The sequence below is a fragment of the Corvus moneduloides genome, chromosome 3, assembly GCF_009650955.1.
Source record: "Corvus moneduloides isolate bCorMon1 chromosome 3, bCorMon1.pri, whole genome shotgun sequence".
In the NCBI taxonomy this organism is placed as follows: Eukaryota; Metazoa; Chordata; class Aves; order Passeriformes; family Corvidae; genus Corvus; species Corvus moneduloides.
Genome location: NC_045478.1, coordinates 91,294,331 through 91,346,466, shown reverse-complemented (window position 1 = coordinate 91,346,466; position 52,136 = coordinate 91,294,331). Strand labels below are relative to the sequence as shown.

Here is a 52,136-nt window from a genome sequence, read left to right as displayed (position 1 = left end):
CTGTTGTGGGGGCTGGAAGAAAACAAGTTACCCCCACAAAAACAATGTTTGTAAGATGAACTGTGTCCGCACCAGAAGCACTGCCAGGGTGCATAACGCATCGCTATATCCTCTCCCTCCCCATTTAAACCCATTTCCAGCCCCATTCGAGCACGGAGCGGCGTGGGCTGGTGCATGGCTGTAAGAGTCTCCTGGAGAAGGCTTCACAAACAGGGGGAGCTTCAAGAGAGCTTCAGCCTGGAAGATGTTTTGAGCATCTCATGGAAAATCACTACCCCGTGTCCCCCTCCCTCCCAAACATACAGACAGCATACACAGCAATATTTACTGAAGGTACCAAAGGCATGAAAGAAAGGGAGATGCATTTTCTGCTCCGAATGATCTGTAATGCCCACGTGTGGACGTCTCAGGGAAGGGGTGAAATCTGCGGACAGACACCTTCCCCCAGGCGGCCCCTCGGGGGAGGGCGATGGCGATGGCCGGACCCCACCGCCGCCCTCCCGCCCTGCGGGGACCGCCCGTCCCTGGCCGGGCCGCGGGCTGGGTCCCGCCGCGCCCGGGACGCCCCGCCGGCCTCTCCCCGGCGACAGCACCGCATGCGCGGGCCGGGGGCAGAGGAAGCGGGAGAGCACCAGGTTCAAATCGCTGCTCTGGAGGGAGGGGAAAGAACTAGGGGAAGGAGATCAGCCCGGGGGGAGTGGAGTGGAGCGGAGCAGAGGAGGGAGGAGGAAGAGTGGGAGGGGAGTGTGGAAGACTCTAAGGGAACGCGGCAGAAGCCGGGAGAGGAGGCACGGCGGACGGCCGGGGTAGGCAGAGGTGGTCAGGGAAGGACAGGGCGGCTTTGGGCACCCACGGCCGCAGCGCGGGGCACCCGCCCCGGCTCGCCCGCCTGCCGCGCTCCGCCAGCCCGCCCTCCGTGCCTGCCGCCGGCACCATGGTGGACAGGGGCCCCTTGCTGACCTCGGCCATCATCTTCTACCTGTCCATTGGGGCGGCGATCTTCGAGGTGCTGGAGGAGCCCCATTGGCGCTCGGCTACCGACAACTATAAGCGGCAGAAGACGGAGCTGCTCAAGCAGTTTCCTTGCCTGGGCCAAGAGGGGCTGGACAAGATCCTGCAGGTACAGCGGGCGCCGCCGGGGCGGGGGCCGGGGCTGGGGCCGGGGCTGGGGCCGGGGGGTGCCAGCAGCAGCAGCAGGTGCTGCCGGGCGCCCTGGAGCGGAAAACCCCGCGCCCGTGGGCGGGCGGGCTGAGGAACCAGCCGGGACCCGGCACAGCCCGACCGCGTCTGTGCCTTCACAAAGCCCGCTGCCGAAAAACTGTCCCTCGAGCGGGAGCGTAGGGAAAGCTCTTAATCGTTCCTAACTACTTAATGACAGAGCCCTTAAATGGGTCCGCGTTGCCTTCTCTTTCCCTCTGAGTGCTAGAGGAGCTGGGGGTTGATTTCAGCGTTAGCTGGCCGGCCCAGAGGTGCCCGCCCGGAGTGTGCTCCCGCCCGCTGCTCGGCGCGGCGCCCTGAATGCGGCTCTTGTTTTAGCACCCAGGGTGGTTCCTTTTGCCTCAATGGATGTTGTGTTAAGAAGGAGGGAAGGTGAAGCTAAGAGTCTCGATCCTCTTCTGTTTGGTCTGATTTTCTTCCCTTTCTCTTTTTTAATTGTTTTCTTACTAAATGCTGAAGAGGTGCCCTGGGGGTCCCGGAGGTCAGTCGGGGTAACCGGGGGAAAGGGTGCACGGCTTGCACGGAGGGATGCTCGCAACTCTTGCGCTGTTGTACTCCAGGAGACTGACTTCTTTCCAAGCCGTAAGGAGTTGATAATCGTCCTGGTTTGGTCATCTGGCAGAATGCCTCTTCAAAACTAATTATTAATCGATAGCATGTATTAAATCCGAGAGCAGTATAAACTTGGTTAGTGCCTTTTTATGGATCCGTTAAAATGTCGTGGCAAGCAATGGTGAACTATGAAAAACAGGCTGCCCAGATATGTGGGGCTCCAGTGGTGAGAATGTTTATACCGGGTAGATTTTCTGTTCATTATTTCTGTTCATTGGGGTTTTTTAAAAAAAATATTTTATTTTCAAATTCACTAAAAGTCTATTAAAATGCTAAAATACAGAAGAATGGCAAAGTGGCTCGTTATTTTTCTTGGTGTAATCGATACTGTGCAAGCTTAGAAGAGTATAGGTTCTTGATCCCAAAAGTTTGTGGTTTAAGTTTTCTCAGTTGGTGGCTGCCTTCTGTCTGGTTCAGATAGCAGAGCTTTCTGGTAGTGTCCTTATTGTTACCATCTTAGTGCCCTGGTGTGTCTTTGTGGTATACAGTGGAACAGGTGGATGGAGGCTTGAAACCATAAAGGAATGTTGGAAAATGAAAGATATGCGATGTGTTTGGAGTATGTTTTTGCTGTCCTGGAGTCTTAACGAAATCTTACTCTAAGTTATATCCCAAGTCTGTTCTGATGTCCTCAAGAAAGAAACCTTGTTTGGATTGGGATGTGCATTAAGCCTGGTGTGCTTAACTTGCTGCAAACATAATGCAGAATCTACATTCTGCCTCAATTTAGGATGTAAATTATGTTGATATGAGGGAATCGTTAGGGGGTTTTTTGTTTGTTTTCTCTCATCATGCGTATCACAATTAATCCTGAAGTGGCAGAAAGTTGCGGGTTTTTTGGTTTGGTTTTTTTTTTTTCTTAAAAACCAAGATGACAGTGAAAATGTGGAGGGCCTTCCCTCTTCAATGCGTGTTAGCCCCTGGTAATAGTCCCATATGTGGTTTGAGTTTTCCCTCTGTACTTCTTCCAGTCATGTCCTACTTTCCATGTCCAGTCTCGATGGTCTGATGATCCCTCATAGATGGTCTGTTGTTGTCCTAAGCTCAAGTTAGCTCAAATGCAAATGCCTTTATTTCACTCTTACTGGTAACTGGAAACTTTACTGCCTGCTTTCTTTTTGACTTGTAGTTTTGTTCCTGTTCTTATTCAACTTCTATGTAAGAAGTGATGGGAAAGAGGGTAGTGTCATTTCTGACAGAGGATGATGGCAGGGTGAAATCTAACCTAGCTGAAGCTAACTGTGATGGGGGAATCATGTAAGGACATCGGGATTCTGTCCTGAGTAAGCTGTAAAGTATATCGGAAATAGTCATTGTAGTTGTCCTTTCTCAGCCACTCAGTGCTGCTTCTGTTGGATTCTGCCGAATCTTTAAAACATTGCTAGCATCTCTTTCACAAATCTTGATTATCCTCTTCTCTTATTAAACCTCCAGATTTTTTCTCTTGTAATAAATCCAGAAGGTTGCTGATTTGAAAATGGGCTTTTAACACGTCCCCACCCATCCTCACCCCCACTTCTGTCTTGTTCCTCTGAGCCTCTTCCTCTAGCTTCTTCCATGGACTCCCTAAACTTGTTCTTGGGATTTTGCATAGTTTAACTCATTTCTCTGCTGTTGTCTCTTTTTAATGGGTGGTTTCATCTTGAAGCCTTTTCTTTCACTCTGTTTTTGGTCCCCACTGACACTCATATGACTTTACAGAGCCATGTTGAGCTTTGCTGTTACTTCTCTGATGTTCTATTTAAGACCCCCATTTAAAACACACCGGATAAAGTTCTTCAGCAAATATCACCAACTGTAGAATTTTAAACGGATATTAGTAAAATGAAAGGATGCCAAGAAATGTTCAAGTTGAACTAACAATACCAATTTTGTTTCCAGAAGCAGCCTGAAAGGTGACAAGGACTGACTTATTCAGAGACCGGTCTCTCTGCTGCCCTTGTTCCCCACCCAGGTTAGCTTGTGTGTTCCTTTGAGCCTAATGCTAGCTCTAAGTGCAATGGAAACTGTGTGGAATGACTACAAAGCTAGATCTGTAGCGTTGATCTTGAGCACTTAAAAAGACAAGTAGGTTATCAGCACAGATTCTCAGCTCACCTACAGACCAGTATCTCTGTGCCAACAGTTCAACTGATTATTAAGTGAGCTGTATTTGGTCAAGTACTGTCTAAAGTTTATATTCCGTAATAAAAATTTCACAATGCATTACAGTAGAAATACAGCACAATAAATGTTTACTGAAATGTGTTTAACACACATGCAGAAATTTACAAGCTGAGTATTGTCGGATATGCTGAGAAGAAAGCCTTTTCCTTCCATGCTGAGAAATGCCTAAAAATAAACTTGCTTAAGAGCAACTTTGAGGAGTCTCTTGTGTGAAGAATCCATTTGCTTTTGAGTGTTGAGAGCACCGTATTACTTATCACAACTGTAAGAAGTAAAGAAAGTACTTAAACACTTCTTGGAGTAATGTTATGTAGACCCTGATTTTAAAGGTGGCTCACCCTGGGCAGTGTATAGGCTGGTTTCTGCCTGTCCATGTTCTTCTGGGTAGAGCTGATTGCTCAAATGTAAATGTGGCTGAGATGCCACATCATTCACATTATTTAAGCCTCCAAAGACCCTCAGCCACAACTGCGTATTTACACAAGAACTGCGTAATCTCCCATCTCTATGTACAGTTACTTTGCAAGAGAAATGTCTCTTACCTCTTTAGACTATATGCAAAAATTAACATTTTTAGCATTAATATACCATATTTATCATCATTGTAGAATCCTAAAAACAGTTTAACAGCTTTGTCTGTTGATAAAAAGTCTATGGCTTGTCATTGCCACTTGTTTCAGTGGCCCTAAATCCTGGGACTTTTTAGGAAGGGCAACAAAGCAGGGATCCATAGTGATGACACCTTTATCTACCCTGCTGCAGGAGGAAGACTGAGCCAAATATAAGGTGATTCAGTCATTTCCCTCTTCTCCAGTTCCTTACTTTTACTCTTTATTGCTCCATCCTGGTTGTGAAACATCAGCTTAATAATAAAGAAGCTATTCATGCAAGGAGGTGCCCTCTTGACCCTCATGTCTATTCACATAAGCAAAGGTTTGCCTGCCCTGGGCCATGTCTTATTTACCAGGAAATCTTTTACTGGCCCACCAGAGTCATTGAAAAATGAAATGTTTCCCATTGATAAACATCAAGGCTGGTGAAAAGAAAGGGAAGAATTTGCAGATGAGTGAAAATGGTTACTTTCAAAACAGCAATAAAATGAAAAGAGAAACTGCTGGCTGTGTTTAGGAGAGGCAGACAAACATACTGAGTATGACATCTTTATTTGAAAAGCATGCAAGACTCTAAACAGGTCTAAGACATAACTTTAGAAACCTAAATGTTTAGACTTAAAGCCCAGTGCTGTTAGCAAACATTTTAGAAGACTTTTAGGGATAGCTGCTGGGATATACATGGCACATGGTTTATGCTAAAGGCAATAACAATAAAGTGGATTAATAGTAGTTTCTCCCCTGTTTTTTAAGTGTCTTCTTCACTTTTCACAAGTACAGGTGCATTTGCAGGATTTTGGTTTGTGTTTGAGGATGCTGAAGCTTGCTTTTAGATCTGGATATTCTTGGAATTTGTCTTAAATTGTGAAAACTTAAGAATATTCTCTGATACTGAACATTGTTTCCCACATGACTGTACTTTCAAGCTGCTGCCTCAAGGTTTAAATCTATGTGCAGTACTTTTGAGAGAGTCCGCAAATTAGTTTTCTTGAAAACTTGAACTAGGTTTTCAGTGCTGTTTGTCAGCATTTAACAGAGATGATGGCTTTTGCTTAGGCCTTGTAGAATGATTTGGTTTTCAGTGTAAAGTTAATAGGAGCATCTTTTTCATAATATTTTTCCCTTTTTTGTGCTCTTCAGGAGATGCATAAATGAGATTCTAGACTTACTTGGGTTTGTTTGTTTGCCCTTTACCTTCTTGATCTCTTCCACTGAAGATATTAAAGGTGGGGTGGATAAATAGAGGACAATTAACTGTCTAGAATTCCAGTTAACTTGTCCTTTTCAAGCCTAAGCCTTTTCCATAGGCTGAACAAAGTAAAGCTGAGCATCTTTCAGACAAGGACAAGTGACTGCCGATGAAACAAGGTTGTTAACTGTTTATAATATCTTTCATATAAAAACTTGACAGTGTAAATTAAGGCTTATGTTTGTGAAATAGGTATTCCTAGGCTTTTCAAATTTATATCTTTAATTATGAATCCTTTAAGTTCAGCAGGTATGAACTGAGATGAAAATGTAGGACCACTGTCCACGGCTGCCTAAGATGCCTCAGACTGTGAGGTATGGATATTGCCACTGCAACATTAGGAGAAAAGAATTGAGGACAGGCAGCACAGAATCATTCAGGTTGGAAAAGACCTCAGAGATCATAGAGTGTAACCTTTGACCAAACATCAACTTGTCAAGTGGACCCTGGCACTGAGTGCCATGTCCAGTTGTTTCTTGAATGCCTCCAGGGATGGTGACTCCACCACCTTCCTGGGCAGTCCATTCCAATGCTAATCAACCCTTTCTGTGAAGAAATTGCTCCTGATGTCCAGCTGCATTACCCCACAGCTTTTCTCTGTATGTTTCTACACATAAAACCAAATGTAAGCAGACATGCTTTTCTGTTGTGTTTTCTTTTTTTTTTCATTTTCACTGTTTAACCATTAAATTGTTTGAACTTTCTTGGAACATAGTTAAACAAAGCTGATAGTGCATACACTGCAACTCTCTGCTGATGGAGCAATAGCAATCGATCAAAAGCTATAATTTTCCTGCTATGGGCTTTTCCTTTTTCCTGTTATGAACTTAATTCTTGAGTGTTCCTAGTATGCTGTCCTTCTGTTACCTTAGAACTGAATGTTTGTGTTACCTTACATGTTACCTTCTGCTACTAGGTGTGTTTTTGGCAAGCTCTGCTCTAGAGACCATTGCATGCAAGTAGTTTTGCAAGTTATCAACAGCTTGTTCTAAAAGATCTTGGAAGCCCTGCTGTGGTTCATACTGTATATGTGGTTTTTGCAAGATACCTTCTGTAGCCAGTGAAGATACAGTGTAATGATGACTTTGTACAGATTTCCTTTTTTAAAACAAATTTTTGGTTTTTCTATTAATAACTAATCAAATATAATGAATTGTTTTGCTTTTCTCTGAATGCTGTTGACTTTCAGAACAGTTGTATTCCTTGATGGTAGTGCAAGTAGATGTCAACATAGGAACATAACAACCCAGAAGCAAACTGGATTACAAGTGACAGTCAATAATCTGATCAACTGGGGAGCAAAGGAGAATGCTTTTACACTTCGGTGCTTTGGTTCTGCTGATCACAGTGCCTGTGATTTGCAGAGGTTTTATTTTGTCCTGGCACTTATTTGATTCTATGGAATGAATACATATGAAAGTGTAGTTAAATTTCTTCCTGGAGTAGGATGGAGTAGTACTATGTCTTTGGGCTTTGTTTAGTCCAAAATAAGTTCAGATGACAAACTGAGTCTGCTCTGTAATATGTAGCAGAATGTGGTAACAGGACAAGTGGAAGAGTTGCGCTCTTCAGTTAAATTAAAATGCCAGTGAGGTCACATCTGAAGCACCTGTGGTGCTACAGACATCCTCAGGAGTGCCACACTTTGAGACAGATTGAACCTTTAAAATAAGCATGCAATATGTGCTCTGCATTTTGCTAGCTTTCTCTGCTGAGGGGATGCCTTGGGCTTGAAGGGGCTTTGTCTTCCTTTATTTTCTGTCTTGATTCTGTCAGGTCCCTCATCAGCACTGCTGGTTCTAGCATTACTAGGTCTTTTCTTTAAAACACCAGGTTCTTTAGCAGGGAACTTCAGGCTGGCTGTTTGTTTTCTGTGTCCTCCCATCTTACTTTATTATGTCTTTGTGTTAGAGTTTTTAGATTTTACTGTGTTAGTTATGCACTTACCAACACTTGAATTGTAGGCAGGAGAGATTGCTCCTAGGCATTTATTGCCCTAGTAGCTCTATTTACAGTCAAATCAGTAAGGAAGTTACTCTTTTTTTTTCTCCTCCATTGTGTTGTGTGAACTGGAGTGGATCAAAGACACTCTTGGGTGCAAAACAGTTTCTGAAATGTTTTAAATCAAACCTCATACACTGATTTTCTTAAGAGAAAGAAATGTGAGCGATAAAAAGGAAGTAGGAAACAAATAATAGGTTGTGTTTCCTTTTCTAACCATGTGTATTGGTAGTGTTTCTTACGATGGACCTATTTTTTTAACCGCTGTTGTGGGATTGATTGCTGCAGATCAGCCAGTCTGTAGGACCATATTTCTGCCTTAATCAAAAGGTAGACACGGACTGTGATTTAGCAAACTGGCAAATACTAAATTAGCTTTGTTCTGTGCCGGCATCTTGCAAATACTCTGTAAGCAGTCTCCAACTGCTGAGAAACAAAACCCAGACCTGTGCGGCGTCTCTTTGAGGTTGCAAGAGGTGCAAAAATGTGCCAGTTGGACCTATCCCAGGTCTCTGAATTCTGATACTTCCTAACAACAGGTGACAGTTAACATTCATTTGGACTGCAAAGTAAGTCATAAGATTGTCAGATAATGGCAGCGAGTGAGTAATAGCTGATGGAACTTGAAGATAATTCTGCAAAGGGTTGTGAAGGTCCTGAGGTAGAAAGCATAGTCAGATATGATACAGTATTTTTGATGGCCTGGATAAAATATCAAATTATCAGTGATTACTTCTCTGTGTGACTTCCAAATGCTCTTATTGCTGCTCTTTGCTACTCCCAATCTACTCCAAAGGAGTAAAAAAGCTTTGGAGGAAAGTTGCTCAAGAGTCACGTTTGGTCCCTTGCTAACAAAACAGCAATTTGTAAGCAGGTTAGTTCTGGCCTATAAGGGAAGTGAGGTTGATGAGTCTCCTCCAGGCACCAAAGAAATAGGGGAGGTGTTTGGAGCCACCCAGCTGAACAAAGAGAAGGGGTCTAATCAAGCTCACTGTGATATTGACTTCTCCCTCAGCCTCTCTTGCATTAGTCTGGCTGGAACGCTTAGCCTAGCACATGCTCAGCTCTTACAGTTGCTGTTAACCAGCTACAGACTGTAGTGCAAATATGTTAAAATCAAGTTAAATAGTTGACCTATGGTAAATTGCCAGTCAAGGCTTAAGGCCTGTCTTAAGTGGTGTGTATGTGTACGTGACTGCAGAATGACAGAGGGCAATCTATGCTTGCCTTGCTGGCAAAGGGTTTTTGAAGGGCACTGGAGTTTATGCTTCACTCTTTCTTATTTTTATCAGTGCACTCTGAAAGCTTTTCACCTGCGTCACTATCAACTGCCCTTTTAAAATATCACTTACATGTTTCCAAGTTTTCTTATGGCTTTTCAGGTGGAAGGCAAGGGAAGGGAGAGAGACTGAAAAATTTTGAAGTTGCTTTTGCCTAGCAGCAGACCCAGTAGTCATCTTTATTGTGTCTCTATTGTATTTGTTACAGTAATACTAGATTTTCAGGTAGTGTCTTAACTGGATTGAGACTATAGGATAACAGTGATTTTCATGAGTTGTTACATAGCCTCTGCAAGGCCCTAAAGCCGTCAACTTGATTAATGAAATGAGAATAGGATGTCTTTATCTTATATTTAGGGGAAGTAAAATGTAGTTCATACTTTGAGAGTGCCTTGGTTTTATTTGCATGTTTTAATAATGCTTGTTCAGCTCTGCTACAATTAGACATTTGGTTATTTGGACAGATGTCCTCACAGCTGGCTGCTTCTTGTCTCCCAGTGGAGAGACACTGCCATAAAGTAGTTGCACCTAGACATTGACTAGGTGCTTTGAGCTGAATTCTGTGCATCTTAGGAAAACCGTCTCACTTATTTGAGGTAACTGCAGCTTTTCTGTGGTTTTGTTGACTCCCTTAGCATCTTGAACGTGAGCAGCTTTTATGCTTGAGGGTTCTCTACTTAGAAATGTGCAAGTGCTTCCCCTGTCTCAGCTTCTGAGACGGTAATAGATGCTGCTGGACAGTCATGATGTCAGTTTCAGGAAATCTGGGCTAGGAAGGAAAAGAGTCCAACAGAAGGCAGCAACTATAAGTACTTGTGCCAGCTGATCCCTCTTGCCTTTAATACAGTAGCAAGAAGATGGCAAAGTGGTTTGGCTTTAATACATCCTCAGGGATGGGACAGTTGAGAAGTGACAGGGCACAGAGTGTTATTCACCTGCCACACGTCAGTGCTGTACATTGCTCTTTGCCTGCAATTTGTCTCTTGTTAGCCGTTCAGGGGAAACCTGCAGATGTATGGGAAATTTTGTGAATCTGAAAGTGTGTGTGGTTTGGTAGTCTTAAAGTGGGAAGATTTTTCAGTTGACTAAGCTTACTTTTTCGCTTACTTTAAATCCTTTCCACAGGATATATGCAATTTCTAGTTTACGGTTGGGTTTTGACCAGGAACTAGGTGTGGTACAGGACTGAAAAGGTTATTGGAGAATTATTGAAGTAGTATCTGTTCTGCTTTCTGTCAGTTAGTGGTTGGAAGCTCTCTTGGTAAGAAAGCCCCTTCTGTGTACTTACTAGTATAGTGCAGAATATATTAAAATAGCAGAATATTGTGTTCCAGTGCACGTGTTGCATGTGTGGTTTTTAATGTTATACAATTCCTGAAAAAATGGGGTTTGTATATATGCTGACACAACTGTGTTTAAGAAATACTCTAATGCACAGCCAGCTCTTAGCAGCAAACTGATGTTATTGGCAGTCTAATTCACTCACCCAACAGAAGAAATAACATAGACTAGGCAAACCAAGCGATTACAGGTCTGAGTGTCTAGGTCAGACGTTTCCTAGCATGTTATCTCAGTTACTGATCACACTTCTTTCTAACCTGCTGTAACTGTGCCAGAAGATCTCTGTATTTGAAAACATTTGTTCAGAGCAGCCTCTACTCTTTCCCCAGTCCTCCTCAAAGATCAGTCTTGAGTTAATCTAGTGTTGAAGAGACTTACAGTAAGTTATACAAAAACGTTTTGTTTCAGGTTAAGCCCTGGATAAAGCTAAATACATAATAACAGAAATCTCAAAGCTAAGAGCATTTCTGTAGCAAGTTTTTTCCCCGTGTTAGACCTCTCTACATAAACCCATCACCTTGCTATTCATACAAAGCATCCTGTCCCTGTTGACATTGGAAGCATGCCTTGCCTTGCCTCCTCCTCCTGCTGCCTGATACAGGACTGATATAGGGAGAGAGACTAGTGTGGTTGAGGTTATGTAAAGTTTTTGTTCACCCTGGAGACCTGGTTGTTAGTTTGGCTTAACAAGGTGGCTTAGTGAAGGTGTTACCCTAAAGAGTTAATAGCCAACAGTGTGTCTTTTTCTTGTTCCTGTTTTGTGGTTCAAAAGTCTACCTGATTAAAAATGTTGTTACAAGTAGTACTCTGCTCCACCCAAGTCTGATCACTTTCGGTTTTTTATTTGATGCTGTTGGGACAAGCAAGATTTTTATTCTAGCATGTGTAAGCCCACTGAATTGTCAGACAAGTAAGTTGTTTTACAAGGACCTGCCTTTTTTTTTTAATACTAATTTCTCCTTAAGATAGGTTGTTAAATAGGAAGTGGCGTGTGTGATGCTACTAGCACGCTTCAGCAGCAGCTTCTAGCGTGTCTTCAGGGAAACAAGACCTTTAAAGTTGTATTGAAATTTGGGGATGAAATACAAAGTGCTTGTGAAACCAAAAGTCTATAACCAAAAGTCTAGTTCCTCCTAGTGCCTAAGAAACAAACTCTGAACAGTTTTTAGAGTGTTCTGAACAAGTGACTTTCTGTAAATTTCTTAATCTGAAGCGTATTTTAATGCATGGCCATAAATGGGGGAGAGCGCAGTATGCAATGTTACTTTGTGCTTCAATTTACTCACTGAGTTGAAAAGCTTATTGGGCCTCTGTAAGCAAAGCTGTCAAGCTTGGATCACTTGTGTTTTGACTTGTCCTAATCAACTATTCGTATACACTGTGACCATGGTAGGCTAGGGGGGAGGAGGTGTCAGGAAGCACAATTTTAAACTCAGTTTCCATTTCTGCTTCTCCTATGTAATATCAATATATTCTGTCCAACCCCTCTCCATCTAGTAAATTAATCTCAATAAACTGTGTTTTTATTGACAATAGGACTGTTTTGGTTTCATTTAAATCTACTTAAATCAATTGCAACTGAACTGAAATGTATTATTTTGGAAACAGACTGCTGCATGGGTTACCATCTGCTTATGCAATCGGTACCAGCTCTGTTGCAAGAGGCTCATGCAAACACTGTCTGGTTCTAACCCTGCCTAACATAGCTGGTGTGAGGGCTTGATTAAACTCTTGACTCTTCTGCTTCCACTTTCTTATCTCTGAAATGGGGACAACAGCATTTTCCAAAGCCCTTCTAAAGGGGAGTTGGCTACATTAGTCACCATGTATGTATTCAGATAGGAAGGAAGCTTAATCTGCTATTATAGATTATTCCAATGTCTTAATTTCAGCTGATGCAACATAAAAATTGTTGAAATACTTTTTTTTTTTCCTTTTCCCTGTCCATGGCAAAGTTTGTTATAAGCATATTGGAACAGAAGCCCACAAAATTAAGCTGTAATAATGAAAGTTATGACATAGTCTGATAGGTTTTATTTCAGTATGAGAATGATTGTGGGCCAATGGAAAGTAGGGACACTCAGCATCTGCAGAACAGCTGCAGTTCTCATGCAGCAATAACCTTTAGCTAATTTGTCTTCAAAACATGTCTATGTGGAACTTGGGAAAGTGAAAAGGAAGCTTTTCTATTATTGCATTAATCACAAGAGCAAGGGAATGCTGGTAAAGCACTGAATATGCTTTTCATCAAAATAGTTTATTAAGTAGTTCATAAAACTGGATCTAGTCCTGAAATTAATAGGGGGAAAATCCATATAAACTGTTAAATTCTCTAGTCATGGTCTGTCAAAAAAGGCAGATGCCTCTTCAAAACAGTTGGTATTTACATCCATTACACATAAATAGAAAGGAGAAATAAAATTAGGCAACATTAGTTCGCTGAAGGGTAGGATCTGCAAGTATCACAAATAGGGAAGCTTCAGTATTCAATTCTGCAATGACAAAATAGTTCCAGTTAACTTATTTGCTGAATTAAGAGTTTCACTTATTATTTAACTCTGCAGAAAGTCATAAAAAGGAAATAACCTTGTTGATCTCTTTCCATTAATACCCCTCACATTGTTTGTCCTATGAATTATGACTTATAGGAAAATTAACTGTCCATGCTATACATCATACACGAGCAAGTCTTAAACAGTGCATGCTGTAAAAATATTGACATGCCTCCAAGAGGTTAATTTCCCTACAGGTTAGACCTTTTTTTCCAAAGGAAACAGTAACACCTATTTGTACTGCAGAATAGAAGTAGAGCTCCAGTTGTTGAAAATTTTTTTTTTTATGGACTCTTACCACCTAAATCTCATTGACTTCATGTTTACTCTAAAATAAAAACTATTCCAAAACGTGGGGGATTATTGCAGAATAAAAAATTCTCTCATCACAATAGTTCACCCCTAGTCTGCTTTTTTACACATGTGGGCCAGGAGGTCCCTAATCAAGCATGTTGTTAGCTAGTTGTTATGTCAAAGAGAAATTAGCAGCAGGACAGCAATGGTTGGTAGTGAGGGAAAGCTTTATTCATTCAACTGTAAAGATTCAATTTGCCAAAACCCCTCAAAATTCACCAGGTACCATTTTAACAACTGTGCAGTTTCTGATCAGAGGTCTTAAGTTTGCTTTCTCTTCTTGATTGCATGCTTGATTTCATGGTGTAGAAAGAGCAACAAATATTTCCAAAGACCTGACTACTCCGTTTTTCTGTCAGGTCATGTGGGCAATGTTGGCTTGGCTTCAACTGACCTTAGTGAGGAGGTGTGCGTAGGTCCAATCCCGTTTGGGCTGAACATCCTTCTGTGAATTTTGTCCTCGAATTTTACTGCATGAAAAATGAAGCCTCAGTCTTGGGGTATTCCTTTTAGTAAAGGTAGTTTGGGAAAGCAATGGGAAGTTTCCATGAGGATGGAGAAAGGCAAAATATGGAACTCACTGCAGACCATGAAATCAACAAGCATTATCCAAATCATGTCTGGGCAGCCTACAACAGGTTTCCACAAACACTCATGTACACAATGTGAAGACTTTTTAGAAAACACATGTGTGTTTTGACTGAAAATATCTTAAACTGCCTATTTTTAAAACACTTATTTTGTAAAATAGATGCTTATGATGGAAAGCTGCAAAAACAAATGTAACGCTTGCATTGCTTTTTACAAAAAAAAGAACAAATCATAGAATGGTTTGGGTTGGAAGGAACCTTAAAGATCATCCAGTTCCAACTCCCTTGCCATGGGCAGGGACACCTTTCACTAGACCAGGTTGCTCAGATCAGTGCTCTGTTTCCATTGTCAGATGGAATATTTTCATGCAAAATTTGCTTAATCTGAAGAGGATAGCTCTTGTGTTATGTCTGTAGCTGGAGACATAACAGCCATCTGTAAACCTTCAGTAGAATAGCACTTTGTACAAATAAGGAGTGCAAATTATCATTACAAAATCACTAATCTTTACTTGTACTTCTTTTCAATGTTGCCCTAAGATAAGGCTTCACAAAGTCAGTAGGGAAATGCGTCCACTTCGTAGAACCACTAATATATTCAGTAAAGGAAATTATATGTATTCTATATTGCTCGAACCTTACTTAAAGACCTTCTTGTTAGAAGTCTGTCAGGAGAAAAAATAAATCTCCTGACAGGTGGTGCTGCAAAAGTGTTGGTGTTCTATTTATCAGCAGAGTTCTTTCTTTCCAAGTAATTTGTTTTGCTCTTCACCATTTATCTCTTGGGTGCTCTGCATCATGTCCATCCTTGAGGGAGAGCTCCTGCATGCCTTTGAATGGAGCCACAGAAAATGGTGAAAGAGTAAACACTTTCTCCCAACATCTCTCTGAAGAACACCTTCTCTCTTACTAAGAGGATTTTACTGTAGGATAAAAATATGCTCCCCAGTGCACTAGAGTATTAATAAGGATTCCAGATCCAAAATCTTACCTCTGACACCACATGGCAGAAATATTTACATTAGCTAAACCAATCACTGTTAATCTGGATCTTGGTTTAGGCAGGGAGGTTCATGCACACTACCATGCTGAATGCTTTGATTAACAGCTATTGCCTGGTTGAGAACCTGTTTTAATTTGCAGTTTAGTTTCACTCATGCTTTTTTGTTGTTGTTATTTATTCTTGTACCAAATGGCTTTTTGTTTAAATGGCTTTTGTTTGTGGTCTTGCATTATAGTTTCTGATATAGTACAAAGAAAGCAATGCTATCTCCTCTTGCCCTTCATTTTTGCAGTACAAATTGCTTATCTTCTCTAAACAAAATGATGACAAAACCTATGTTGTTCTCAAGGGCAATGAGGTCCAGTTTCAAGATACGGAAGTTTTGGAGCTCTCCTCTTCTTTCAGGCTAATTCAAGGAGAGTTGAAGTTGGTAGCATAGACTGAAGTAGGAAATTAAAGAAACTATAGATACATTTTAAACTGTATTTTGCTAACCTGCTCTCTCTATAATTGAACTAACTCAAATGGTTTTGCCATGGTTCTCATCTATAGACAGGCACTTTCTGTTGTTAAATCGACAGCCTTTCCTGGAATTACTGTTTTTCTGTTACTTTTCAGATAATGCAGAAGTTGGGAAGCTAGGAGAGTTAAGTTTGATCCCCACCCATTTGTTTGTCCCACAAGAGATAATTCTCTCATCGTGTCAGTGGGGATTGTTTCCCAGGATATTTTCCATTAACTTTAAAACTCTCGGTCTTTGTTCTCCATGCCAAGTGACACACAAAAAAATGTGCACTTGCATCTTGGGAAGCATCATATCCTCAGGAAAGGTCTCTTGATTAGGTTTATTACTCAGCTGTAACTTTCCCTTCAGAACTCAAACACATCAATACACTTCGTGATGTTTGTGTCCACCTTGGAGGGAAGGAAAAGGTGGTGGTGCTAGTTACCAGCGCTGATTGAGCAGCTAATCTTGCAGAACATTATACATTACTAAGACTGTTGCTCCAAGTAGAAACAACCCTGAGGACTTAGCTGTAGATAGAGTAGAATTCATGCAGTGATCAGCATTTACATCTACATGAATTTCTAAAATGTCCAGCACGTGAATGTCTGGTTTTAATAGTGGGGTAGGAGGTGGAGGATGGAGTGTGTGCAGGGGAATGTAGGAGAGAAAAAAATATTCAATATAGCAAATGCTGGCACTGTAGAGTGCCATAAAATTTTTATCCTCAAATCTTATGTATTCAGTTTCATACTGCTCATGCTTTGTCTAATTTTGATCATCTTTTCAAGCAGGGAATAGCTGGCAGAATTTTTTACCTTTTCTGTTTCCAAACAATAATGTGGAATTAATTTGTCTGTAAACTCACAAATTGTTTCCACTGGACTGTGTTCTGAAGTTTCCAGACTCATAAATATTATATTTAAGCCACAATTAGAGTTTTATGTGTCTTTCAGGTTCAGGCATGTATAAAGATGGTTCTTTACATCTCCTCCAAATTCATTATTTATTTCATGGCTTTCAGATAACAAGCTAAAACCAAAGTAGAGCATATATCTTCTAAATTTGTATGTAAAAACTTCCCCCTTTCTTGTCTCTGACTAATGAGAGCTATTTCTGGATAATAAATTGAGATTGTGCTCGAAGAGCATGATTTCTGTTGTCTTATATGGGTTAATTAACAGATTGCCTTTCTAAAGGATCACTTAGTCTGATTAAATTTTAATTGAAAAACAAGAAAACAGATGAGCACTTAAAAGACTGAAATAAGGAGTGTTTGTGTGACGTGACAAATGTGCATTCTCTACCCTCATTCATTTTGCCGACTAGGAAGCATATAGAGAACACAGAAACAAAAAGAGATGCTTGTGCCTCTAGGACTGTCTTTATTGAGACTGCCCTTTGCATGTTAAATCAATTATTTCCTCTCTTCACTGGGTTGCCACTGTCAGCAGTTATGGATTAATAAAGCTTAATGCTTGGTCCCTGTTACAAATTTATCATTTTAGCATTGTTCCCACACACATGTTGCCCTTGCAAAAACATAAAACCCAGGAGAAAAACCCCTGAAATGCCCAGACTTAAATTTGCCACTGTTATTTTTTAGACTCAGTCTGCTGAAGAACTTTCTGCATTGTTAAACATGTGTAATTGGTGCTGTGTTAAAATAATAATGCCGAAGAGAAGGGGAGGAAAAGTGTTATCCATCATCAGTGCCTGGGAGAAGGTGTGGGAAAACTCCTTTCCAAGTGGCAGAATAGTCAGAAAGGAGGTCTATTCTGCAGTCAGGACAGATTTTTAAGCTGCTAGCCTTAATAAAGGTAGGGAGCTGTGACAGTATTATCTCTTACGTTTTATTTATAATGGCATTGTATCTAAACACAAATGCTTTTGAAAAACTTCACTCGCGGTTTTTGGAAGGTCCTGGAGACTGTATGCAATAGTAAAATGTGGTGGGTTGACACTGGCTGGATGCCAGGCACTCACCAAAGTCTCTCTATCACTCTCCTCCACAACTGGACAGGAGAGAGAAAATACAGTGAAAGGTTTGTGAGTTGAGATAAGGACAGGAAGAGATCACTCACCAGTGACCATCACAGGCAAAACAGTTTCAACTTGGGGATATTAATTGAATTTATTACTAACAAAATCAGAGCAGGATAATGAAAAGTAAAATAATTCTTAAAAACAACTTCCCCTTACCCCTCCCTCCTTCACAGACTCTACCTCCCCCCACTCAGTGGCTCAGGGAGACAGGGAATGGGGGGTTATGGTCAGCTTATCACACATTGTTCCTGCCACTGCTGAGGGAGAGGAGTCACTCACCTGCTCCACTGTGGGGTTCCTCCCACAGGAGACAGTTTTCTGTGAACTTCTCCAGTGTGAGTCTGTCTCATGGGCAGCAGTTCTCTATGAACTGCTGCAATCTGGGTTACTCTTCCATGGGGTGCAGTCCTTCAGACACAGCCTGCTCCAGCATGGGTCCCCCATGGAGTCACAAGTCCTACCAGGAAACCTGCTCCAGCGGGGGCTCCTCCCTCCATGGGCCTGCAGATCCCTGCCAGGACCCTGCTCCAGCACAGGCCTCCCACAGGGTCACAGCCTCCTCTCAGGCATCCACCTGCTCCGGTGGGTCTCCTCCACAGGCTGCAGGTGGATCTCTGCGTCCCCATGGACCTCCATGGGCTGCAGGGGCACAGCTGCTCCACCATGGTCTGCACCACAGGCTGCAGGGGAATCTCTGCTCCAGAGCCTGGAGCACCTCCTGCCTCTCCTTTTGCACTGACCTTGGTGTCTGCAGAGCTGTTCCTCTCACATTCTCACTCCTCTCTGCTCTGGCTGCAGTTACATCTGAGCAATAACTTTTTTTTCCTTCTTAAATACGTTACCATAGAGGTGTTGCCTCTGTAATTTCTGATTGGCCCAGCTTTGGCCAGTGGCACATCTGTCTTGGAACCGGCTGGCACTGGCTCTGCTGAACATGGTGGAAGCTTCAAGCAGCTTCTCACAGAAGCCACCTCCATAGCCCCCCCCACTACCAAAGCATGGCCACAAAACCACAATAGATTCACTAACTCATAGCAAGGATGCTGTTGTTTAAATCTCTTTGTATTTACAGGTCATTCTGGGATTGGGTAGTGTGAATTTTAAGAACAGCTAATGTGATAGAACTTCAGATGCGTATAGGAATTCACTGGCATATCCAACAAACTCTTTTGCAGAATGATTTTGGAGCTCGTGTTGAGCAGTTCCAGTTTGCTTTGGGATATGTCAGTGCTCTTCCTCAGTTCTGAGCGCCTAAATAAGCCTTAGAGAAGCATCTTCAGAATTATACTAAATAGTGAATATTCTCAAGTGTGAAGGTATGTTTGTAGAATTAATATGTGGATGTTTCTAACCCCTCTTCAAACTCAGTTATGTCGTTTGAAGGACATACACACATACACAGGGCTTCTTTACAGCACAGTGATGCAGTTATTTAGTCCAAGAGTATTTTCTCTCTGATAATGACTACTTCAGTGTTTCTCTGTGTTTGGTCGTATCTTGTTTAGTAGTTTCTTGTCTTGTGTTCTTACTGGACAGCCTGTTCTGTGCTGGTTAATCAGTAAATTAAAATGGATGTCAAGCTCTAATCCACAGTTTTCTTCATAGCATGTACTTAATTACTTTCAGTGGAATCTGCTTTCAAAGTCCAGTAAAGGACAAGGTATCCCACTCTGTGCTTTCTCCCTCTAATAAAACTAGCAAGACTGCTTTAAAAGAAAAGAAGTGCTAGCCACATTGAAGTCTAGGAACAGGAGTTTCCCCACTTAAAAAAAAAAAATCAATAAAGAATTGTGACAAAATTACCTAAATAAGGAATCAATAACAAGACACATGTAAAAAAACCTTCTGGGTGTGCTGTGTTCTAAATTAGCAGCCAAAAATGAGTCTAGTTTGCTGTCTGTTATATCACAAAACTATGCAAAGTGAAAACCAGGCATGTGTTTACGTGCATTCTTTAAATACGAGGCTTAGATGTGGGGACAGCTTTGTATGAAGTGGCAGGTGCTGGAAGCTCAATTAGGTAAGAAAAATTCTGCTTAGGTGAAGGTACAAGTTCCTGACAGGCCAAAGCATAATGAAGGTAAAGCAATGGAGTGTCTTGGTTCTGTTATTCATTTGTGCATTGAGAAGCACTGTTGCATGAACAGAATGAAACACTAAGAAGTTGGCTGGGTACATGAAGAATCAACAAGATTAGCCAAACTTTTTCTGCAGAGCAAGTTCAATCTTGTTATATAATCTTTTGGATAAAGTGTGTTATATACAGTGCATTTGAACTCTACATACACGTGTCTGGTTTGTATGCTATAAGATACTGGTGGATCATTTAAAGTCACTTTTAGCAAATTTAAATAACTTTTATAATTGCCTTATTAAAAGCACGCAAACAAGAACCACTGACATGTCGAAGCAGTTAAAAAAAAAAAAGACTTATTTCTTTCTTGTTCTTCTTTCTCCAAAGACTGTGGAAAAGTGAGAATACTCTATCTGCTGTATTGATAGAAGTGTAAAAATATAATCTCATTCTGAATTAAATCTTGCTATTGCTGGAACAAACTCCTCCCTTTGAAGTATGTTAAACCATATTTTGCCAGGATTTTTTTCCCCTACTGGGAATTTTCAAAACTTTGTCCTTTGATAGGAGAACTATATTTTAAGACGAAAGTGTTGATAGAAAAATGCAAAATATGTATCTCCTTGCAATAGCACTTGTACTGCATTTATGGAGTGATTGGTTGTGACAGCAAGGGGAAAACTTATCCCTTGCTATTTGTAGTTGATCTACGCAGGAATGTAAACCTGGGAAGTAACACTTGCTTTCCAGAGTTTTTTGGTTTTTTTTCCATTTCAATTCATAGATAAGGGGGAAGGAATCCTGTATACTCATAGTGATCTCTCTAGTTTTTTGCATAATCTTCATGTATTCTTTTGATTATGTGTGTTATTTACATCTGTCAACACCAAGCATGAAGCTTGTGGAGTTTCTGTTCTTCTAGAAGTGAAAGTTAATGTTATTCCCTCAATGACTACTTCCAATTTTTTGCTTCAGTTTCAGCTTTGACCTTGTGGTGGGTGGCTACTGTCCATAACCCCATTGTGCTCTTTCTGCCTTGGGTTTTGTTTGTTAAAACAGACTGTATAAATTCTAGGATTATCAAGAGTCTTGCAGATGCAGAACCTAGTTTAATATAGGCCAGCTGAGGAGTCACTCCTTTATGTTCAGTTGATCCGGAATCAGACTTGTGTCGTCAACTGATGTCCTCTTCATTTAATGTGGAATTTGTTAATTCCCACCATCCTTCTATAGCGCAGGTGCTGCTGACTCATATCCTGCACCTCTTGCCCCAACCACCTTCCAGCTCAACTCTCTGCATAGGTCAGTAAAGGACAGTAAAACTTTCACAGGTTAGCAAGACACGAGAGTGTTGCCTGTCAGACTGAGACAATGTGGTTCATTTGTCTTATTTTTCTTTCTCAAAAAAGGTCGCAAACCATTCCCCACAGAAGACAAGTAGGAAATCCAGGGCTCAGCTAAAAGACTTCTTTTTACATCTGGCATGGTTCTTGCCCTGACAAACACAAAATTCATACTGCAAACACAGATAATGCTGAGAGGGAAATGAGAGGTCAGCTATCCTAAATCCTGCTGGTTCGTGTAATCCTGCAGAGACTGTCGAGCGGCGAAGGCAGCCTCAAAGGCTTGTACACTTGGCCCTGTGTGCTGGCCCTGGTCATATGCCAGCGTGATTCAGCTGGGAGCTCTTGAGTCCAAGCAAGCAGTCAGGGTAAGTCTATCATTACAGTAGAGGTGGGAGTGAAAAAGATGGCAGGAGCCACAACTGTGTGCCTTTCTGGTGGCTTTGAGCTGCTCAAAAGGGGTGGATGGTAACTACCATCGTTTCCTGGGAGCTCTTGCCTTGAGCAGATTACATACAAAAGGTGCCAGGTGCCAAGTGGAAGAAATAAGCATCCAGATAGGGTGCTGCTGTTCTGTATTCTAGGCTGTGTGGGTCTTTTTGTATTCTAATCCTTAAAGAATTTTTTTCCTTTCCAAGAATTGATGAGCTTCCATTTGTGTGCACAGACACGTGTATAGCAGCCATCCTAAAGATGACATGGGAATAGCTGATCTTTCTGCTGCCTCGATGAAATCATTTCACCGTATGTGAATTCTCTGGGCTTTCTGCAGCTCTGCCACGTTGTATCTCTGGCTACCAAAGTAAGCAGCGTGGCACAGCAAGATTTTCTTAGCAGTACTGCATCTGTCTTTGTAATTGAGGTTGGGATGAGAGGTGAAAGAATATATAGGTTAATATGAAGTCTTTGAAAAACTCAAACAGGAAATTTTAATAGAACATTACTTGTATACACCTCATATATCTAGACATGAAAAGTAATTGGGGAGAGTTTTTTACTCATTGGTAAAATCATTAGTTGCATAGTTGGCTTCACTTTCCCTTTCCTTGCCCAAACCCCAAGCTGCCAAGGTATTCCAGAGAGGAAAATATTTTCTCTGATGGACGGTGTCTTCCATTCAGTTGGGGCACATCAGGGGTGCAGAGTGAAAGCCAGTCACCTTCAATATCTACTTCATTTGTTTGTTGTTCTCACTTTCTCCAGTGACCATAACTCAGAACAATAGATTATGGCATTTAGTGTTATATTATATATTTGTTGTTTAACAACTAAACCCACAAACTTAGTCAGTAGTTGAGCTGTAAGCCAGGATGCATATATTCGAGTTTGACTGTGAATCTACAACTTGATCTAGCTATAAAGTACTTAAAAAATTCAGACTGTGCCTGTGAAATAGGTTCTGCTGCTTTTAATGTGCAAGCAGATGTCAAAGTGCAATATGCCAACAGAACAGGAAATTTCTGGCCATGGCCACTGTGCTGCCTGTCTGCATAAGGAGTCTGAGGAGGCTGTCCTGTCAATCTAGCTGTGACCACCCACAGACATTCTTCCTTGAAAAGGGTTACTGGCTGAGAGGGTTTCTTTTCCCTTTATGTATGTGTAATCAATCCTGAGACAGTACTATCCAGGTCAGCAGAACTTTGTAATGTATATCTGACCTGGGAGTCTTAACATGTGACTCAAGTTTTTTATTATTGGAAAGATATTCATTAACAATGAAATGTGTTTTTATTGCATTTAAAAATATGATTATTATAAACAGCTGACTGCTACTGTAAGTTTATAGCTGGAGCCAGAAAACCTAAGCCACTGCAAAACCCATGTGGGACAAGTAAAAGGGTGTGCAGTTTTCATGGGCATGGATTTTAATTGTTTGTGTATTTTAAGGTAACCAGGAGTTCCTTTAGTCTTTTTGTTCATACAAATGCTTGTATGACTTCACCTATCTGTTTTGCCCTGCTGCTACTGCATTTGGTTAAAGCTGAAATGAACAGCAGTATATGAGTTTCATCTGATAGTTTAAATTTAAAATTTGTTACCCTGGACAATTTTATTGTGATTGACTAAGTTGTCAGTATTATACGTACCTATGATTAGATAATTACTGCACTTTTCTGGTTTCTTCAAATTGTATAAAAGGTTTAGATGTCAGTGTGAAAAAAGATTGCTGTTGAAGCTTTTATTCCTTGTAGGAAAGTCTCTGAAGTCCTTGGTAGATTTGTAATTCAGTGTTTTTCAGTGCACTAAATCTTTACATCCTTGATAAAAGAACTTGAGAAAGAAGAGAAATTACTCCCATGTTCTTTTGGAGTCAGAAGTGAGGACAAAGCCATCAAAGGATGGGTCAGTTACTGCTTTAGTGGATTCAGCTTTTGGATCCAGTAGCGAGCTGTGATTGTCCATTACAGTCTAATACTGTTGAGAGTAGAATGAAAGCCACTGGGTCTGATTTCAGGCTTAATAATTCAATTACATCTCCTTTCTTGTGGAAAAGCAGCATTTCAAAAGACGATTGTTCGTACCACTGGGAGAACCTTAAAGCTGCCATTAGACTTACACGTCAAATCTCCAGGGAACGCTCTGAATAAGATGGGAGGCTTTAGCCTCTTCAAACGAGACCTGGCTCTGAGCAATATCTGGCTGTTCTTCCTGTATGTAATAGTGTGCCTGTGGGGCAGGATCTGTTGCTCTAGTTTATATATAGCCAGTTTATTGTCTTCTGTCTTCAGTCTGGTGTATCTGTCTATTTGGCCACAAGTACCCCAGAAGTCCTTTTTCTTTCCTATTGCTTATTGTCATCAGACCCTTCCTTATTAGAGTATCTTAAGATTTCATGCCAAATATTAAATCATTCTTACTTGTTATGCAAAACCTGTATCACAACTTTTTTGCACTCCTTAACTCTTAGAAAAAAATTAGTAATGGTGTGTGCCCTATTTGGGCCAAGACTTCGCCTTGCTATTTTTGAATTTGTTTTGAGAACTTTTCAGCCCTACTCTTACTCATATAGGGGGGATTCAAGTGGTATGTGCCTAAATGGCTCTCCTTTGTCCAAGACAGAGGAGATTTAACAACTATTTCCTGTGATGCCTGGTGAATCTGGAGTTTCCCTGGTCATCAGAGGGTTAATAAAAATGTCACCAAAGCCAGGAAACATAAGGCTGTATTGGAGCAGGGCTGGGGTTTGTGGGAAAGTGGGAAGAGGTACCTTGCAAATGGAGCATATTGTCTGCTTGGTTACTTTCAAATTACGTCCCTTTTTCTGCTTGTGTTAATGTCTCCAGAAGAGGTGGTAGTTTTAAGGCTGTTTAACTTCCAATAATAACACAAGAGTCCCTAAAACTTCTTTGCGTTTTTCCCTTGCCAAGAAGCAGAACTGGAGAAGCAGGGAATGAGGGAGAAGAGAGGGTTTAATTCTGTGAGGCAAAAGACATTTGACTGAAAATACAGTCCTGCCTTTATCAGTATTAGCTGTCCTGAGGTGAGACCTAAGGCAATGTATAAATTATGAGTTAGCTATTTTCAGTTTTTGCATTTGGGCTTACTTGAAAAGGTATTTTTAAATTACATCTTTCAAGATACTAAGAACACTTGCACTATCTACCCTCTTCTTCCTTGCTTCCTATTTTACAATCCAAAGACTTTTTGGAGGAAGTTTTCTGTAGTTTGAGAAATCAAGCACAGCCAACTTGGGGCATTCTGTATCCTAGCATATGGAGATAAAGGCATCTCTGACATTAGAGCCTAACAGATTTGCCAGGCAAAAAAACACAGCCATGTTTGCTGTTCACTTGTATAATGTCCACTCACATTTTTTGTTTTAAGCCAGAATCTTTAATTATTTCAGTATGGCAAAAGTTATGCTGCTTGGAAAGCAGCTACATATTTCCCACAGCACCAAAGCTATCTAAGCATGTTTTGTGACTATCTTCATTCCTGCAGCTGGCATGCATATAGTGCATTCAGACTTATTGCAGGTATAAAGTAACTTAAAAGACTGGACTGGAGATGACAGATAATTTTGTGCTAATAGCCAATAGCTGTGTGCAAATAGGGACAGGAAGAGGGTGTCAGCTGTGTCTGGAGAAGTATCTGTGGTTCTCTGTATATAACTTGTAGAGCTGGCCATCTGCCCCCCATGTGTTAGCTGCCTGGCTGTGAAGGGCAGCTATGTCCAGCAGCTTCTTCCCCTCAGATCTGGGCCCCCTTTAAACCTCCAGACCTCAAGTCCTGGCAGGTCTTGACATAATTGTACGTGCTGGGAAACTGAGCTCATGAGGTCAGACCAAAGTGGAGTAATGAGATAATGGCCTGTGACAATGGGAACTGATCGTTCGCTGGGTCTCTTAGAGATCACTTGCTCTGTGAGGAAACAACAACTAAAAAACATCCAAGTCTGCTTATGGAATGGAAAATGACTGGAAAACTGGTGCTTAGTGTAACATTTAGGCAGTGGAAGAAGTCAAGGCATGTTTTCAAGGATAATAGAGAACAGATTGTGTTTTTCAGGTGATTTGGATGTCCTTTGGGGCTTCCAGGAAGTTCATCTGCAGACTGTGGCAGAAATGAGTAATTGTACTTTGATTGGTTTCTCCTCAGATGATCTCTTGTGATCCATTTTTTTTTGAAGAGGGTGGAGGTTGCCTGCTCTCGACCTGCCTGTTCTAGGTTCTCGTTTGTACACCACTTTCTCATGATAAATGAGTGCCTTGGTAAGAATTCTGTCCTTTTCTATCCGGAGCCTGTAGGATATGGAAAGGCACTGCATGCAGTTTTGCACACACTTGTAGTTTAGCAGGAGAAAAAAAGAAAATCTAGTTCTTTACCTTCATTCACTTTCAGTGCTTCTCCTTTTATCTTCTGTAACAGCTTCTGTGTTGAAAGTGCATTCTTAATTACATTGTTTGCATCTTGTATATGCACAATACATTCACTTTGAGGGCATTTTTATTGCAGTAGGAGGGTGGTGATATGTATTAAGTCTGAAGAATAATTAAAACCTGTGTTAACTTGTGTATGTTTTCAGTAGTGATTGAACTTTGTGTTGAGTCTCTGCTGGGTCCAAGATCAGATCTTAATCAAGTAGAAAGGAAGGAAGGGGTGATGGGGGAAGGAAGAGTTGGATGTAGTTACCTTTATAAGTTCTTGCCAGTTTAAGATAAACATCACCTGTCATGTTTATTCCTAAAAAAAAAAAATTTAAAAAAGTACATTGCTTCCAATTTTTTAGGTACTCAGCTGAAGATAGTTTTTACATTCAACACTTATTGAGGGAGAAACACAGAAAGTGGATAGCGTTAGAGATCAACATTTGGAGATATCTTCACCTTTTCTGTATATGGGTGTAGCCTCAGAGTTTTGATAAGTATTTACTCTGAAGGGAAAAAAGCAGAGTAACCTGATAAGGTTTTAACTGCATCATGATGTGACAGGGCAAAGATTGAAATAACTAGAGATTTCACAGAGACAATATAGTAAATTGGTTTGGCTTTTTTCTTTTATTCTGGGGAGGTAGAAATGCACATCAGCATCGGCAAGATGCATGGTTTTGATCTGAAACTTTCACTTTCTACGCTAAGTAGTAATTAGGGTTTTTTAATCAGTGTGTTTTCTAGAATCTAATTTTGGAAAAGGAGGGGAGGCTAGTTCTTCCAAGCTCCTTCCTACAAAAGGTGAGTGGTTAAGAATTCTTGAGCACCTGGAGATGTGAAGAGCTGTTAAAAAACTGACTGGCCGAATCTGTAGAAATGCTGCTGACCTCACTTGCTTCCCTGGACCATTGTTAACAAGTGCTTTGCATTTGTCATGGCATACCAGATTCCAGCACGGGAGAAGAAAAGGGCCTGATTCAAGGACAATGATTGGAATCCTGTTGCATGAAATGCTGTGAAAAAAAGTTAATTTCTCTGTCTTTGAAATGTACAGTTTTACAGTTTGCTTGTAGATGGTTTGACTTTGGTAGAGACAGCAGGTGAATTAACATGAATCACATGAGCTTTGCCAAGGATTCTATGACATTCATGCCCAAGTCAAGCTGAGGCATGTAACAGTGTTTTGAAATGGATAGTAGTTCTGAAGATATTCCTAATACTAAACCAGATTCAAGATCTGCACTGGAGGTTAAATGCTAGTTTAGTCTGCAGGAGTGTTATTTGCTCTCTGGAAGAGATCCATTCAGCTCAAACTTGTAAATCAAGTAAAAGTTTATCTAATTAAAACTCCCTATTTAAATGTCAGAGCACCTGTGCTACTTTTGCTTATGTGAAACAAGTTTTTAGTATTTCATAAAATTATTGTTAGTGAATATACTAGGCCAGCTTTCACAAAAAATTCAGAGATTATTTTGAAAGGGGGACTAAGGGGGAAAACCTGAGAGGGACAGGCACATTCTTTTTTAGGCTGCCAGGATTTTATAAGATTGACAGTGAGCTTTTTCCTTACAGATTGTGTCAGATGCTGCTGGACAGGGGGTTGCCATCACTGGGAACAATACTTTCAACAACTGGAATTGGCCTAACGCTGTGATCTTTGCTGCTACTGTGATCACTACAATCGGTAAATACTTGCTATATCAGCCTTCCTAACTGTAGTTTTCTGTAGGCTTTAGTGTGTTTGTACTCTCCCATTTCTGTGTCAAGGTGTAGCCACTGAGTAAAGTCCCCATGGCTGGAGCTGCCTAGAGTGTGTGTTCACCTGCAGATTCATAGAGGAAAAAAAACGAGGATTTTGGCACTCTCCATGGGTGTACAGAAGAGAAAGGTGTGCCTTTCCAATCAGTAATGGATTACAGGTGCTGTTTGGGTTGGCTGGTGTCATTCCAGTTCCATTGATTCATGCACTTAAATTTCCAAATCACTTAAAATTCCAAAACAAAAGCGTAACAAAGCATGCCATTAAACTAATACCTCAAGCAAGTGCATATGAGGTTTTTGTACTCCTGTTTTGTTACACACATGCATCCTCTTGAGCTACTACTAAATCATCAGTGTTTCTGGCTTGCAGAGCAAGCTAGACTTTTTATCCACCTCTTAAAAGAAGGTGAAGCAGAACAGCTGTTGTTTTTTAAATATCACTGCTGATTTGTGCTTGTAAGACCCTCTGCACTGAAAGACTTCTTCCTCCTCTGATACATAGGTTTCCAGAACTCAACATCATTTGCCTTCTGCTTTTACAGAAAAATCTTTCTACATGGTGTTGTTAGATACTTGTTGCACCTACAGTTAAAAAAAAAAAGGAATGCAAAATAACCAGAGAGGACTGGATTTAGAAGTCTTACTGTTAAACCATATGCAGTACTGTGGTTTTCTTTATTATTTGAAATTCACAATACTCAGGTTATATTGTAACTTATGACAAAATGTTGAAGTCAATAACACACCTAAAGAAGAAAACTCTGTCAGAAGTTCAGAAAATAGGCTGCTGATTTTGAAGCCTGAGTCTGTAATGCTCTGTTGGGTTCTGTGACCAGCAAAGAACAAAATTCAGTTGAAATATCTTGCACTTACTTACCTTGCACTTAACTCACAAGCTCTTACCCTGCAAAGGTACCAGGTCACAAGTTAAATGTGTATAGTGGACCTTTCATGTGGGAGCTAGCTTCAGGATGAATTTTGAGTTTCATTCCATAAAATTGAATCAAATTAAGTTTTTAATAGTGCTGCTTAAGATCGGGGCATCATATCAGAAGTTTTGAGATGAGCTTTATTTTGTATTTATCCCATCTTGTCCAGAAAAAGATGCACAAAATCTAGGGAACTCGTAAAGTGCGGGTTTTTTTGCGTGTTTGCTAGAGTCAAATTGGAAGGCATCCAGATTCAGAAGATCAGCAGCTGGAGTAAAATCCCTTTTAGATGGTGAAGTAAGGAGTGCCTGACACAGTGGGAGCCCACACAACGTTGTTTTGTGCACAGGTAGAAGTGCCTTGAATTCTCTTCAACAAGAACAGACGGACCACATACTTATCTCTTTCAGGTTACGGAAATGTTTCTCCAAAGACACACGCTGGGCGTCTCTTCTGCATATTTTATGGGCTTTTTGGAGTTCCTCTCTGCTTGACGTGGATCAGTGCTCTGGGGAAGTTCTTTGGAGGACGTGCCAAGAGGCTGGGCCAGTTTCTGACAAAAAGAGGAGTAAGCCTGGTAAGCCCTTACTTGTTTACCCTTGAACAGTGTAGTTTTGATGCATGAATTAAGCTTACACTTCTTAACTTGCCTGCTTATCTTGTAGTAAGTGAACACTTGCACAACTATGAATTTTCCCAAATGATGTTGCATTGAAATAACTAAAAGAGGGATTGGGTCTGATGTGTTAGTTCTGCAAGAAGTTTAGCAAAATGAGATCTCATAGAAACCTGTGGTACTACTTCTTACATTAAAGACCTTTAGGACAAATGTACATAAGTCTTCATTTCACAGACATTTCATTCAAGCTCCTTCAGGCATGGAAATGAAAAAAGCTGTCCTGCTTGGCTCCCACCTGCCTGCATGCTAACATGAATATTTCCTGCTGTGCAGTGAACTTACTGCACAATAATATTTTGTTCTGAATTACTGGCTTGTGGTTTTTTGTTTGTGGCTTTTTGTTGGTGTTCTGGTGAGAGTTTGTTTGAGTTTTTTCTTCCCTTCCTTCCCTTCCCCACTGCAAATGAATTCTCAGTTCTAACTCTGCCCAGAGATGGGAGGCAATGCAGGGTCATAGTGCCTGGAGGGCACTGGGACTGCTTTGGGTCCTGGTTTCAGAAACAGAGCCAGAACTTTCTTGGTTTTGCACCTGAGAAGAAAGTGCAGAAAATAATAGTGAACTACATGTGTATGTGCAGTTTTGTACAGAGGTTGCATGAGTGGCAAAGGGAAGGAGACACAAGTAGGAGAGAAACATCTTAAAACTTCTGTATTCAGAAGAGTAAAAGGAAAGTTAGAGGTACTGATGGCTTTTTAGATTAGAGTGCTATGTCCATATCCCATGCCAATTTATAAAATACCAGGGACTCACTAAACTCTTCCAAGAGTGTGAAAGAAAACTATGAGGAAATAATCCTTTTTTAGCAAATAGTTGTAAGAATAGGGAGTTCTTCCTAAAGGAAAAAATGTGTGTTTATTTCAGTCACTTTTAGTGACTTTTAATTATGGTAGCTAAATTGTTAGCACAAAACTCTGAAATATCTGGTACTGTCAGATGATTCTTGGTGCCATGGGTGGGGAAAAAAAATTGAAATCTTTCCCTGACTTTTTCTTTTTTCTTCACAGAGGAAAGCCCAAATTACATGCACTGCTATTTTCATTGTTTGGGGTGTCTTGGTCCATCTGGTTATTCCTCCCTTTGTCTTCATGATGACTGAAGGATGGAATTACATTGAAGGTCTCTATTTCTCATTCATCACTATCACCACCATAGGATTTGGAGATTTTGTTGCTGGTCAGTAATTGTATTTTATGTATTACTTCATTACTTGCATAGTGTGGCAATTCTACTTCCAAACTCTAATTCGAAAAGATGTTTTCTAAGCTTTTCCAGCACATTTTGCAGAATAGAATGTTCACTTAAGGCTCAGTACTGATTCAGTGGACTTGATCTGTCTCTTCACTGTTGGTGTAGACACCTAAGGCCTTTATTGGGTTAATTTGGCAGCCAAGTTCCAGAGTTCATAAGTCCTTCTGGTGCCCCAGGTCTCTACTTCAGGCAAGGAGCTACTGTACCCACCATGATAGTTGTGCACGTGTGAATGGGGTCCAGTGTACTAAGCAGGATGTGTAGGCAATGGGCAGTGCTCTCCACACCTGCCTAGAACTAGTCAATGGGGAATGCTGAGTATATTCCTCTCTCCCTCCTAAGCCTCTTCTTTCTCTAAAATCCACTGCTTTGTTCAGGGCTTTAGAGGTGGTCCTTGTAAGTGGAACTCTGAATCTTTTTCTCAAGGAAGGTGCCTATATATACATTCTTCAGTGGCAGGAAGAAGACTTGTAGTTTTCAAACAGGAGAATGTTCGCTTTTATATCTTTTAAGGAGAGGATAGATATGCTGCATTTTAATTTTGTTAGTCCAGTGGTCAGAATACATGCGGCCAAGAAGTGGAAGATGTGGGATCAACTTTTTCTTTCAGATCCCCACTTACTACCTATCAGACCAGTGTTAAAATAACGAGGCTCTTTTAGTGAGGAAGCGAGTAGTTCTCAGAGTCATAACTTCAAAGGTTTATCAGCTGTGAGTCTTCTTTCAGTAATGTTTTTGTTTTTAAATTTCTTGTAGGTGTAAATCCAGATGCAAACTATCATGCGCTTTACAGATATTTTGTGGAGTTATGGATCTATCTGGGACTAGCTTGGCTCTCACTCTTTGTTAACTGGAAGGTCAGTATGTTTGTGGAAGTCCACAAAGCAATCAAGAAACGGAGGAAAAAAAGAAAGGAATCATTTGACAACCATCCTCGGTCTAAAAAACCCCTTCAGATGGGTACCTCAAAGGATGTCAACATTTTCAGCTTTCTTTCAAAGAAGGAAGAGACCTACAATGACCTTATAAAGCAAATCGGGAAGAAGGCCCTGAAGACAAGCAATGACAAAATGATTATAGTGGAAAATGGCAAACAAATGAATGCCAGTATAGATGTTCAGGTGACTTACACGAAGACAGAGTCATTTGAGTATGATGAGGCTTCCCTGGACATTCAGAATGGTCATGTACTGAGACCCCTCCATGATAAACGTATTGGAGACAGCCCTCTAGAAGGAACCATGTTCGTAAATCAGCTGGACAGGATTAGTGAAGAAGAAGGTGAAGTGTGGGATTCCAGAGACTATCGACCCTTAATATTTGAGAATGCCAATATAACATTTGTAAATGAAGATGATGATGAAGAGGAAGATATCTCAGATGATGAGGAAACATCAAAATCCTCTATGGATGATAATCTTGCAGAGGAATCTGAAACCGCAAAAAAACTGGTAAAATTCCCATCCTCTGATGAATCTACCTTTACCAATAATGAGCTAGAACTTTCTGTGCCTTATGAACAACTGATGAATGAATATAATACAGTAAGCAATGTGAAGGCTGCCACGTGAAGCATGCTGGACAATGGTTTTCTGAAAGTGGTCAGTGCATATTGAACATAGAGCAAGGAGAAAAATATGTTTGCAGCTTCTCCTGTCTCTTTGAAAACAGAAGCAAGTCCCAAACTAAGAAACTCCAGTCTTCTTTTCCCATCCTAACTTGGCTTCTGAGCCCATCAGCTTTGCTTTTCTGACACACTTGTAAAATAACAGTTGAATTTGGAGTCCCACTCCTTCTTTGGATATTATGGTTCTTGAACAAAATAGAAAAGACTAGTTAATACACTGGATCTGCTCTGAGTTCATACATTTCATTGAGGAAATAGTTAAGGAGTGTAACTGTATACTGTTGCAAGACTGTTTTGGGCATCAAACATGTTCGGTTACTCCATTAGCCTTTCACCTCTGAAAACCTGGATTTGAATCCTGCTTTTATCACAAATTAAATCAAGGGGGTTGCCCATTGTTAAGTTGTCACCGCCAAAAATACGGCGCTAGCACGCTGTACTTAATGAGAAACTTTAGACGGAGTGCCAGGACACACAGATCTGAGCTGAGGTGTGCTGGTAGACTGAGAAGGAAGCTTCTGAAGCATCTCTGTAGAATATGTCAGTGCTTGTCAAATTGTAGTGAATTCTAATTTTATAAATAAAATATTAAAATTTAGAGTTCTAAAGGAATGGATTGAGAAGGAGCCCTCTAACAAGGAAGAATCATCTGGGATGAAGCTCACCAGTTGGGCTGCTAAGCTGCACATCAGCCCCAGAACTGTTAAAAGAGTAAAGTGACTGGAAGACTTACTGATCAAAGCATGTATGAGCACAAGCAGGATGCAATGAACTTTTTTAATGTTGAAAGTGTCCTTCCACTGTCCATTTCCTAAAGGAAATACTTGAATGAACTTTATACAGTATCTGTGTACAGGTGAAGTTTCACCGATACTGTTCTTAGGAAAAAATCACCTTGGGAAGCACAGATACTCTCCAAATGCCCTAATGCCTGTCAGAAGGGACCTGTAGCACTGCTGCTGATCTGGGCAGTGTGTTAGTCAGTATTGTTGTTTGATTTTGCTCTCTGCCTTGGTACTTCAGACATGACTTGAATGGGAGATGATTTTTGAAACAGTTGATAACACTTTGTATATTTTTTTTGGTTTTAGAGTTTGACCTATGTGTGTATACAATGGTTATTCTATCCCACTTGAAAGAAGGTTGGGCAATATCAAACCTTGGGCAAACTGAGATGTGATCAAGTGACTTCAGGCCATAAGGCACTTGTTTTAGAAGGAACTTTGGCTCTAAGCTTCTAAAAGTATTATCTTTTGACTTGGAGATGGGCTACCCACTAGAAGGAAGCATGTCCGTTCGTAACATGTATGCCCAAATTGTTTTGGCTACAAAGAAATTTTACCATGGTTTTATTTTACTTTCTTTTTCCATATCTATGCATTAACCCTGACAACTCTTTCAAATGAGGCTCTTGATTATATGCTGGCAAAAGGTACTGACTTCAGTTTTATCCAATATACTTGGAACAGAAAATAGCCAAGATCTTTAAACCGTAACATATCAGGTTCTGCTGATCTGTTTGGTTTTAGAGTATTTAAGTCATTCTGGTATGTCCAAAAGTTTCCAAAGTCCAGTGAACAGTTAAAAATTTTCAGTGTCTTAGTCTTGTTTTCAGTGTAATGCTGGCAGACTCACTAGCTCTGTAAGAAGAGCTTATGGAACCTTGCAATGCTAATCTTAAATTACTAGCTCTTTCTGATAACTACAAATATTGGCTGCAGCTTCAGTTGCTGGCCTGTTCCACAGAAGGAGGAGGATATATGGGAAACTGGCACTCTGGTTGGATAGCCTTTAGATGGGAAGTGTTGAAGTTATCTACTGTGAAACAAGCGACTGTCTTTCCTAGTCTATTTCTCTCCTAGAATTTTCCACATATGTGACATTTTTTCAAATAGAATGTGAACACAATGGTGAAATTGTGGCCAGCTTGTGTCCACCTCTGTTATACTAAACAACTGTGGAGTCAACATAATTTGATTTGGTATTTAATCTGCAATTTATGATATTATTGTTGAAGAGAGATTCTCATTTATAATCAAATTTTATTTTATTTACACTACTTGGAGCAGGGGTGGTTGGATGACTTTGACTTGTATCTGACAGGAAAGCAGGAGAGGCCATATCCAGAAGATTCTTACTTACTTCTAGTAAGATACCTTAATCCCCACTGTTTTAAAATTACTCCAAGCCCTTCAGGTTTTTGTGTCTGAAGGGTTGTGGTTGACAGCTGTACTTAAAAACTGTAAGAAATGTTAGATAGGATTATGTGCATGATGCGCAGGATGCTTGTGTAGTCAGTCTAGCCTTCTCTTTTTTTCTTGAAATATTTTTTTGTTTTAAGAAGTCCTCACTAACTTAAAAGAAAATGAGAAAGCACTCCATATAGCTTTTGTTGTCCTCCAACTTGTCTTCCATTATTGATGCAAAGATCAAAGTTTTAGTAACAATTAGAAAGCTACAGGACAACGAGGAAAGAAAAGACTTTCAGCAAGTGCGTGAAATGGAAAAGCATAGTCCAATCTTCATTTAAAAAAAAAAAAAAATTCTCTTTAATACCGAAATAATACAACCCAGACACTTGGCTGGGCTGCTTTGATTGGGAGGGGGTGTTGCACACTGGAACCCAGACTCTGTTCTGCGTAGCAAAGTGCACTTGTACGCCAGAGCTGAGAATAGATGGGATCTGTTTCATATTATCAAGCTAGATGTGGCTCTCTGGCCTTTCCCAGTGTAGTCAGCATAGACTATAAGTCTGCATAATAAGTATCTTGGGATTTAAAGTAATAGTTTAAATTTATTAAAACAAAGTACAATATTCCCAGTTTTTCGGGGAAACATGATCACACCTCACAAAACTGTTCTCAAGATATCCCACCATGTGCCTTAATGTAATCTTAACACTGAGAAAAAATTCCTCTTTACACAGGGGCCAACAGAATTGGTCTCGTTAAGCCCTACATGTTTCAGAGTTTTGGAGGGGTTTAGTTGGTGCATAGCTTTCATAGTGGCTCTCTCCAAAAGGCTGAACCATTCCCAGGGGTTTTTAAAATTATGGTGCCATCTCAGAAGTGCCAAAGTGCTAAACAAGACAGCTTTTTGCCTGCCTGTCTTCCATGTCCTGAGAAAAGAAGCTGCCTGGGGGACCTAAACTAATGTTTTTCTGCCTTCAGATTTACATGTAGTGACTTAGAGGGGTGTCCAGGCTGGATTTTGTTCTATTCAGCTCCAAAAGTGCCTCTGAGTGAATTCCCCAGTGCTACCTGGTTGTGTCTTGTAGTTATTTCAATTATTTGGTCGATCTGGAAACATTTTCTTCGGACACTAATTAAGATTTCATTTGGCTAACAATGTTAACAGTTTTCTTAAAGCTGTGGAATTGGTTTTATAGGTGAGACAGATCTCTTCCTGGAAAGAGAGGAAAGGGGGATTTTTAAACAAAGAAGGAAAAAAAGTTTAAAAGCATGTATAAGGAAGGGATGGAATAGCAGTGGAAATTCTTCTTTCTAGCTATTGCCTACAAGCAGATTTTATTTCCAGTCACATCATGCAAAGGATGGGTTCACTTACTAATTTTGCCAAGATGAGCCAGTACTTTCTTTTTTTTTTTTTTTTTTAATTGAAACAAAAATCCTGGACTGTGACCATGGAAGTCTGTTCCTACAAAAGGCCTTTCAAGTGCTGTAAGACTATGTGACCCCGTTTTTCATGACATCGTTGTGATGCTTCTTGGGTTTGTATTGTGCTGTTGAAGGCTATTTTTACCAGAAGGGCATCATTTCCGGATACCCATCTCCCACCAGGCGGTCGGACACATCTGATACACTGGTACGAAGTCACTGAGGAAATACAAAATCGGAGTGTTAAATTTTTCTGAACTAATGATTCGTGAATCTGTTGCTGGCAATGGATATCACAAAGCACGCAGAATTAAAACCAGACTGATAACAGATCCATGGTGACACAGCTGTGTATGCTAAGATTTTATTTTTCCTCCGGTTGATCTGGGAGAGTGTGTAGAGACAGATGAGGAGAGCAAAAAGCAATATACAAACAAGTCTGTTGACGAAACAAAAGAACTTTGTTGTAGACTTGTAATTTTTGTGCCTCGTGGGATTCATTCCATTTGTGATGGATTTAACTTTTAAAAATTAGCTTGTCTTTTGTATGGCTTTTGACATTTGTACAGTTCTGACCCTTATCACTCCATAATATGCCTGTCTGTCTGTTCTTTGTTGCTGATTGTCACTGGAATCACACTGTATGTAAATATTTGCTACGTCTTTGTAAAATGTAATTTATTTTAATATTTTGCAATAAAAAATTTACAATTTGTCCTCTCTGACATGAGAAGAATGGCAATCAAGATTACTTTTTACAACTACCTGCTTTTTACAACTACCTACACTTGTAATGCACCTCACAGCTGAGACTGGTCTTGGCCCAAAGAGCTGGAAGGCAAAGAGCCAAAAAAGCAAGTTCTTTTATGCAAGCAGATGCCTGAACTTGTATGGGTTATTGATGACTTCAGTTCAATGGCATCTGGTCTTCAATTAGATACAGCATAACAAACTATTATTCAGCGTGGATTTTGGACAGCTGTTGAAAAATAAACTGAAGTTTATTTTAAGGGCTGTGTTTTATCAGTGGGCTGCTTTTAAAGCAGATGAACAGAGATGGGAAGTGTTAGAATTAATCAGTACTGTGATAAAATAAAATGGACATTTATGACTGGTATCTGAATCACATGCCAGAGCTATTAAAATATCTGAGTAGCTGGTAATGAAATTTCACAATATTTCTAGTAGCAGTGCTCACCATTTTCCAGGCTAGAAGTATTTGCAGTCCTTCAGCTCCAGCAGTTTCCTTGGCAACACACTGGAAAATAGCTAACTACCTGCCTTAATGGGCATCAAAATGTGGCTTGGTTATAACCCTGATAGAGATGCAGCCATCTGGAGAAATTGGGACAACCTCAGCCTGAGGAGGAAGAGACTGAACCTTGGCTTTTAGACAACTGAGTGAAATTGCTGAGGCATGAGCTAGGAGAGTGGGGAGATGCATGAGCACAGGAGTGAAGGGTGGATACTGTTGGGATTTGAGTAAGGACAGCCACTCTGCATTTTCCTCCAGCCACACAACAGAGGGACAGTGAAGGAGGAAGAGGTGCCCAACTGGTGACTGATGCCAGAAAGAGCCAAAGAGGCAGGTGGCAGCTCCTCATGGAGCTGAGGGCAGCACATAGCATGGATTCTGGTAAGCACCCAGTAATATTTCTGTCAGCTCCCAGCAGGTTGGAGACTATTGTTCACCTTCTGCCCTCGGTAGTGTCATTAATTTATAGAGGGTAGGGTAGCAAGAAGTAGGAAAACAGGACAAACCTGTATGTGTTACACACCTGTTCTTATGGTCCATGCCTGGCTGCAGGGTTCTGTGCACACAATAGCTTAATCGATAAAATCACAGACCAGCTGACACTGAAAAAGCCTGAAATCTTTTCACTGAATATGTATCAGAGGCCTTTACAATGCCTGGTGCAACATGATACCAGCAACCTGCAGCTTGTAGACACAGGGAAATCAAACCTTTAATTCTGGGAGATGAAGAGAGTAGAAAGGCAGGACGAGTTGTGGTTTAGGACCATTTTAAACAGGGAAATGCTACTCCATTCGGGGCAATTTCCTGTAGCTGGACCCAGGTCCTGGAGAACCCATAAAATACCTCTTATGCAAGGAAGTGGTGGAGCTCTGTTCCCTATAGATTAAAGAGGAAGAGTTTTCTTTTTAAGTTCATCTCTTGTGCCTGTCAGCAAGGGTTGGCTGGTTTTGGGGGTTTTTTCTTTGTTTTTTAGCTTTTTTATTTTGTAAAACATATTTTTAGCCTCATCCTGCCCTTGGTAAGATAACTACTACTGTAATACATAGGAATAAAAGGTTGTGCTGAGTACAACGTTCCTTAGATTTTTACTTCTTTTTGTTAGAGAATTCCCCTGACCTACACCCAGACTGAGCCTCCTCCACATACCCTGCCTGGCTTTACAGGGTGATTGTGGGCTGTGGCTTCATCCCTGAGGAACAAGGGGAAATGATGGGCCAGTGGGAGTAAACCTAGACCTGACCAGAGTGACCTGTCTTGCTGCAAGCAAAGCCATGGCATTGCCTCTGCCTGGCAGGCCCTTAGCTCTCCACTCAGACTTGCTCATCGCTAGATCTTGTGCAGCCTGGGATACTCAAGGGGGTGCTGAAGAATTGTTTTTCACTTTGTTTTTGGCTAATACCTGCTTTTGCTGACTCATGGCATGAGGGCAAAGACTTAGGGAAAAAGGGGTGCAATACTGCCCTTTACTACTGACTCCCAAAGAAACAGACTCAAAAGGGGTCAGGGGGATTGCGGAGGGTGAGGGGGGTTGATGTTTTTTGGACAATAGGTGTCCAAGGAGGTATTCTTTATTCTGGGGTGAACAAAGTAGCCAGCACTGGTTATCTTGGACTACACAGCCAGCCTAGCACAGGGAGTGGTACCACGACTGATAGGAGCATAGAGGTACAAAACAAAACACCCACAAATACTCAGCTAACTGACCAAGGAAATTTGCTATTTCACACCAGCAGGGCTCCTCTGGAGAGGAAGAGTTAATGTGGACTGGGATACTGGAGGCATTATCCTGCACAGAGGCTCCCTGAAAGCCAGGTGTTATGTTGTAGTTGGGAGGGCTTCCTCTGATAGCCAAGATTCCAAGTACAGCCCACAGCCAGAACTCCTTCTGCCTAAAAAAAAAAAAGAGTAGATATATGGAAAATATATTAACATATGAGAAATATTCTGATGAAAATGTTCTGATAATCACTTTGGATTTTATGAGTTAAACTGAAACAACTGTGAAGTCAAAGAGTTTTGGTTCTCTATTTTTAGAATGTTTTTTATGGGACGCCAGAATTTTTCTCCTTCTTGTCGCTCCTTGCTGCTCATAGGAAAGAGCAGAAGAGTGATAACTCACTCTTCATATTTTGGTGGTTATGTTGTTTCCTACATGGAGAAAGCTGTGGAAAATACAACCTGTCCCCCCTTTTCTCCTTACTGGGGTGGGGCTGTGAGTGACAAAGAAAGCAGAACAAAAAAATTGAAAATATGAATTCTGAAATTAGGGTGAGGAGGTTAAAACACAAAATATCTTAAGTACAAGTCAGTATTTCTCCTACGGACATTCTTCGACATTTCCCATGCTAACCTTTAACAACATTCTTTTGGCTACTCTCCTAAATATGCTAAACAAAAGAAGCACCCATGTTTTCAAGTTAGATCTATACATAATTTATTTGGTAAAAAATAAGTACTTTGACACAATTTTAATTGTATTTGAATATAAAAGTATAATGTGGCGCAATAATATGCCTATAATTGTAAGGAGAATTAATACACTCTCTGTGAATGACTGAGAGCAAAAAACTCCTGTTTAAGGCCTGTCAACAGCTTTGCACTGTTCTGTGGACTTTTAGCTTTGGGCACTTGTTGATCACATTTCTGTTTATCTAGTTAAGTTTTTGGGTGTATAAGGAAGTATCATAATTCCTAATGCCGCTAAGATCAGAGACAAAAATCCCCTTCTGTGCCGATTTGTGGGTTGGGCGCTATCCATACCGATCAAAATAAACTGGGTGCAGAGGAGCACTTGTTCCTACATACTCCTGGTTGCTGGGCAGAACTGCAAAATATGTGCATACCAATGTGAAATAAATCTGTGTTCACATTGAAATAGAAGTCACAAGCTTCTGAAGCTGGAGTGTAAGTGTTTATTCATAAAGCTCTGTTGTCCTTCTCTGGCAACCTTTGTATTTGTGGCTTATGGTAGTTGGCAGTTACCAAAAAGTAAGGGAACAAATTAACACTTCATATGCAGACAATCTCTTTTGATATATTCTATTCCTCTCAGCCTGGGACTTTTGCCAACTCATCTGTGGCACAGCTGGAAAGAAAGGAAAAATAGTAAGCTAATTGGCCCGCTTTTTAATTGCTGGTTAGAATGGGAAATTAATACAAAAGCAGAAGTAAGCAACACACCTTGGACACCTGAGGGGGACACTGCACTCTTTGGCTGTTTTTGTGGCTGTTAGTTTTTAATAAATGATAGAAAATGGGTGGCTTAAAGTGAGGAAGTCTTGCAAGGGTGGCTTTCTTTCATACAATGAAGAAGACTCAAGTCTTAAGGTTTTCTTCTGTACTGCGTTTCTTCGGAAAGTGAAATTCACCAATGTAAATTGTGAGACTGGACTCTGAGATATATGATAGAGATCAGGTGAAGGCAAGAAGGTAAAGCAAATACCTGCTTTTAAAATTTAACCTTCAAGTTATCTTGAAGTAGTTCTGCGGTGTCAGTTCTCTATCCTTTTCAGCTGCTTAAATTGACATTTAGCCCCAACTGGTAATCCCAGCATGTCAGTCAGGCAAAGTTAAAGGGATGGGATGTTGAATTAAGAAATTTTTTTTTAGAGAAAGAGATAAAATTTGTATCAAGTACAGGAAGAAATCAGAACTACAGTAGCTGAGGAATCTGTTAATTGTGGGGAGATTTGCTCTAAATCACTAGGAAATTAGATTTCCGGCAAATAAGTTCAAGCAGTTTTCTGAAGATGTTGTCTGGCCAAGTGACACTGATGTCTCTGGAGGAGTTTAATTCTACAATGTTTGTCAGTAGATGCAAAGAATAATCTAATGGAGGAATAACAGCTGAAAGATGCAAGATCTGCAGGAAAGAACTGTCAGCCTTTTAAAACATGTAGGTTTGAGACAGGCTTCTTTGAGAGAATGCAATGAAAATAAAAAATGTGGTGGAGATGGATTGAAGCTCTAACTGGCTTGTATTCAAAAGCTTCTGACCCCAAATATTACTGTGCCTTCCAATACTATGTGTTTTTGGAAATGCATGGGATAAATTTATCTTCCTCTGGCACAGAGAGGGAGGGAGAGACTTTGGGGTTGTCAGAGTTTATGTACTGTAAAATGACCATTCTTGAAAACAACAAGACAACCCAGGGTGAGGAGAACTGTGACTGGTTTCAAACACACATTCTACTCAGACCTATGCAGTAATGACCCAACTAATTTTTCAAGGGAGGATACCATTCCAACCTTTTGGTCTATATCTTCTGGTTCCTGTTGCTTTTCTTCCTGTTTATATGTCTTAATTTTCCCTTCCCTCAGCTGTGTTGCAGCTGTCCCATTACAATTCCCATGCCCCCTAGGAATGCCACAGCTGCCTGCAGGCAGGACACTGCAGCCTCTTGGCATTCGAGGCTGACAGCCAGAAGATAGACTTGGCTTCTCCACTCAAGCAATGTCAGTCTGAACTGCTTCAGCTACAGGAGGCGGACACTGAACAGCCAAGGCACTCAGCTGAGCAGCCATGGCTTCCTTCAGTGAACAACTCAAGCTTTTGCACACTTTCAGCCATGCTATTAATATCTGCTGGGGATTAAGATTTGTATGAATGTAGTTCTGTAAAGGGCAGGGGTAGAGCTTCACTACGAGGCCATGAGGTGGACTGGGCAAGCCTACTGAAATACAGGGACTTGTTAGTGAGGCTCCAGTTCAAAACAGGTTTTGAAAGAGGCTATGCCCGCTGTGAATTTTAGTTGCACCTTTTCTAGCTCCCTGTTCCTCCTCTCCTTCTTCCCACTCCAGTTCCCATTTACTGCCGCTCCTACGCTCCTCAGTCCCACTTCATAACCACAGTGGTCTCTACTGCTGCAGCCTTTGAACTGGGAGGATAAAGCTTAGCTCTTTTTAGTCTGGAACTCTCCAGAAGGCTTCCAAACCTTCCAACTTCAGCTTGTTGCTGTGTGTTCAGATCTCTTGGCATGACTACCTCTGTCGTTTTGTGACCTAAAATCATGTTACCATTGCACCAAGTAAGCAGCAAAGTTATCAGCTGTTTAAATAAATCTTTGGCTCCTAATCAATAATTCACCAGAAGAAAAGAGATTGAATAGAACAAAATATGTTTGATTATTTACTAAAGACATAATGGCCTGGAGACTGAAAACAAAGAGTGGGACTGAAAACCAGATGGCAACCAATATTATCTAGACAGCCTACATATCGAATCTTTAGGGTACAGAAAACTCCCACAGTGGAATCTTTTTAAGCAGTAGAGAAATCCATATGTGCTACTTTCCCAGTTACAGTAATTCCAAATAAATGCTGAACTGTGACTTTAAAAATACCATAGATCAATGTCAGGAACCATTTATGTATAACACTTGAGTGTAAGTGGCTTCAGAATGCCAGTGGGAGGGGAGGAGTGGGAATGGGGTGTCACTCCACATTTGTGCAGAAGCCCCCACCACAAGATTTGCAACCTGTGCTATGAAGGAGTCTATAGAAAGCTGATGATGCGTGAGAGCACAAGCCCATAGCATGGACATTGCTGGTATCACGTGCCATAGCTGAATTCCAGGGTGTTATGCTGCCAGGGAGTGTAAAGCGACCATTTCAGGCAGGGACAATCAGCTGATTACAAGCATGGAACAGACCATTAATAGTAGCTGCCAGTGGCACCAGGCAGGATTATTGGAGATATTTGTACAGTTTGCATAGGTCTTGGCTGGTCAGCTCAAACTGAGGCAGAGGAGTCTTCTTCAAGTATCAGAGATATCTAGCAGCACCAAAGTAATTGTACACAAAAATGAAACCCTAGGAATGAGATAGTGAAACAGGATGAGATAGTGACAGTCCCCATCTAGAACTTTGAAAAGGAGGAGGAAAATGGAGAAACCCTCACTCCTGAGCATGTGCACACAGTAGGTACTCTTCATGAGGGGGAATAAGAAACTATGTCAAGTACAAATAAAAAAGATTCTTCTACATCCCCATATCCTGCTAAACAGACTATTGCTTGGGCTTATGTTTAGGCCTGGCTAATATTTGGAGTGGGAAGGATAAGAACATGAGTTTGGGTGGATACAACAGTTTTAGAACACTGTCTCTTGTATTTCTTGTTGCAGCCAAGGGCCCTGAAGTATCCCTGTGCACTGGGACTCTGGGATGGGACGTGTTCCCTTAGCAGGAGTCCACAGGCAAGGAGGGCAGGGCATGTGCCACCATATGCCACCTGCTGGGAAAGGACTTTGAAGAAGCAAGAATTGTCATCACTTCACAAGAAAGAGCTGTTTCCTCTTTCCCACTGAGTCACTACAATGATCCTCAAGGGTTAAAAAGAGGTAAACCTGTATCTTCATACTAAAGGTCTCCATTATATGACATTTAAGCAAAGATTGATGTGCAGATGCTCATCAGAAGCATACAACCCTCTGTTGTTGAGAAGACTCTCCAGGAGAGCTGCCGACAATTCCTGGAGTGATAACCTTGTTCCCTGTTGTTACAGACTGTGAGGTGTCTCACGTCTCCTTGCTGCTCTACATTCACTCATCTCCTCACAGGGAGACAGTGGTGCTGTTTCCCTCAGGATCAGACCAGAACTTAGGTGGGTCTCCTTCTCAGAATCCCTCATGCAAGGTTCATTTGCTCTTACCTATTTTTGATGCTGTTAAAGCCTTGTGAGGCCATGGAGTGTGAGCAGACCTCTTTCCTCCCGAACCCATTTCTCTTTGCAGTGAGCAAACCCATAGGACAATGTGCTGACAATGAGGAGCTGTCTGGTTGTAGCTTTGGCGAGATCTACTGGTGTTGTTTCCACCAGCTCCCTTAGGAGGTTTTTTTAGCAGGTAACATAATTTTTCTTACATGTAACATGCAACTCTCTGAAGTTTAATTTTGTGATCATTTTATGTTCCCATTAGCAAGTAGAAATAATTGGTTCCTATTCTCATCTTCATTTTAATTTTTCACTGTTGTGGGTGCAGAGGCCTCTGGGCAGCAAAATAGGAAGAAACTAATAACAGAATTAATGAGAGAGAAAGCAACATGCACCAGTATAGAGCCCATATTAGGAAATTCTTAAAATCCCATCCTCCCACCTCAAGAAAGTAATTTCAAACACTTTAAAGATAATTAAAATCAAATCAAATACCTAGAACTGCATCAGAATTCCTACTATATGAAAGGATCTGGGAGGTGTTAAAGATCCCCCACCAAACACTTAAAATGGCTTCCAAAGCCATGATTCCTGGGATGTATGAGCAAAATTAGAAAGTGTGAGAGATGAGAAGTATTGTTCCACTCTCCAGGATGGTGGGGCTAATATGGGCTCTAGCATGGGCATAGATCATCAGATTTTAAGGCAGCTATAGGTAAGCTGAGAGCAGTCTGTATTACAGCAACAAGAAAATGTTTTAACAAAGGATGACATTTGAGAAAGTCATTAGAAAAGGCTGAAAACGTGTTTATTCAGACTAAAAAGGAAAACAAAAGGGCCAGTACATGTAGGTTTTTGATGGGTAAAATACTGCTGAAGAGTGCTAAGCAGGGGCTAAACTGTTCTTTCGTAGGCCTTGGAGAAAACAACAAAAGAAATCTGTCAACATTGCAACAAACATGACAGAGCCTAGTGCTACAACAACATGATTTCCAACTGTAAGAGTAATGAACTCCTAGATGGACAAGGACTTTAAATTCTTGGAGAATTTCTAAATGGTTTAGGCAAACAGCTAAACTGTCAGGTACAGTCTTGCTCCATGTACAGACACGCAGTACAGGAGGGCATATTCAGTTATCTCGTGAGGTCCCTTTCAGCTGTATGTTTCTGTAGTTTGTGTCCATTCTAGCAGGTCTGATCTGTTTTTATCACTCTCTAAAGTATTGCTCTTATGTATAGTTAGGGTTGCTCAGACTAATGAGACTCTGCTATAAATCCGATGTAATATTTCATGCACACTGTAGAAATAACATATTCTCTTCTACTTACTTAACTGGCTGCCCCAACATGGTTAGAATGTACTAACACAAAAGAGAACAAAAACATGTAAATAATAAAACAAGGAGACTTCATATCCTTTCTATTTCCTTCACTTGTTGTCAAGGCCACTGGAAAATGGTGCTGTGTAGGACCTTCCAGTTCAGTGTCTGGCTCTCCCTTCCAGTGTCAAGGGTTTGGATGTAATATTGTTGAGGCAAAGATTGCTATGTCTATGCCAGTGTATTCCATCTCCTTTTCCACTTGAAAGAGTGAATGATTTTTTTCTTTTCAAGCAGCTTCTCCTTGAACAGTGTGTCCTCCTTGCCTACCTTTTCCTCCCACTCCTTAGTCATGTTCCATTGCTTTTCAGCCACATGTATGGATTTGTGTGAGTTGGATGAAGTGGTTGTACTGTACATCAGTTGTCATGCATGCAAAGTTGCAAAAGTAATCTCTTGATCATAGTCCTCTGGATTCTAAATTTGGTGGCCTTTCACTGCTGTGTAACAAGCCCCTGTTCATCTACCTCACTGCTTAATAGAAGGGATTGGAAAAGAGGTAAGGAATTCTGTGAAAGGCTTTGCCTTCCAGAGTAGCACAGATGCTTTGCACAGCCACAGCTAAAAGGCAGTAACTGGTATCTCAGAGGAACATCACTCCCTTTGTGGGTGAGAGAACTGGCAAAACCTCTGACTATTGGGAAGTTTTATGAAAAGGGTTCTCTCAGGAAAGAAAGGAAGAAGCTTATTTACAATTCACTTCCATTTTTATCACTGGTTTGGTTTTCTTTTTGTTGTTTTTTTTTTTTCCTTTGAAAGGTTTTACATCAGCTCTTGAGATAGACAGACAAATTTACGAAAGCTTATGCTATTTCTGTTTCTGGAGCAGAGGAATTAACAATCTTCTCAGATACCTACGTTTTGCTTGTAGAGAAGGGAAGCATATTATAATGAACTTACAAATCAGCTGGACAGATGACTTGAAATTGCGGTGAAAAGAGAAAAAAAATGCTTTACTAAGGTATATAGAGACTATCTGAAGTACTTACTGACATAAATGATGTTTTATTCAGCTCAGAGAAAGGATCTAAATAAGAGCTGCATTTCTTATTCTTAATTTATTGGGTTATTTGGATTACAAGACCTTTAAAGATTATTCATGCTACAGCTAATTCCATTCCCCCAGAACAGAGCCAAAAAACTTCTTTACCCTTGTATTTAAAAGTTTTTTGGTAAAGAAAAGGGAAGTGAGGTCCCACATGATATCAGTGGAAGACCCTTCCTTGAAGCCCATGTTAAGCAGCAGTTCAGGAAACACAAAGGGAAAGCTGGTGAAGAAGTGGGGGTTGGACCAGTGTAACAGAGCAGTCTCTGTTCACAACAGATGCAGCAGCCAGGCCTGTCCCTTTCCTAGGCATGGTAGGGACCGACAGCACCTCAGGCAGACAGGGACACATGTCTGTCCCACTGAGGACAGACAGACTTCTGTGCCTGAGTCCTGCAAGGCTCAGCACTCGGCTGTGTTGCATGGAAACTTGTGCTCACAAGATGCGAGAAGCAGCTAAGAAGGAGGTCCGGGGGCACCTCTTTTTCCCAGATTCCCATACATTTTTGCCTTTTCTCTTAGTTCATGCAATTTTTCTGCTCTGCAGGGCAACCTGTGTGCTTGCTCGCATCAAGCCTAAAGCCATCCTTGCCCTCTACTGGCACCCTGTAGAAACACAGGAACACATCAGGCAACAGCTCCCTCTCTTCAGCCAGTCAAAATCCCGGGCAGGAGGAGCAGGTACACAGACTCCACGCAGTTCCTCATGGGGTGGGGAGCGAACCTGTGAAAACACTCAATGAGCAGCTCCCTACAGCATCTGCAGCAGTAGCGTCCTGGTGAGACAGGGCACAGCAACCCCTTCTGCTCATTCTGTCCTGATGTTTGCAAGGGGAAAACCCATCACTTACTAAAGTGCTATATGATTTCAGGTTACTTATGAACAAACCACTCTAGAAAACAAGAAGCAGCTCTGCCAATTGCTGTTCACAGTGTTTCTTTCCTTCATTTTTAAGGAAAGCACAGTCCAGTTGGTTTGTAAGCTCAGGGAACACAAGCAAGAGTGGTCTAAGGAATTGCTTGAATGGCTACCACGGGTGTGCAAGCAGGCTGGTAATGTTAGGTGGCACTTTTAACTCTGAAGGGTCACACAGTGCTTGAACATACTGTAAGCTTGACTCCTGCAGGAAAGCCGGCGCTGGGGTTGGATGCAGTGGCTGCACAACAGTATGTAGAAATCTGAGACAAAGTAGAAAAAGAATTGTATTCACTTGAAGATATGTGACACTTTAGTTTGGCAACAGATTACTAGATAAATGGAGTCAGCACACCAACACGGCTGAAAATGTAGACCACAGTTTCAGTATTCAGGCTGACCTGCTCATAGGATCACAGAAGCATACAATGGTTGGGGTTGGAAGGGTCCTTAAAGATTTATTTAGGTCCAACTCACCCCTGCCATGGGCAGGGACAGCTCCCACTAGACCAGGTTGCTCAATGCCCCTTCCAACCTGGCCTTGAACACTGCCAGGGATGAGGCATTCACAACACACTTCTGTCTTGCAAGGTTTGGACAGATCTTTCATATCTGCCCCAGTTGTAAAATCCTATAGATTCCAATTTCTGATAAAACAGGATGTGAAAACCCTCACAGAAGAACAAGTTAATACAAAGTAGTTTGCAGTAGTTGGATGGCTAATGCTCAATTAGCTGCTATATTGGTCACTATAATTTTCTAAAATTCAAAGTATAGAAAATGAATATGAAACTATGTACAAGTAATAGTTTTCAGAAAATAATTGTTTTCTTCCCTCAGTCTCTGTGTTCATGATAACAAATAGCAATGTACACCTCCAGCAATGGCACAAATAAATAGAAAACAACAATTCTTTTTTATCAGAGAAGAAATGTTCAAATGGCAACTGTAATTAAAAACTTGTAATGCCATTTGTACTCGTTAACTGTTCATGTTTAAATCAAATTTATCAAAAGAACTTATTTTTCTAAATTTTGATCTTGTTTTAGAACAACAATTGGAAAACCTGGATTATTCTTTGAGACACTGTCGATGTGCACATTACTGAGGAGATATGTGCACACCATCTGCCACGGTCAGACATTTTGCCTTGTCCAAACCCCTATAGCAGTGCCCTTGGAGTTCTATTCTCCTTAGCCATTCCCAGTTTCTCTTCTAGTATGCTTTTCTGCAAGCTGTTTTGATCAGTCTCCAGCCTCCATATTTAAGATGGAATTCCGCTCCACCTCTTTAAATCTGCTTCTGTTTTTTGCCACCATAGAACCTCGAAACCATCTCTCAACACCTCAAAGTTAGCAAGGTCTTCAAGAGGAGCTTTCTTCTTTGGTCTTTGTCTGAAGAAGCTGCCATTGTGGTGGTACACCACCCTTGAGCCACAGAGAGGGAGCCTCAATGTTGCTGTTGGATCCTGCTCCAGCACTAAATCAACTTGGTTTTTTCTCTGGAAAGATCTCTTTGTCCTGCTCATGACTAACTGCCATACAAGCATTTACCTTGAAACTATCTGATCCATCAACATCTGACTTTACAGTAACAAACCCTTCCCGTGATCTTGCCCACCAAATTTATGTCTGAGACAGATGTGACAGGACTTCACCAGACCTTCTCAGCACCTAATGCAAATATTTTTCATTCCTTCTCTGAAACTGTGTAAGTCTTTGCAGTAACAGACACTGGTCTTTGGAACATGTTTTGGCAGAACAGCATGTTTAACTTTGCACCCCAGACATCATTCCGATGTGGCACTGTCCTTGGATGCTCTGGTGGCTCACAGAAAGCTCATATACCTCAAAAAGCAATTAAGATCTGGGTATAACTTTCAAAAGCTGTTTCTTTTCTGTCACTGGTTTTCATATGGATTACAAGGAACTTGTGGAACTGATTTACCACCAAAATCAAACCACAGTGCCCTGGTGTCCTGCAGAAGTGCTTGTTCCTCTGAACTAAAAAGACAAGTGTAAGTATCTGAGATACTCCATCCAGTTACCCTAAAGGCCAGATCTTCCTCTTACTTTTGAAGACCTTCAGAAATGTCCCATACTACCACTGGTGAATGAATGCAGCTGCTCAGCTAGTTACTTCATGTTGACCCTTATCTCCAGCTTCTGGTCTCCCACCCTTTCCAACTTAAGGTATTTCTCTCAAGATTGTGCTGCTGTTCCTTTGCTACTGTCTTGTCTGCAGCATAGAAGAAACAGCAGAGAAGCACTGGTTTGGGATGTGAATGTTCACATTACCATCAAGCTTCACTACAGAAAAGATCTGAGGCTTTTGGTGAGCTTGCATTTATCACCAGAGCTTTCATGGAAGAGGCAGCCCATTGGCCACCAAATTACATCATTGGAAAGACATAAAAAAAGAGCCAAAATATCATCATATTTATCAAACAAACATCTCCTGGATTACTTGTTTTCTTGCCTGTAATAAGCTCCAAATGTACCCTGCTTCCATAGGATCTAAGAAGTGACATCTTAGGTAATTTTAACAACAGCTGAAAAAGTGCATTTTTGTTCCAGTTTTTGTATTAGGTAACAATATCTTTCACCCTTTGGTTACTAATTTCTTCGATTACAAAGGAAGAGAACAGGTTTTCCTCTATAACTCACAAATGAGGCTTTTATTCACCCAGTAACAAGGGTTCCTGAGATGAAAGCAAAAGGCATCTGGTCTATTGAAGTCACCAGCAGAACTCCCACTGCCTGCAGCATTGTCAGAATTTCACACTGAGGATTAGGTATATCCTAATCTGTCCTGATCTTCTATGCTAAAGACTGGTAAAACAGCATTTAAAGTTTTATCAGATTAGACACACACATACTTAACAAATAAAAGGCCTTTTAAAGATAAAACTTGTGCCTCTATGAGGCCTGAGTCATGATGTCTGAATGTTTGGAGACTGTGACTTAATTCTGCTGAGAGGGATACCTTGTTCAGGCTAATGATCTCACTGGAGCTGATGCCTGAGGAATTATGCTGGCAGCAGCAAAACCAAGAGGCAGTTTACCTCAATAGTCTGAGGTAGCGAAAGTTTGGCAGGCCTGATTCCCCTCTGACTCTTCGGATTCACCAACTCCCATTAAATTAGGTATTTTGTTCCCTCTTGTTGCTGCCTAGGTATAGAAGGGGAATTTGCTTATGCTCCTATAAACATGTGTTAATAACTTAGTCTTTGCAATTGATAGACTTAAAACTATCCTGGCTTGGAGCCAATCAGCAAGGTCATTTCCAAAGCAATAGTTTCTCCCTTTTATCCTTCCTACCAAGGGAGTACATTCCTGGTTTCTTTCCTCTGGGAAAAAAATACAGCATGGAGAGAAACAAATAAGTAAAATACAGTGTGGGGTGAAACAAGTAACTTTTATCACTTGTTGAAAATTTGGTTTTGCTTAGTTTGACTGATAACAACTCTGTACTTGAGAAAGGCCATGTTTCAACTCCCACTGACAGATGCACAAGAGGTGCACTCTTACTGCCCTGTAATTGTACAGTGAAGACATCCCAAAATGTGTGTCTGGCCTGCATACTTTCTGAATTTTTTTCATCCTGCATCCAAAAGAGAGGGCTGAAAATAAAAATGCCAGAGCAGAGAGTATTTTCATCTTCTGTGCAATCAGACATATTCCAGGAGCATCACAGGTACCCTTTTCACAAATACATCCAGCTTCCTTTTGAAACTAATGAGGGGTTTTGGCCCTAGAAGAAGGCTGCTTTGAATTCTCATTCCTTTGGGGTCTGGAAATCTGTTTTCCAGCAGAGATCTATTTTTGACTAGTTCTTACCTATTTTTTGTAAGCTAACCTTATCCTTCAGCTTAAGTATTCCCTTCCTTTTGAAGTGTTATGGTCCAGTGTATTTACTTACAGTAATTGTATCCCCACTCCACCATTTTGTGCTTATTTTGTTAGACTAAACAAGTTGATGTCCTTCATCTTCTCCTTAACCAGCATATTTGCCTTACTCTGCTCCACTCCAGTGTGCACAGCAGTAGTTGGGAATTTTTACAGATTAAAGCTCATCAAATAAAGATTCCTTTTTCACTCCAGGAAATTCAACAAGGAACACTCTATTATAGTAATAAACTCTAGGTACTATTGTTATTGATACTATTGCTATTTTATCAATAGCAATAAATTATACTGTATCTGCTTTTCATACTCTAAGCAACAGATGCATTTACTTATTTATTCTCCCCTTTCAAGGGCAATGCATCAAAGTCAAAGCATCATTTTTTGTCTTCAGTTTACTGATTGTCATTTTTTCCAGCTAGAATCATTATCCTGGAATCAAAATCCCTTGGTTCTTTATGATTCACACTGTGTTTTCACATTCTTAACACACTTCAGTGTATGAGAGCTGACATCACATTTTAGGTCAGACTTAACTCAAATCTGGCTGAAATTTCCTCTAGGGAAACAAAACCAAACCCCTACATATTCTAGGAAACATCCCTGCAAGCAGCAGAATGGAGATTGAAAGCAAGAGTCGATTTCACCTGAAAACCAATTTGTTTCATGTCTCAATTAGGAAGGCAGGAGGGAAAACCACAATAACTACAGCTACAAAACCCTTGATGCAGGCAAAGTAACAGCAAAGAAGTGTATTTTCTTCTGGTGTACTTTACAGTGCATGGGCACTGACTGGAGCCGTGTTACCAAAGAACTGCAGCGTTGTGCCTCATCTGGGGGGTGCAGGCAACGCTCCGTGTCTGGAGAAAAGACCTAAAACAGAGTAACAGTCCTTGGGACCACAGCTGGGGCTGGGGACACGGGCTGAGCACTGAAGGCAGGCTCAGAGAGACTCAGAACATCTGAAATGTCTTTTCTAAGAGGCTCTGAAGACACCCTAAAAACAGGGATACTGTCACGAGAGGGGTGAGAGGAGCTGCTTTACCTGCAGTACCTCGTGCCATTGGTGCACAGACACTCTGCTGAGGTCGGTTGCTCTGGTAATCCACCTCTCATCCCAGATCCAGATCTCAGCTTTCCCAGCAGGGAAGGCTGTAATTCCCAAAACACCTGGATACAAATCAGCCAGGCTTCTTATGTCAGACTGATGCCTTAGACATCTTCATGCTGCATGAGTTCTGTGAGCCTGAAATATGGCATTCACCTTTGGTGTAAAATCTGTTCAGATCTGCCTTCACTCACC

At 40.9% G+C, this 52,136-nt stretch overlaps 1 protein-coding gene across 1 annotated transcript; it reads left to right on the top strand.

Moving 5' to 3' along the window:
* The first annotated feature begins 664 nt into the window (after positions 1-664).
* Positions 665-36,408, top strand: KCNK5 (potassium two pore domain channel subfamily K member 5). Its single transcript, XM_032102738.1, has 5 exons — positions 665-1,120; positions 27,389-27,500; positions 28,917-29,083; positions 30,191-30,359; positions 31,191-36,408. Exons 1-5 carry the CDS (start codon positions 935-937, stop codon positions 32,003-32,005), a joined length of 1,449 nt encoding a protein of 482 aa, XP_031958629.1. The 5' UTR covers positions 665-934; the 3' UTR covers positions 32,006-36,408.
* Positions 36,409-52,136: the final 15,728 nt, after the last annotated feature.

What these genes read in the sequence shown, in the direction of transcription:
- KCNK5 (XM_032102738.1), top strand. Translation starts at nt 935, where the DNA reads ATGGTGGACAGGGGCCCCTTGCTGACCTCGGCCATCATCTTCTACCTG. An exon ending in GGCTGGACAAGATCCTGCAG is followed by an intron (nt 1,121 to 27,388) that starts GTACAGCGGGCG and finishes TTTTCCTTACAG; the next exon opens with ATTGTGTCAGATGCTGCTGG. An exon ending in CAAAAAGAGGAGTAAGCCTG is followed by an intron (nt 29,084 to 30,190) that starts GTAAGCCCTTAC and finishes TTTTCTTCACAG; the next exon opens with AGGAAAGCCCAAATTACATG.